Source organism: Papio anubis, chromosome 1 (assembly GCF_008728515.1).
Source record: "Papio anubis isolate 15944 chromosome 1, Panubis1.0, whole genome shotgun sequence".
In the NCBI taxonomy this organism is placed as follows: domain Eukaryota; kingdom Metazoa; phylum Chordata; class Mammalia; order Primates; family Cercopithecidae; genus Papio; species Papio anubis.
This window is the reverse complement of record NC_044976.1, coordinates 111,156,994-111,228,063: the sequence shown is the minus strand read 5'-3', so window position 1 is coordinate 111,228,063 and position 71,070 is coordinate 111,156,994. Positions and strand designations below refer to the sequence as shown.

General features: G+C 46.5%; 1 long non-coding RNA gene and 2 pseudogenes across 1 annotated transcript; all 3 read left to right on the top strand.

The window, feature by feature from the left end:
- Positions 1 to 13,883: 13,883 nt before the first annotated feature.
- Positions 13,884 to 14,277, top strand: LOC108580989 (annotated as a pseudogene).
- Positions 14,278 to 34,457: 20,180 nt separating this feature from the next.
- LOC108580990 lies at positions 34,458 to 49,265 on the top strand. Its single transcript, XR_004176923.1, has 4 exons — positions 34,458 to 34,508; positions 37,161 to 37,366; positions 48,808 to 48,895; positions 49,193 to 49,265. It is a non-coding gene; the product is annotated as an uncharacterized LOC108580990 (long non-coding RNA).
- Positions 49,266 to 56,895: 7,630 nt separating this feature from the next.
- LOC101014102 lies at positions 56,896 to 57,461 on the top strand (annotated as a pseudogene).
- Positions 57,462 to 71,070: the final 13,609 nt, after the last annotated feature.

The window sequence follows — 71,070 nt, the reverse complement described above, 5'->3', positions numbered from 1 at the left end:
CAAGGAAAGTAACCTGAAGTAACCTGATGTTAACAATCTGCTTCTGGTATTATTGTTTCCTCACTCCTGCTCTAGCTATCTTATAAAAACCAACTGTTAGGCCGGGCACAGTGGCTCACACCTCTAATCCCAGCACTTTGGGAGGCCAAGGCGAGCAGATCATGTGGTCAAGAGATTGAGAGACCAACTTGGCCAACATGGTGAAACCCCATCTCTACTAAAAATACAAAAATTAGCTGGGCATGGTGGCGGGCGCCTGTAGTCCCAGCTACTCAGGAGGCTGAGGCAGGAGAATCGCTTGAACCCAGGAGGTGGAGGTTGTAGCGAGCCACCATCATACCACTGCACTCCAGCCTGGCGACAGAGCAAGACTCCGTCTCCAAAAAAAGAAAAAAACTGGTTTGCCATCCTAGCAGAGCACTTACCTATTTTTTAGATGAGATGCTGTCTGATTTATGAATTGCTAATAAAAACCAACTTGATCTTTAGACTAAATTTATTGAAATTTTGTAACAGTTCTGGTGACCATGAAGGGACTTGAAGAAGACTGTTGATGACCCTGAGGCCCTTGAAGGATGCAGATAAGGTGCTCCTTAATCCTTTAGAGTCCCCTGTCTTCCTCACAGTGCTCCCAATGTCATGAGTAAGTTCCTACCAGGGCCAGCTCTTTGTATTTGAGCTCCTAGTAATTTTGACTTTGGGGTGCCAAGGGTTGTGTTGTGGCAGAGTAAATGACCTTTGGGACTTTTGGTGATTGTTGCATCGCTACCAAAGAATCACAGTTTTAAAGATAACTGACAATGACTGCAGCAAGTGGCAGTTACTGCAGGGAGTGTTAGACACTATTTTTCAGAAATTCACAGGGATTTGGGTTTTCTCCTCTTTGTTTCTCTTTCTTGCACACTAAGATAGGGAAAGATCATCGACTATGTTGGCTAAGGAATCTTGGAACCAAACCACAACTTAATTGACAGGTATAGGAAGGTCACCTAAAAGCTGTTAGACCACCTATCACCTAAATATATAACTACTGAAAGGATAAGATGGCTGGGCATGGTAGCTCACATCTGTAATCCCAGCACTTCAGGAGGGCGAGGTGGGCGGATCACCTGAGGTCTGGAGTTGGATAGCAGCCTGACCAACATGGAGAAACCCCGTCTCTACTAAAAATACAAAATTACCTGGGCATGACGGCACATGCTTGTAATCCCAGCTACTCGGGAGGCTGAGGCAGGAGAATCGCTTGAACCCAGGAGGCAGAGGTTGTAGTGAGCCGAGATTGCACCACTGCACTCCAGCCTGGGCAACAAGAGCAAAACTCAGTCTCAAAAAAAAAAAAAAAAAAAGAAAGAAAGAAAAGAAAGAAAAAGAAAGGATAAGGGTTAGTTTGACACTAGGTTACCCACGAGCCCAGAAAATTTCCTCGCAACAAGAAACACTGAAAACATCACATGACCCAACCTCATGATATTTCCCTCTCAGGCTTTTATCTCAGCTCTCATATTGAGAAAATAGGCATCTCATCGGAGAAACCCAATATGCTAAACAACTGAGGACTCCACCTTCCAGTATGCCTGCCTTTTATTTTTTATTTTTACTTTATTTATTTTTTTGAGAGGAGTCTCGCTCTGTCGCCCAGCTGGAGTGCAATGGCGCGATCTCGGCTTAGGGCAACCTCCCCCGGGTTCAAGCGATTCTCCTGCCTCAGCCTCCCGAGTAGCTGGGATTACAGGTGCCCGCCACCGCGCCTGGCTAATGTTTTGTATTTTTTAGTAGATACGGGGTTTCGCCGTGTTAGCTAGGATGGTCTCCATCTCCTGACCTCGTGATCGCCCGCCTCCACCTCCCAAAGTGCTGGGATTACAGGCTTGAGCCACCATGCCCGGCGCCTGCCTTTTTTATGTACAAAAATTTTCGCCCTGGAGGCTGTAAATTCTAACCAAAACGATGATTTTTATTTTTTTCAGAGTCTCATTCTGTCACCCAAGCTGGAGTGCAGTGGCATGATAATGGCTCACTGCAGCCTCGACTTCCAAGGTTCAAGTGATCCTGCCTCCTCAGCCTTCTGAGTAGCTAGGACCACAAGTGCACATCACCACACCTGGCTAATTTAAAAACATTTTTGGTTGGGCACGGTGGCTCACGACTGTAATCCCAGCACTTTGGGAGTCCGAGGTGGGCAGAGCACGAGGTCAGGAGATCGAGACCATCCTGGCTAATATGGTAAAACCCTGTCCCTACTAAAAATACAAAAAATTAGCCAGGGGTGGTGGCGGGCGCCTGTGGTCCTAGCTACTTGGGAGGCTGAGGCAGGAGAATGGCGTGAACCCGGGAGGCAGAGCTTGCAGTGAGCCAAGATCTCGCCACTGCACTCCAGCCTGGGCGACACAGTGAGACTCTGTCTCAAAAAAAAAAAAAATTTTTTTTTGTAGAGATGGAGTCCCCACTGCATTGCTCAGGCTGGTCTTGAACTCCTGGGCTCAAGCAATCCTCCTGCCTCAGCCTCCCGAAGTGCTGGGATTATAGGCATGAACAACTGTGCCTGGCCAAAAAGTGGGGAAATTTTATCAAAGACAATTTAGAATTACAGGGGACATTATAGAGAACATTCCAGATGGACAAGATTATCCATCTAAGAAGCACATTTGAAAGTAAGGGCTCTCAAATTAGACAAACAGATGAGATGCCTATTTTCGATACACAGAAGCCTCTAACCAGATTTTAGATTTCAAAACATTGCTTCTCTAAAGGTCTCCTTTAAAAAGGCAAATGAAAAGCTTTAAGCAACAAACTGATAAGAAAAATCGAATCAGCTAACCTGTTTACTTAGTTACCATCCCACCCTGATGGTTGAAAAGAAAGCCAGAAAAACTGTTTATAAAAGTTAAGTCCTCAAGTCAATTAATTTTGCTTCTTTAACCACCTTTATGCCCTAAAGTCAATGGAGATGGAGTCTTGCTCTTAATATCTGTTGTAACCGTCAGCCCGGGCCTCCCCATCATTTCGCCTTTCCAGAAGTTGATACAAGACGCCGCTTCAGGCTAAGTTTAGAGTTTTAGAGATTAGCCATCATGGTTGTTAGATATTCGCTGGACGGGTGGATTCTTCGCCAGCCTTTCCAAAGTGCTGGGATTACTTCTAGTCACTATTAAGCTCAGATTATTCCATGCTGAGTCCAGACACAGAAAATGCTCTGTCTGCCCTATTTATCAATGCGCTCCACCCTGAACTCAATAATCTGGGTTAAAAGCAAAAGCTGTGGCCGGGCACGATGGTCAAGCCCGTAATCCCAGCACTCTGGGACAGATGGGCTGGATCACGCAGGTCAGGAGATCGAGACCAGCTCTGGCTAACACGGTGAAACCCCGCCTCTACTAAAAATACAAAACTAGCCAAGGAGGTGGCGTATACTGTAGTCCCAGCTACCGAGGCTGAGGCAGGAGAATGGCGTGGAACCCGGGAGGCGGAGCTTGTAGTGCAGCTGGGAGATCCAGCCACTGCACTCCAGCCTGGTGGACAGAGTGAGACTCTGTCTCAAAAAAAAAAAAAAAAAAAGCAAAAGCTAAATTGAAAGTTCCTAACCAAAATTAGTAAACTCAACATTTCAGGATCTTTGTTAACAAGCTTAGTTTTTCTGTTTAAAAAAGGAGAAGAAACTATTTGGAAACTGGCAACCAAAAACTATTGTCTTTTCCACAAATTTTATTTTTAAAATATGCTTTAGCCATGTGAGCAAGTAGCCTTAACTTGTCCAATTTTTGTCAGAACCACAATTTGGATAAAAATATAAGTGGAGATAAGCCAGTTTTATTACTGATTCGTGACTAAAATTTTAGAATAAAAGCAATAAGATCTTTGTATCCATCTTTATGTATATTTAGGTATGTATGATTTGTATATTTGATATTTTTCCTACCTCCAGATGATATTACTAAACTAATTTATAAAATCCCCTAAAGGAGTTCTATTCAAACTGGAGTTAAATGAGCACTAATATAAATGAAATATTCCTAAAACTCTCAGAAATTTAGGAAATAGCCCAACTGCCTTTTAATTCATATGATGTGGGGTAATCTTCGGTAAGTAAAGCTAGTTTTAAATGCTTGATAAAATAAAAATGAAAGTGTTTTAAGAACTGTTTGTTCTTGCCTAGATTTCCTAGTCAGACAGGTTTATATTGTCCCTCTAAGACCATAAAACTATAAATTCAACCTATAATTGAAATGCACTGTAAAAATAATGGCTTGATGCAGGTCAATCGTAAAAAGTAAAATTAAAACAAAAAATAGAAGGAAGAACCATGTTTTTCCGTTTCTTTGCTTCTGTGATATTTTAAATACTTTTCCATTTGTCAACAACCATAAAGTAACTTCAGATAATAGCCAGCACAGCCTGACACGGTGGTCATGCTCAATCCCAGTATTCGAGCCGAGGCAGGCAGATCACCTGACATCAGGAGTTCCAGACCAGCTCATAACAGCGAGGGGGTCCCTCATTCTGGCTTCAAAATAAAAATTAGCCAGGCATGATGGCGGCTCGCGGTCTGAGCTACTCAGGGAGGCTGAGGCAGGAGAATTACTTGAACCCAGGAGGGGGAAGCTATAGTGAGCTGAGATTGTGCGACGCTGGAAGCCTGTGGTGAGCAGACCTGCCTCAAAAAAAAAAAAACAATAGCCAGGCTCTTTGTTTAATGTCTCATGAAATTTCCAGCCAGAGTAAGTTCAAATCATATTTGTTTTCATGAATGAGTGAATTAGGTGAATGTAAGTAAATTAAAGTTTTTTTGGTTTTGGTTTTTTTTGAGATGGAGTCTCACTCTATCACCCAGGCTGGAGGGCAGTGGTGCGATCTCAGCTTGCTGCAATCTCCACCTCCTGGGTTCCAGTGATTCTTCTGCCTCAGCCTCCCAAGTAGCTGGGATTACAGGTGCCTGCCACCATGCATGAGTAATTTTTGTATTTTTAGTAGAGATGGGGTTTACCCACATTGGCCAGGCTGGTCTCAAACTCCCATCTGTGATCTGCCTGCCTCAGCCTCCCAAAGTGCTGGGATTATAGGCATGAGCCACCATGCCTGGCCTAGGATTAAAATTTAGAAATAAACTTTTCAATAATAGTTATATGCTATAAAACATGTCTATTTAAAATAATTTCACCTTTTTGGTGCAACTTGCAACCTTAAAGCTACTCTAATTTGATGAGTCTCACCTGCTGCCCAGGCTGGAGTGCACTGGTGTGATTCCCTGCTCACTGCAACCTCTGCCTCCTGGGTTCAGAGTATTCTTCTGCCTCAGTTCTCCTGAGTAGCTGGGACTACAGGTGTGCACCACCATGCCCAGCTAATTTTTTTATTTTTAGTAAAGACAGAGCACCATGTTGGCCAGGCTGGCCTGATCTCCTGACCTCAGGGTGATCCTCCGCCCAGCCTCCCAAAGTGCTGGGATTTCAGGCGCGAACAAATCGCTCAAATTAAGTTAAAAATTGAGTAATATATATTCTTTAAATGTTCAGGATCATCGGGTAAAAAAGATAAAATGCTGAAACATTAATTACTGAACCTAAGTATAAGCTTAGCTATTTTGGCTTATCGTTTTGAGACGGGCCGTCGTTTGTTGAGTGTAGTGGCCGGATTCAGTTACCGTAGCTCGCCTGAAATTACGCGACGCCTTGCTCTCGTTCGAAGTTGAGTTCAGCCGCCATCGCCACCGCTAGTTTTTGTATATTTGGGGAGACGGGTTTCACCTGTTAGCCAGGATTCTCCTGGTTCGATCCGCCGTTCAGCGCTGGGGATTACAGGCTTCGAGCCAACCGCCACCGGCCTTTTTATTTTTATCATTATAGAAGAACTAAAGATATTTGAGTTTGCTAGTAAATACACCGTGTAATACCGAAAAAGCCGTAACTATGAAGAACACTTTTTTGAGACGGAGTTCCGCCTGTCACCCAGGTTGAGTAGCTGCAGTGGCAATAATCTCAGCTCACTGCAACCTCCGGCCTCGAGTTCAAGCGGAGCTGCCTCAGCCTCCTGGAGTAGCTGGGATTATAGGTGTGAGCCATCACCTGGCTGATTTTTATATTTCTTAGTAGAGACAGTGTTTCACTGTCTTGGTTAGATGGTCTTGAACTCTCACCTCGTGATTCATTCTTGTTTCAGGCTGGGATTACAGGTGTGAGCCACCATGCCCGGCAGAAACACATACATCTAAAAGATTACAAAAATTGTGTCAATCTATAATATAATGGTATGTGACAGTCAATTTACATTAAAAATTAAGGGAGGCCAGGCATGGCGGCTCACCTCTGTAATCCCAGCACTTTAGGAGGCCAAGGCAGGAGGATCACTTGAGTTCAGGAGCTCAAGACCAACCTGTCTCTACCAAAAATACAAAAATTAGCCAGGTGTCATGGTACAAGCCTGTAATTTCAGCACTTTGGGAGGCTGAGTCGTGGGTGAATCACTCGGTCAAGAGTTCAAGACTAGCCTCGGCCAACATGGTGAAACCCCACCCTCTACTAAAAAATACAAAAAATTAGCCAGGAGGCGGGCCAGTGCCTGTAGTCCCAGCTACTCAGGAGGCTGAAGCAAAAGAATCACTTGAACCCAGGAGGCGGAGGTCGCAGTGAGCCAAGATGGTGCCACTGCACTTCAGTCTGGGTGACAGAGTGAGACTCCATCTTAGAGGGAAAAAGTTATGTACTAAGGAAGTTGCCGGGCGCCGGGCGTCACGCTTTGTAATCCCAGCACTTGGAAGGCCAAGGCTACGGATCACAAGGTCAGGAGATCGAGATCACGGTGAAACCCCTCGGGCTCTACTGAAATACAAAAAAATTAGCCGGGCTCGGGTGGCGGCTCTGTAGCCAGCTACTCAGGAGGCTGAGGCAGGAGAATGGCGTGAACCTCGGGAGGCATGGAGCTTTGCAGTGAGCCGAGATCGCCACTGCACTTCCAGCCGGGGACAGCTACTGACTCCTGTCTCAAAAAAAAAAAAAAAAAAAAAAAATTAAGGGAGTTGGCTGGCACCATGGCTCAAGCCTGTAATCCCAGCTCTGGGGTCTGAGGTGGGAGGATCGCTTGGGTCCAGGAGCTAGAAACCAACCTGGCCAACATGATGAAACCCCTGTCTCTACTAATAATACAAAAAGTAGCTGGGCATGGTAGCAGGCGCCTGTAATCCCAGCTACTTGGGAGACTAAGTTAGGATAATCACTTGGACCCAGGAGTTGGAGGCTGCAGTGAGCCAAGATCATACCACTGCATTCCAGCCTGGGTGACAGAGTGAGACTCCATCTCAGAAAGAAAAAAAAAAAGAGGTTATAAAAATTAAGGTTGAAAGAAATGGGCTGTGGCTCAAGCCTGTAATCCCAGCACTTTGGGAGGCCGCAGACGGGCGGATCACGCAGGTCAGATCGAGACCATCCTGGCTAACACAGTGAAACCCCGGCTCTCTACTAAAAAATACAAAAAACTAGCCGGCGAGGTGGTGGGCGCCTGTAGTCCCAGCTACTCGGGAGGCTGAGGCAGGAGAATGGTGTGAACTCCGGGAGTATGGAGCTTGCAGTGAGCTGAGATCCGCCACTGCACTCCAGCCTGGGCGACAGAGTAAGACCTCGCCCCAAAAAAAAAAAAAAAAAAAAAAAAAAAAATTAAGGTTGTTGGCCAGTCGCAGTGGCTCATGCCTACAATCCTAGCACTTTGGGAGGCCAAGGTGGGTGAATCACCTGAGGTCAGGAGTTTGAACACAGCCTGGCCAACATGACAAACTTGTTATACTAAAATACAGCTAGTTGGTGTGAGGTGTGTGCCTATAATCCCAGCTACCCAGGAGGCTGGGGCAGGAGAATCGCTGGAACCCAGGAGGTGGAGGATACAGTGAGCCGAGATCACACCACTCCACTCCAGCCTGCACAACAGAGCAAGACTCCATTTCCAAAAAAAAAAAAATAAAGGAGTTAAGAATTCTAATTCATACATGGTAATTAAAACTACTAGAAATGATAAGGGAAACAACTTTGTATGTAAAATATATGATAAAAATAAGGTGTAGTTTTGGGAGAGTGGGAAAAATTATAACATATAAAGATATGGCTTTTTGTTAATTGTTAGGGAAGCCAAGATTCAATCTCAGCACTTTGGGAGCTGAGCTGGTGAATCGCCTGAGTCGGTGAGTTCAAGACCAGCCTGGTTAACATGAAACTCCCCATCTCTACTAAAATGTGGCTCACAGGGGCAGGCAGTGCCTGTAATCCCAGCTAGCTAGAGCGAGGCAGTGATATCGCTGAACCTGTAGGAGGTGGTGGCCGCGGAGCCAGATCGCACCACTACACTCTAGCCTGGGTGACAGAGTAATACCTTATCTCAAAAAAAAAAAAAAAAAAAAAAATTGTTAAGGGATAAAGAAAGTGATTTTTGTCCTAACATATACACAGGTTGCTTGGATTTTATTGTCATTTATTTTGGGATGGAGTCCACCACGTTGCCCAGGCTGGAGTGCAGTGGCATGATTTCAGCTCACTGTAGCCTCCGCCTCTCGGGTTCAAATGATTCTCCTGCCTCAGCCACCTGAGTAGCTGGGATCAAAGGCACCCGCCACCACGCCCTGCTAATTTTTATATATTTAGTAGAGACAGAGTTTCACCGTGTAGGCCAGGCTGGTCTTGAACTGCTGACCTCAGGTGATTCACCCACCTTGGCCTCCCAAAGTGCTGGGATTACAGGTGTGAGCCACTGCGCCCAGCCTATTTTATTTTATTTTAAGATGAGTGTCACTCTGTCGCCTAGGCTGGGGTGCAGCTGCATGATCTCAGCTCACTGCAACCTCGGCCTCCTGGGTTCAAGTGATTCTTCTGCCTCAGCCTTCTGAAGAGCTGGGACCTCACAGGTGCTTAACATGCCCAGCTAATTTTATTTTGGTATTTTTAGAGACGGGTTTCGGCTTAACATGGCTGTGGCTGGTCTCAAACTTCCTGACCTCAGGTGATCCACCTGAGAGAGAGGACTAGCTGGATTTCCTAGGCTGTCTAAGAATTCCTAAGTCTAGCTGGAATTTAAAGGTGACCACACCCACCTTTAAACAGGAGGCTTGTAACTCAGCTCACACCCGAGGAATCAGGTAGTAAAGAGGGTTCACTAAAATGCAGATTAGGCTAAAAGCAGGAGGTAAAGAAATAGTCAAATCATCTATTATCTGAAAGCACAGGCGAAGGGACAATGATTGGAAAATAAACCCCAGGCATTCAAGCCAGGAGTGGGCAAACCCCCTTGTCCCCTCCCTTTGTATGGGAGTTCTGTTTTCACTCTATTAAATTTTGCAACTGCACACTCTTCTGGTCCATGTTTGTTCTGGCTTGAGCTGAGCTTTCACTCGCCATCCACCACTGCTGACCGCCATCGTCGCAGACCCGCAGCTGACTTCCACCCCTCTGCATCTGGCAGGGCGTCCACTGCGCTTCTGATCCAGCAAGGCATCCATTGCCACTCCCAATGGGGCTGGAGACTCGCCACAGCCCCAGCGGCTAAGTGCCCACCCTAACCAGCTGAACACTAGTTAGTTGGGTTCCGCAGTTCCCTTCCGTGACTCCACGGCTTCACAGAGCTGTAACACTCACCACATGGCCCAAGATTCCATTCCTTGGAATCTGTGAGGCAAGAACTCCAGGTCAGAGAACAGAAGGCTTGCCGCCATCTTGGGAGTGGCCTGCCACCATCTTGGGGAGCTCAAGAATGCTATCCACCAGTAACACGCCCAACTTTGGCTCTCCCAAAGTGATTACAGGCATGAGCCACCCTCATTAATCTCTAGCCCACAGGTTGTTTTAGAATGAAGAAATTGAATAAAGGCAAAAACTGAATAGAAAGTTGAGAAGAGCAAGAGAGCAAAAATAAGAATCTGGTGTGTCCAATCAGTTGAAATTGAATAGATTTATTCTAGGAGTTTTTAAAAATAAATCTTAATGTCAAAGTTACACTGATGCAAAGCTGTGAATTTATCTTTTTGAGACAGTCTCACTGTACCCAGGCTGGAGTGCAGTGGGAGGAACGGCCTGCAGTCTCGACTTCCTGGGCTCACGTGATCCTCCCACCTCAGCCCCCAAAGTAGCTGAGACTACAGGCACGTGCCACCATGCTGACACTGCGCTTTGCAAAATTACCACTGAGACAGTGAGAGATCTAACTAACCGACTCCATCTTTCTTCCAGTCTTTAAGCTGTTGTTCCTTCCGGGCATAGGCTAAACTAACTTTGGGAGGAACTTATAGTTTACAGTTTAAAACAAAACAGCCCTTTCTCAAAACCTCTTTCTTGCCGGGACTACACTGCCTTTGTAGGATTAACAAGTTAGCCACAAGATTAGAAATTAGAAATTATGGTTTAGGAGTCGTGCGGCTAGAGGCTACAAAATTCTGACCCTCCCTAAACTGCTCCTAAAATCAGTGCTTGAGATGTTTTGCAGACTTGGCACTTAACTGATAAACTGGCACCACCGAGTAGATAAACTGGCTCAACTGATCTTGTAGCCTCCCACCCAGGAAATGACTCTTGGCACAAGAGGATGGCTTCAGCTTCCCAAGATTTCAGCTGCTACTCAACCAATCAACACTCTCAACTCACTGGCCTTCCCCCACCCACCAAATTATCCTTAAAACTTCTGGATTCTTCTGGGGAATACCTCGACTGGATTTGGGCACAATAAAACTCCAGTCTCCAGCACAGCTGGCTGTGCATGAATTACTCTTTCTCTGTTGCAATTCCCCTGTTTTGATAAATCAGCTATATCTAAGCAACTGGCAAGGTGAACCCATTGGGTTGTTAAAATGCCTGTCTAATTTTTGTATTTTGTGTAGAGACGAGGTTTCGCCAAGTTTGCCTGGCTAATTTTAAACCCACCAATTTTGGATCTTCCAAAGTGCTAAGATTACAGCAGCACCACACCCAGACAAATTTGGCCTTTTAAAACAATAGGATTTCCTTGGAGTAGATAAGAGACTGTGAAAGGGATTCTTTATCTTTTAAGTGATCTGTGTGGGGTGGGGGGGAAGAGCTTCTGTGTTTTATCAAGAAAATTTCATGTGCTTCATGTTATCTGGTATTGGATTTTGTTTTTGTTTTTGTTTTTGTTTGGAGATGGAGTTTCACTCTTGTTGCCCAGGCTGCATGAGGGCAGTCTGCCATTGCAGTCCCCCACCTCCTGGATTTTTCTGCTCATGCCTTCTGAGTAGCTGGTCACAGACATGTGCCAACACTAATTTTCTATTTTAGTAGAGATGGGGTTTCTCCATGTTGGTCAGGCTGGTCTTGAACTCTGGACCAGGTGATCTGCCCCATTTCTGGCCTCCCAAGGTGCTGGAATTACAGTCGTGAGCCATCGTGCCTGGCCTGTATTAGGTCTTTTGATTATTTAAGAACTTAGTCTTCTCAATATTAAAACTGCTAATGTGGCCGGGCTTAGTGGCTCACGCCTGTAATCCCAGCACCCTGGGAGGCCGAGGCAGGTGGATCACGAGGTCAGGAGATCAGACCATCCTGGCTAACATGGTGAAACCCCGTCTCTACTAAAAACACATAAAAATTAGCCAGTTGTGGTGGCGGGCGCCTGTAGTTCCAGCTGCTGGGGTAGCTGAGGCAGGAGAATGGCATGAACCCGGGAGGCGGAGCTTGCAGTGAGCCAAGATCTTGCCACTGCACTCCAGTCTAGGTGATAGAGTGACATTCCATCTCAAAAAAAAAAAAAAAAAGTGCTAATGTTTTTTAAAACTGTAATTTTCTGTATTTGCCTTTGAAATGTTTAGTCACTTTGACATTTCTTTGTAATTATCTGTGATCCTGTTAAATCAAGTGTTGTTTTGGCCAGGCACGGTGGCTCATGCCTGTAACCCCAGCACTCTGGGAGGCTGAGGCGGGCGGATCACCTGAGTTTGGGAGTTTGAGACCAGCCTGACCAACATGGAGAAACCCCATCTCTACTAAAAATACAAAATTAGTCAAGTGTGGTGGCACATGCCTATAATCCCAGCTATTAGGGAGGCTGAGGCAGGAGAATCCCTTGAACCTGGGAGGCGGAGGTTGCGGTGAGCCAAGATTGTGCCATTGCACTCCAGCCTGGGCAACAAGAGTGAAACTCTGTCTCAAAAAAAAAAAAGTCTAGTGTTGTTTTGTTTTGTTTTGAGACAGAATCTCGCTGTTGCCCAGGCTGGAGTGCAATGGTGTGATCTCAGCTTACTGCAACCTCCACCTCCCAGGTTCAAGTGATTCTCTTGCCTCAGCCTCCTGAGTAGCTGGGATTACAGGCGCCCACCACCACACCCGGCTAATTTTATATTTTTAGTAGAGATGGGGTTTCTCCATGTTAATCAGGATGGTCTTAAACTCCCAACCTCAGGTGATCCTCCCACCTTGACCTCCCAAAGTGCTAGGATTACAGGCATGAACCACCGTGCCCAGCCAATAATGAATTTTCTATGTCAATTGTATTATAATAAATTCACATCAGATTTTTAACCATGACCATTTTAAGTCTTGTTATCCTCAGACAGTTAACTATTTTACTCTGATACTTTCCTAAAAGCTTTTGCAAACAACTATAATCCTAAAATGTTTCATCTTCAAGGAAATTCATGGAAAGGACTCTGACAAGTATAGGTGTCTGATATCTATTAGATTATACCATTGGAGTGGGTAAGAATTTCCAGAACTTGGCCGGGCGCGGTGGCTCAAGCCTGTAATCCCAGCACTTTGGGAGGCTGAGACGGCCGGATCACGAGGTCAGGAGATCGAGACCATCCTGGCTAACACGGTGAAACCCCGTCTCTACTAAAAAAATACAAAAAATTAGCCAGGCGAGGTGGCAGGCGACTGTAGTCCCAGCCACTCGGGAGGCTGAGGCAGGAGAATGGCGTGAACCCGGGAGGCGGAGCTTGCAGTGAGCTGAGGTCCGGCCACTGCACTCCAGCCAGAGACTCATCCAAAAAGGCAGGCGAGGTGGCTCACGCCTGTAATCCCTGCACTTTGGGAGGCGGCGGGTGGATCCGCGAGGTCAGGAGATGAGACCATCCTGGCTAAAGGTGAAACCCGTCTCTACTAAAAAATACAAAAACCTTGGCCGAAGTGGTGAGCCTGTGGTCCCAGCTACTCGGGAGGCTGAGGCGGGAGAATAAGCGTGAACCGGGGCTTGGCGGAGCTTGCAGTGAGCTGAGATCCGGCCACCGCACTCAACCTAGGCGACAGAGCCAGACTGATCTCAAAAAAAAAAAATACAAAAAATTAGCCCGAGCCTTGATGTGTAGTCCAACTTTCGGGAGGCTGAGGCAGGAGAATGGCGAGAACCGGGGCTGAGCTTGCAGTGAGCCGAGATGGTGCCACGGCACTCCAGCCTGGGCGACAGAGTGAAGACTCCGCCTCAAAAAAAAAAAAAAAAAAAAAAAGAATTTCCAGAACTCTAAGGAAACTGAAATTACGGTTCCCATAGAAGCACTAACAACACTGAGCGGGGGAGCCAAGGTAAATGCATGTGACTAGATCATGGCCGAGATAATGTTTGTGCCTTTTTGTTTAAAATATTTCTGGTTCTTTAATATTTGTTTCCTAGGCCGGGTGTGGTGGCTCATGCCTGTAATCCCAGTACTTTGAGAGGCCAAGGGGAGTGGATGACCTGAGGTCAGGACTTCCAAGACCAGCCTGATGAACATGGTGAAACCCCGTCTCTAGTAAAAATACAACAATTAGCTGGGTGTGGTGGCGGGCGCCTGTAATCCCAGCTACTTGGGAGGCTGAGGTAGGAGAATCGCTTGAACCCGGGAGGTGGAGGTTGCAATGAGCCAAGATAGTACCATTGCATCCTAGCCTGGGTGACAGCAAGACTCTGTCTCAAAAAAAAAAAAAAAAGATTAATAAAATATAATACTCTCTTTGTTTCTCTGCCATCGTGGTGTGTGCTTGACTCTGCTTCTTGCCATGTCTTCTCACAAGAACTTCAGGATTAAGCCATTCCTGGCTAAGAAACAAAAGCAAAATCGTTCCATTCCGCAGTGGATTCAGATGAAAACTGGTAATAAAATAAGGTACAACTCCAAAAGGAGACATTGGAGAAGAACGAAGCTGGGTCTATAAAGAATTGCACATAAGATGGCACACATATTTATACTGTCTGAAGGTCACAGTCACGTTACCATATGAAGCTGAAAATGTCACCACTATCTGGAGAGTTCAACATGTTTTCCTCTCTGAATCTGTTATGAACATGTTGGTTGGCTGGGTTCAGTAATAAATATGAGGCCTTTCATTTCAAATAAATAAATAATTTGTTTTCTTGATTTAAGAATTTTTTTTCTTTTTTCTTAAGCTATCTGTAGCTTACAGAAATTTGGTAAAGTATACTTTTGTGAACAAAAATGATAACATTTACTTTTTTCTCCCTACCCAATCCCTCCAGAATTATGAAACTATTAGTAAGTATTCTTATTTTTATGGCAATATAATTGTTTGCATAAGTTCAATTAGAACCTGTTTTCCTGTAGCAAACATAATGGAAACACTGGTTAAATTAACCAAGGCTTTAACTGGAATGTCATATTTTGAGATATGACTAGGCAGCTTTAAGGAACTAAGGTTGGCATTACAGAGCCAATAAAGCACCCCTTGGAACAAAACTGACCTGGCTTAAAAAGGTTTCTAGTCAGCCGGGTGCAGTGGCTCATGCCTGTAATCCCAGCACTTTGGGAGGCCAAGGCGGGTGGATCACCTGAGGCGAAACCCCGCCTCTACTAAAAATACAAAAATTAGCCAGGTGTGATGGCACACACCTGTAATCCCAGGTACTCAGGAGGCTGAGGCAGGAGAATCGCTTGAACCCAGGAGGCGGAGGTTGCAGTGAGCCGAGATCGTGCCACTGTACTCTAGCCTGGGTAAGAAAATGAGAATCTGTCTCAAAAAAAAAAAAAAAAAGCCGGGCTCAGTGGCTCACGCCTGTAATCCCAGCACTTAGGGAAGCTGAGGCGGGCGGATCACGAGGTCAGGAGATCGAGACCATCCTGACTAACACAGTGAAACCCTGTCTCTACTAAAAATACAAAAAAAATTAGTCGGGCGCGGTGGTGGGCGCCTGTCGTCCCAGCTACTCTGGAGGATAAGGCAGGAGAATGATATGAACCTGGGAGGTGGAGCTTGCAGTGAGACGAGATCGCGCCACTGCACTCCAGCCTGGGTGACAGAGCAAGACTCTGTCTCGAAAAAAAAAAAAAATAGATTTCTAGTCTTAGAGCCCTGCAAGTTGAAACTGGAAGACTTGCTACCGACTTCAGAGAAATTATCATAACAGTTTCTATATGAACAACCTTCATGCCTGTGGCTAAACTACTCAGAAAGTTCACTGGAACACCTGGTGCAAACTGTGAACTAGGAAAATCTGTCAGACTGCCACTGCCTGACCCCTTTCCAAATAAAAATGCTTTGAGAACATGTGGTGGTTAAAGCAACTCCATCCTGGATGCTAATTTGCCACTTTGACTTCTGATTAACCCCAGTTATGGGAATGTCACTGAGATTTCTACTTTGTCTACTGTTAGCATGCATTTAACATAAATCCTGCCCTTAGGCAATTTGTAGGCTATGACGCACGTAGTGTGCTTGCCTTTCCCTAAGGAGTCAATTTCAACTATCCCACACATTCCTCCTGAAGCACAGATGCCCTTTCCCTGTGGTGTATAAGCCCTGGGTCTGGAGAGCAGCATCGACAGTGCAAGGACCCACCATCTTGTGGCTGCCCAAGTCATGACTTCTGTTTGTGAGTTCCTATTAAATGTTTATTTCTGAGAAACTGGATTTGTCACCCTCTTTTTCCAGCCTCTCAGCTCTTTTTCTTTTTAAAAATAGGGATGAGGTCTTGCTATGTTGCCCAGGCTGGTCTCAAACTCCTGGGTTCAAGTGATCCTTCTGCCTCAGCCTCTCAAAGGGCTGGAATTACAGGTGTGAGCCACTGCAACTGGCCAGCCTGTCAGCTCTCTTGGTATTTGTGGGTAGGACTGCATAGACCTGCTTATCATGAAACAGAGCAACATCTAGAAATCTTCTTTACTGCCCTGTAGACTCAGAGACTGAGTTAATAGTTTGTTCTAGCCATTAACTTTTGGTTTTCTTTTGTTTATTTTCTTTTTTTTTTTTTTTTTGAGACAGAGTCTTGCTCTGTCACCCAGGCTGGAGTGCAGTGGCCGGATCTCAGCTCACTGCAAGCTCCTCCTCTCAGGTTCACGCCATTCTCCTGCCTCAGCCTCCCGAGTAGCTGGGACTACAGGCACCCGCCACTTCGCCTGGCTAGTTTTTTGTATTTTTTAGTAGAGACGAGGTTTCACCGTGTTAGCCAGGATGGTCTCGATCTCTTGACCTCACGATCTGCCCGTCTCGGCCTCCCAAAGTGCTGGGATTACAGGCTTGAGCCACCGCGCCCGGCCTGTTTATTTTCATTGGTTTGGTTCATGGGGACCTTGACTAAGGAATACTCCAAACTTTTGGTAAATTGTCCTGACAGTCATTACGGTGGCCTCCCTGTCGTGCTGTATTCTCTCAAGGTCTTAAATGCACGTTTGCACCGATCAACGATGTACCGGATCGTCTCACAGTGATTAGAGCAAAAAGGATATGAACAACAAAAGGAATATTTCTTCCACAAGCTTGACACTGTTGACTAGACACCCTGGCTCTCCTAGGCAGCCTCCCTCCCCCTCATCCCATCTGGTGCAGCTTAGCTTCTGGGACCTTCCCCAGGAAGCTGAGCAATTTATACTGCACAGGAAGGGGCAGACACCTTGGGACCCTGCCTCGGGACCTGCTTGCATGGAAGTCAGCCCAGCTCCCTGCCAGAAGGCTCTCTGTGCCTCCTCCCACATCGGGCACTCAGAAACGCACATTCCCAGAGGTAGCAAGTATGGTAGGTGCTGGGGTCAGAAATCCCTGGGTTCAAAGCCTGGTTCTACCACTGACTGGCTGTGTGGCTCTGGGAAGATTACTTAACTCCTCTGGGCCTTAATTTCCTCCTCTGTAAAATGAGGATAATAATTGTATGAGTCTGGCCAGGTGCAGTGGCTCATGCCTGTAATCCCAACACTTTGGGAGGCCGAGGTGGGCAGATCACGAGGTCAGGAGATCGAGACCATCCTGGTCAACATGATGAAACCCCGTCTCTACTGAAAATACAAAAATTAGCCGGACGTGGTGGTGCATGCCTGTAGTCCCAGCTACTAAGTAGGCTGAGGCAGCAGAATCACTTGAACCCAGGAGGTGGAGGCTGCAGTGAGCCGAGATCACGCCACTGCACTCTAGCCTAGATGATACAGTAAGACTCAGTATCCAAAAAAAAAAAAAAAATTGTATGAGTCAGCAGAGTTCAGTGCAGGACACAGGAACCAGTGGAGGTACTTTGGGCAGAAAGTGATTTGAGACAAAGGTTAGGTGCTTACGGGGTGGTTGGAGTGTCTGGATGGGGAGAGGAGAGGAAGTAAGACACAGTCCAGAGGGTCTGCCACCTCTACCTGAGCAGGAAGCAAGGTAGGGCACCTGGAGATTGCCATTGGCACTGCAGAGTTCTGGGTTACACTGGCATGGCTCAACAGCAGTGGAGACCCCAGGGAGCAGACGGGGCCTCCACTGCTGTTGCCACCAACTGTCCCCGTATTCCCCACAGGTGGTAACTGGACACTGGATGCTGCCGCAGGAAAGTGTGCATCTGCGTGGCCCTGCTTGCCAGAAAGAAGCAGCCAAAGCAGAAGGAAGGCGGACTCTGCCTCTTCCACCTTCCAAATTTCATGAGGGCCTAAATGTTGGATCCCTGTATGTACCTATTGCTCTTGAAGGAGTCAGGCTGGGAAATGTGTTTTTCACCTATCTGCCTCCAAAGGACAGGAGATCAGTAGGGATGGATCCTGGGTGCTACCCAGCCACATGAGGACTAAGCACACTATGACTGACAGCACCCTGAGTGGTTCCCACCACATGATAGTGCCTGCTGAATAAATGTGGGCTATGGTTGATATTACAGCCATTATTGCTACATGCCTGCCATGTGGCTGCACTGTGCTAGGCCCTAGGAGAGATCACGGCAAACAAGATGGGTTCCTACCCTATAGAAATGTATAGACTCAAGACGGAGCATAAAGTAAATTGGTGCATGGGGAAAAAAAAGGCTAGAAGTCTTCATAAAAGCCAAGAGAGCATAGGGAGATGTGGGAGCCTGGGGCAGGTGGGCACCCAGGCCCAATCTTGGATGGCAAAGGTGGAGAGATCAATGGAGGCTTTCCAGTAGAAGGGAAGTACAGTATGATGCTTGAAGGACAAATAGAAATTGACCAAATTAAGCAGAGGGAAACAAGGGGTATGTGTACCAATGCTCATTCCACCTTGAGGGGGCATACACATATACAAAGCCCTGAATGATGGAGGGAGCATGGCATTTGCCAGACCAGAAGTAGACAGTTCAGTCTGACCAGTGCATAGAGGGAAGGTGAGGGTGGTGGGTAAGAGAAGCAGCTGGAGGGGAAAGCAGGCACAGGGAGGTCAGAGGTCTCAGGGCACATTGTGTGTCATTTTAAAGAATTTGATTTAGGCTGAGCTTGGTGGCTCATGCCTATAATCCCAACACTTTGGGAGGCTGAGGTGGCTGGATCATGAGGTCAGGATTTCAAGACCAGCCTGGCCAACATGGTGAAACCCCGTCTCTACTAAAAATACAAAAATTGGCTGGACATGGTGGCAAGTGCCTGTAGTGCCAGCTACTCAGGAGGCTGAGGCAGGAGAATCACTTGAACCCAGGAGTGGAGGTTGCAATGAGCTGAGATCACGCCACTGCATTCTAACCTGGGTGACAGAGTGAGAATCCTTCTAAAAAAAAAAAAAAAAAAAAGGTTTTTGGCTCACTGCAACCTCCCAAAGTGTTGGGATTACAGACGTGAGCCACCATGCCCAGCCCATAGTGGTCTTTTTTAACAAAAGAAAAAAATCTGAGCTTTACTGTGTAGGAAATAGGGAGCTACAGAAGGTTTTTTGTTTGTTTGTTTTTTGAGACAGAGTCTCTCTCTGTCTCCCAGGCTGGAGTGCAGTCATGCCATCTTGGCTCACTGCAACCTCTGCCTCCCGGGTTCAAGCTATTCTCCTGCCTCAGCCTCCCACGTAGCTGGGACTACAGGCATGTGCCACCACACCTGGCTAATTTTTGTATTTTTAGTAGAGATGGAGTTCCACAGTGTTGGCCAGGCTGGTCTAGAACTCCTGACCTTAAGTGATCTGCTCACCTCGGCCTCCCAAAATGCTGACATTACAGGCGTGAGCCTTGGCCCATAGAAGGTATTTAAGCAGGGAGAAGGATCATCACCATTTTGGTTTCAGAAATATCACTTTGATGGGGTTTGTGCAACAGTCTGTAAGAGGCCAGGACTACAGGCAAGAATTTCATTTATAATTCAGCCTTCTGGGCTGGAAATAATAATGCCCAAGAGAAGGACTGGAAATAGGCAGAGCCAATTCCAGGTAGTTTAGGAGGAGGCTGATTGAGCAGGTCGGGTGTGGGGGTGGGGGCAGGGAGGAACCCGAGTGGCTGCCAGGTTTCGGCAGTAGGCTCACCCAACAGGGCAGGGCCTTCATTGGCTCCTGGCACTTGATACTGGGGCGCTGCCCACCCACAATCTCCCTGTTCCTGGACTAAGTTCACTGAAAGCCTCTTCCCTCCCATCACCATTATGGCCTGCATTCAACTCAATTCCACCTGTTATGTGGAATGAGGCACACCTATTGTGTGCCATGAATCAGGCTTCTCCCAGCCTTACCTAAGGGAGTTACCTGGATGATTGAGAGGCTCTGAAGCAGAGATGGGAGACTGAGGGTGAACTGGGAAGAAGGAAAAATCTTACAGACCCTTAGCCCGTGTTCATGCCTTCTCTTGTCCACCAGTGCTGGAGGAGCTCACTGCAACCTCCACCTCCCGGTTCAAGCGATTCTCCTGCCTTAGCCTCCTGAGTAGCTGGGATTACAAGCACACGCCACCATGCCCAGCTAATTTTTGTATTTTTAGTAGAGATGGGATTTCACCATGTTGATCAGGCTGGTCTCCAACTCCTGACCTCATGATCCGCCCACCTTGGCCTCCCAAAGTGCTGGGATTACAGGCGTGAACCACTGCACCTGGTCCTATTTTCTTTTTTTTTTTTTTTGAGATAGAGTGTCTCTCTCTGTTACCCAGGCTGGCCTGCAGTGGCACAATCTTGGCTCACTGCAACCTTTGCCTCCCCGGTTCAAGTGATTCTCCTGCCTCAGCCTCCCAAGTAGCTGGGATTACAGGCACCCACCACCACGCCTGGCTAATTTTTGTATTTTTTTTTGTTTGTTTTTTTTGAAACAGAGTTTCGCTGTGTCGCCCAGGCTCAATTCCAGTGGCACAATCTTGGCTCACCACAACCTCTGCCTCCTGGGTTCAAGTGATTCTTCTGCCTCAGCCTACTGAGTAGCTGGGACTACAGGTGCAAGCCACCACGCCCAGCTAATTTTTGTATTTTTAGTAGAGATGGGATTTCACCATATTGGCCAGGCTGGTCTCAAACTCCTGACCTCAGGTGATCCACCAACCCACCTCAGCCTCACAAAGTGCTGGGATTACAGGTGTAAGCCACCGTGCCCGGTCCATGATAGGCAAGGGACATCACCAGGGCCTTAGACAAAGCCTCTGGGCTCCTACTGAAACAAGCAGCCAACTCAGACTCTTTCTGCTCAGAAAGTTGAGAAGTTCTGTGTTTCTACTGCTGTAAAATAGATCCAGGAGTAAAGGAGAGACACACCTGGCCCTTCACCCACAGGACTCACTGCCTGCCAGCCAATAAATTTGCTCTTTGAAATCAAGGTATCTTCCCAGAGGTCTCTTGTTAACGGGGAGAAATTGATCCATTACTGCCTGGGTGACATTAACTTTTTACCAATTCATTATCACGCTAGTGCAGGCAAATTATAGGACTGCTTTTCTTTTTTCTTTCTTTTTTTTTGAGACAGAATCTTGCTCTGTCACCAGGCTGGAGTACACAGTGGCACGATCTTGGCTCACTGCAACCTCTGCCTCCTCGGTTTAAGCGATTCCACCGCCTCAGCCTCCCAAGTAGCTGGGACTACAGGTGTGCACCACCACGCCCAGCTAGTTTTTTGTATTTTAGTAGAGACAGAGTTTCACCATGTTGACCAGGATGGTCTTGATCTCCTGACCTCGTGATCCGCCCACCTCAACCTCCCAAAGTACTGGGATTACAGACGTGAGCCACTGTGCCCAGCCAGGACTGCTTTTCTTTCTTTCTTTCTTTCTTTCTTTTTTTTGAGATGGAGTCTCACTCTGTTGCCCAGGCTGCAGTGCAGTGGCACAATCTCGGCTTACTGCAGCCTCTGCCTCCCGGATGCAAGTGATTCTCCTGCCTCAGCCTCCTGAGTAGCTGGAATTACATGTGCGTGCCACCACGCCTAGATAATTTTTTTTTTTTTTTTTTTTTTTTTAGTAGAGATGGGGTTTCACCATGTTGGTCAGGCTGGTCTTGAACTCCTGACCTCATGATCTGCCCGCCTTAGCCTCCCAAAGTGCTGGGATTACAGGCATGAGTGACTGCACCCGGCCTGCTTTTCTTTTCTTTTTCTTTTTCTTTTTTTTTTTTTTTTGAGACAGAGTCTTGCTCTGTCACTCACACTGGAGTGCAGTGGCGTGATCTTGGCTCACTGCAAGCTCTGCCTCCCGGGTTCACGCCATTCTCCTGCCTCAGCCTCCCAATTAGCTGGGACTACAGGTGCCCACCACCACGCCTGGCTAATTTTTTTTATTTTTTAGTAGAGACAGAGTTTCACCGTCTTAGCTGGGATGGTTTTGATCTCTTGACCTTGTGATCTGCCCGCCTCGGCCTCCCAGAGTGCTGGGATTACAGGTGTAGGCCATGGTGCCCAGACTTTTGTTTTTTTTTTCGTTTGAGATGGAGTCTTGCTCTGTTGCCCAGGCTGGAGTGTAATGGTGCGATCTCAGCTCACTGCAACCTCCACCTCCTGAATTCAACCGATTCTCCTGCTTCAGCATCCTAAGTAGCTGGGATTACATGTGCGTGCCACCATGCCTGGTTAATTTTTGTATTTTTAGTAGAGACAGGGTTTCACTATGTTGGCCAGGCTGGAGGACTGCTTTTCTTGGAGCCCAGAAAAGATGCCTGCTTTTTAGAAAGGTGAGAAGCCCGGAGCCATCCTGGGTGTGGAGGGGTCTGTGTATTACTAAAGAATATAATAACAGTGTTTACTGTTGATCAGGGGCTTTACTTTCCTAATTTCTAAATCTTCATACTTCTGCCAGGTAATTATTGTTCCCATTCTGTGAATGATGAAACTGAAGTTAAGTAATTTTTGCTCATTAAGGTTACATGGCTACCAGGCAGCTGTACCAAAATTTTGACCAACCCAGGCCTGACAGCAATGCTTTCTTCTTTTTTTTTTTTTTGAGACAGAGTCTCGCTCTGTTGCCCAGGCTGGAGTGCAGTGGTGCGATCTTGCTCACTGCAAGCTCCGCCTCCCAGGTTCATGCCATTTTCCTGCCTCAGCCTCCCAAATAGCTGGGACTACAGGCACCCGCCACCATGCACGGCTACTTTTTTGTATTTTTTTAGTAGAGGTGGGGTTTCACCATGTTAGCCAAGATGGTCTCGATGGTTCGGATCTAATCCATCTCCTGACCTTGTGATCCTCCCACCTCAGCCTCCCAAAGTGCTGGGATTACAGGCATAAGCCACCGTGCCTGGCCAATGCTTCCTTCTTAATGGTTACATGGTCATTAAGCCTTGTTCCCCAAATCTCCGGCTCCCTGCAGGCCCCACTCCTCCCTGAAACAGGTCCCAGAAGGATGTTTTTCTGTCATGCTTATCTCATGGTTGTTTGACTGGGCCCAGGAATTGAAGCTCCTGGGAAGAATAGGGAGTTCAGAGCTAAGGCCAGGCTGCTGGGGGGAAGGTCCTGCAGGGGAAGTCTGGATAGGGACAGATAAACCAACCAAGACCTTGTGAGAGACCGTGGCTCCAATGAATCTTTTTTTGTCTTCCCCCTCCCCAGCTAGGGGTCTCCCGTGCACTGCAGAGTCCTGCTCTTGTCCCTGGCATGTTTCATAATCCCGAGACTCCTGGGGCTTGCTATCCCCCATCCCAATTTGGCTCTGAGAAGCCTCAGGACTTCCTCCTGCTCTGGTACACTGTTCAGGGCGTCAGCCTACTGGCATGAGGCTCCCACTCTAGGTTTAATTTCCACCAACCCTAATGCCTCCAAATCCCCGGCTGAGACACCAGGCCAGGGTACAGCCTGCAGAGCTTATCCATGTGAAGCAGCTGTCTGATGACTGTGGTGAGAGCAGCAAGAAGCCTCCAGGCTCATGGCAACTGCCCCTCCCACACCTAAACCTGGGCTCCCTGCCACTGCCCCCACGAAGCTTTCAGGGGGAAAAAAAGTTCTGGTCTAAACTGAGACCAGTGGTATTTCTTGGGTCACAAGACTGCAGCTGTGCCCCCAGGCAAATCTTGGTGACACCAGGTCCTCCGGGCGAGACTGAACAGGCTCCAGGGCTTGGCCACTGCTGTAGGTCCTAACCTTTGCTAGGGAAGGAGGCATCACTGGAAGGCTTGGAGCTTGGCAGGCCCCTGGAGAAGCCCCCAATATGCAGTCCTGCTGGACCAGGGTAGGGGGAAGTGCCCACCACCACCAGCAGCAAGGCAAAGGTCCATCCCTCCTCTTTCAGGCCTAGGACTGCCTCTGATGGGGAAACAAGACAGGTTTCAGCCCCAGACCTGAAAGAGCACTGAGCTGGATCTTGCTTCAGGTTCCCTCCTTTTAGCAGCAGCCACAGCCCTCTGGAACCAGGAACAGGCCCTTCCCCGCCATCCCCTCCCACAGTCCCCTAGGATCCTGGAGAAACTCACACACTTACACCCACACACTTATAAACAGTCACTCCCAACGCAGCACGCACAAACTGCACACGCCCTAATCAACAACAAATATCCTCCCTCCTCTGACACAGCCAGCCCTGAGTTACAGAGGCATGCCTTCCGCAGGGCCTGAAAGCCAGCTGTGTTTCCAGTTGCCAGAGGGACCTCATGCTGACCTTCTTCAAGAAACCTGGAGAGGCCGGGGTGCGATAGTTCACGTCTGTAATCCCAGCACTTTGGGAGACCAAGGCGGGTGAATCACCTGAGGTCGGGAGTTCGAGACCAGCCTGACCAACACGGAGAAACGCCATCTCTACTAAAAACACAAAATTAACCAGGCGTGGTGGTGCATGCCTGTAATCCCAGCTACTCGAGAGGCTAAGGCAGGAGAATCACTTGAACCTGGGAGGTGGAGGTTTTGGTGAGCCGAGATCGCACCATTGCACTCCAACTTGGGCAACGAGAGCGAAATTCTGTCTCAAAAAAAAAGGAAAGAAAGAAAAAACCTGGAGAGAGGAACCAGTATGTGAGCACACAGGACGGTCCCTCTTTGTGGTCTTCATTCCACCACCCCCAGCCCAGATATGGCAATGTGGGGCGCCCTCTTGTGACCAGCGCGGCCCTGCAGCCTCTTGGCAGGATCCCGGCTCCCCTTGGGCACCCAGACATCCCTCCTCCAGGCTGCCCACCCCTGCATGTCAGGGCTCCACTCCCATTACTTCCAACTGGCCTCCCTCAGTAAAGATGAGAGTAACAAGACTTGTTCACATTGTTGTAAGGATTTCCTGAGAGCCCTGACAAAGAAGCCTGCTGCACTTAGCAGATGTTCACTAAACATGGGCTTCCTTTTTTCTTGTCTCCCTCCCTACTCTGAAACTGCTTCTTTCAGAAAGTGGAAGAAAACGGAAAAAAAGAAAACCCAAGCTCCCAAGCAAAGTACAGTTCTAATCTCCATCAGATCCAATAATTAACAGAGCATTAATTGTTTACCCACAGGTAGGGAACGTGAACTACCTTCAAAGTATTAAATAAAATTGATAGGAGGCCATTGGTTTGGCCTGAGCTCCTGCAGTAGGCCCAACAGACCAAACCAAAATGGAATTACTCATGTTGAAGTTCCACACCACCAAGCCAACACTAAATTATCTATCTGACCTTGCAAGAAATCGGGAGAGATAATAGCCAAATCCCCAAACACGTCAGTTTCAGCTGGCATCATGAAGAAGTTCCCTCTGCTTTAACCTTCATAAGGAAAGTAAGTCAGGAACAACCAATCTGCTTTTTGTTCTTTGTTTCTGCTTTCCTCAGCCCTTTTCATGCTATGAAGCCAATCTCCTCTGCTCAGCTCATCAGAACATTCATTCTATTTTGTAGAATGAGGTGTTCCCTGATTCATGAATTGCTAATAAAAGCCAATTCAATCTATAACTAAAGTTTTTGTAATTTTGTCTGACACATGGAAATTAGAAAAAAGAAAAATTTAATTAGAGCCCCTGCATAGTGGGAATGGGAATGAGTTGATATCTCTTGGAACTTCTTGTTATAATAAAAGCGAGAGCCTCCGACCCAGGATTCCACTCTCCTACTCATCCCCACTGTATGCCACCCCCAGCCTAGGCTCTTGATCAGAAGAGGGCAGAGAAGAGGGGGTGGAGGAGCAGACAACTTCCACCAAGACTCTGGCTACAACCCGTCAGGGAATGGTCAGCTGAGATGACCTCAGCTAGAAGAATAGGGAGCTGCTCATGAGCATCACTGCTCATTAGCCTGGATCCGCTGCCCCAAAACCACCCTCCTCACCTATCATCTAAGATTCCACTAGGGAGATTTGATTTACCCAGCTATTGAAATGCTGTGGGAAATGATTCAAGCTAAGCAATGAACAACTAACAGAAGGCAATTCCCTCCCAATACAGCACTCCCAGCTTAGCACCTGACCCAGCTAATGTCTGACCCAGCTAATGTCAGCCTGAGCACTGACAGTGATAGGGACTCATCCTCTCAAGCAGCCCTTTTGGTGCCCAGGCAGCTCCAACTGCTAGAAGACTCTTCTGACACTGGGTCAGCTTCTGCCAGGCAGAGCCACAGAGCAAGGGCCTATGGGTGCCAGGCCTGTGCCAGGCTGTGAGGAAGACAGGATAGTGCAGACCCTGTCCCTGCCTTTTGAACAGACCAGGTCTAGATTGAGGAATTGAGCAACCTCAACAGTCCTAGGGACATGCGTTTGTCCCACATTCGAAGTTCTACAGCGCTCGGTGAATGATGGAGCCATTGGGACATAGTAGGACAGTCACCCAGTGGCCTGGACACTCCTTTTCTGATTGCAACCTGGTCATACCAGACATTTCTAGATACTTTCTGAGGTATCTCCAGCCTAATCTTGACCCTGTGGCCTCCCTTCCAGTAGCCCAAGCCCCCAAGCTGGGTTGTGCTAAATTGGAGCTGTGATGCCTCCTGGCTGGAAGGAGAGGCCGCTGATTTGCTTGGGAATTAGTCCAAGGGTTCTGAAGCTTCAGGGTATGAAAATCAGGACTTGTTGAAACACAGATACAGCCCTGCCTAGAGGTTATAGTTTCCTGCCCTGTCTGGAAGTAACAGACTAACAGGGGAGACAGAATTGATAGTAAATTCACATGTCTGGGGAATACCCCAAAGGACCAGGAGAGGATGCAAGGGTGAGGGAGAGGGGATACTGGATAGGCCATCCTGCCCTGCTCTGAGAGGCCAGGTGGGCAGGAGTTAGGGGTGGCTCTGCACTGAAGGAAGGAAAGTCTGAGTTCACCAGGCAGAGAAGGTGCCCAGGAAAGGGCTCCTGAGAAGGCTGAGAAGCAGGAAGGAGCCCTCCCTTAGCTCTCAGGCTAAAGGTCCCACTTCCCTCTATGCCTGGCATAAAGTCTGGGGAGCTGAGTGAGGGGCAGCCCAGTTGTAGGATTGAACCCTGGGTGAGAAATCAAGTCCTGGGGTCCAGTCAGAGGTGTATTATAACCTGTGCGACTCAGCTTTCTAACGGCCAAATGAGGTTTCAGACTCGAAAACTCCAACTTCTGTGGCCCTGAGAGATGGTGCCACCCTCTCAACTTGCAGGTGAGCACATGGAGGCCAGCAGGGAGCCACTGCATGACAGCAGAGCTCAGGACCTCTCTCCTGATCTGTTGGCTGTGTAGGGCTCCTGCATCCCCAGAGGTTTCAGGGACTTCACGGGGCTGCAGGAGAACTGAGAGATAAGTAAAGGACGCAGCGGTCACGGGAGGCAGAGCACGTCTCACAGCAGCGTGAGTTTTGTCTCCTTCTGGCATGGTGGTGGCTGGGAGGTGGTGAGAGGGTCTGGGTCTCAGATCACCAGCTGTGACACAAGCCCTGTGAGCTCGGGCAAGTAAAAGTCTGCATTTGTAGAAAAGAAACTCTTTTGATTCCATTGTGAAAATGGTTTCCCTTTCCTTGGTTAGAACCCAGCCAGATTTAATTACCAGGAGCCAGAGCCAGAGAAAATTATTCAGGGCAGAGATAACTCTTCTCTAAGACGTCTAGCCTTGGGCAGAGACAGGAGAGAAATACAAACTTCCAAGCCAGGGACAGGCCTATTTAAAAGATTAATAATTTAAAAGGTCTGGATTTAGGATGGAAGCAAAGAAGGGCTAAATAATTCAGAAAGCAAATTGAGGAGCAGCTGTTGCTGACGCTGACTGAGGTTCTTGCCTGGCTGGTCTCAGAGCCGCATCCTCAGCCTCCTGGGAGAAAGAGCACAAATTGTCATGATGGGGGAAGACAAAGGCTGGAGGGAACACAAAGCCAGCCTTAAGTGCAGCCCCCCTGGCTTTGTTTCTCAAGACACTCGTATTACTAGCAGCTTAAAACAACAAACATTTATTATTTCACACCGTGGCTGACTGTCAGATATCTGGGTTCTAAGTTGCTGGGTTTTCCGGCTCAGGGCCTCTCATGAGGTTTCAATCAAGATGTCTTTCGGGGCCACAGCCATTGAATGTTTGAGCCTAAAGAATCAAAGACAGACATGCTGTTACATAATAAGGCAAAGTTATATTACCTCTATATTGGCCCTATACTGTTTTTTGCTTCACAGGAGACTGGGATCATTGCCTCAAAAGTTTACCAGTGCCAAGCTCAAATTTTTTATATACCCAATTGCTTTAAATATAGTCCAAATAAACAGATCTTAAGTCATTGACAGCCTTCCACTTTTGCATACCCCACAAAACAACCTCCCACATTTACTAGCCACAGATACAATAAACTCTGGTGCTATAAAAGGCCCCAGTTGCCGGGCGCGGTGGCTCACGCCTGTAATCCCAGTACTTTGGGAGGTGGAGGCGGGTGGATCACAAGGTTAGGAGATCAAGACCATCCTGGCTAACATGGTGAAACCCCGTCTCTACTAAAAATACAAAAAATTAGCCAGGCACGGTGGCGGGCGCCTGTAGTCCCAGCCACTCAGAAGGCTGAGGCAGGAGAATGGCGTGAACCTGGGAGGCGGAGCTTGCAATGGGCCGAGATCCCCCCACTGCACTCTAGCCTGGGCCACACAGCGAAATTCTGTCTCAAAAAAAAAACAAAAAACAAAAGCCCCAGCCATAGCTGCCCTTTGGATCTCTCGGACTCTAAGACTCCACACTCTACTACTGAGGGCGTCATCTAGACCTCTAAGGATCCTCTCCAATCTCCGTGTCCCCCAGAACTCCCCTGCCCTCCTTCTCTTCTAGCTGGTGGCCTCAGTCATTACCTGAGGAAGGTCTCATGCTGTGGAAAGCTTCCTCAGTAGGCAACCCTGTCAAAGCACGGCCCAAATAAAGCTTGTTGTGTGTTATTGCCACCTCATGGCCATATCTTTTTCTTTTTTTTAATTTTTATTTTAGGTTTGGGGGTACATGTGAAGGTTTGTTACATAGATAAACGAGTGTCACAGGGGTTTGTTGTACATATTATTATATCTCATCCAGGTATTAACCCCTAGTACTCAATAGTTATCTTTTCTACTGTTCTTCTCCTTCCCAATCTCCCTTCTCAATAGACATCAGTGACTGTTGTTTCCTTGTGTTCGTAAGTTCTCATCATTTAGCTCCCACTTATAAGTGAGAACATGCAGTATTTCGTTTTCTGTTCCTGCGTAATTTTGCTAAGAATGATAGCCTCCAGCTTCATTCATATTCCCCCAAAAAAATCTTGTTCCTGGCTGGGAGCAGTGGCTTACGCCTATAATCCCAGCACTTTGGGAGGCCGAGGCGGGTGGATCACCTGAGGTCAGGAGTTGGAGACCAGCCTGGCCAACATGGCGAAACCCCGTCTCTACTAAAAATACAAAAAAAAAAAAATTAGCCGGGTGTGGTGGTGGGCGCCTGTAGTCCCAACTACTGGGGAGGCTGAGGCAGGAGAATCGCCTGAACCTGGGAGGTGGAGGTTGCAGTGAATCGAGATCGTGCCACTGCACTCCAGCCTGGGCGACAGAGCAAGACTCTGTCTCAAAAAAACAAAACAAAACAAAACAAAATCTTGTTCCTTTGTATGGCTGCATGGTATTCCATGGTGCATATGTACCACATTTTCTTTATCCAGTCTGTCACTGGTGAGCATTTAGGTTGATTCCATGTCTTTGCTATTGTGAGTAGTGCTGCAATGAACATTTGCAGCATGTGTCTTTATTGTAGAAAGCTTTATCTTCTTCTGGGTATATACCCAGTAATGGGATTGCTGGGTCGAATGATAGTTCTGCTTTTAGCTCTTTGATGAATTGCCACACTGCTTTCCACAATGGTTGAACTAATTTACACTCCTACCAACATCGTAACATCATATAAGTCTTCCCTATTCTCCACAACCTCGCCAGCATGTGTTATTTTTTGACTTTCTTCTTTTCTTTTCTTTTTTTGAGACAGAGTCTCCCTCTGTCACCCAGACTGGAGTGCAATGGCACGATCTCGGCTCACTGCAACCTTCGCCTCCTGGGTTTAAACAATTCTCCTGCCTCAGCCTCCTGAGTAGCTGAGATTACAGGTGTGTGCCACCACACCTGGCTAATTTTTGTATTTTTAGTAGAGTTGGTGTTTCACCATGTTGGTCAGGCTGGTCTCGAACTCCTGACCTCGTGATCCACCCGCTCAGCCTCCCAAAGTGCTGGGATTACAGGCGTGAGCCACCGTGCCTGGCCATTTTTTGACTTTTTAGTAATAGCCATTCTGACTGGTGTGAGGTGGTATCTCATTGTGGTTTTGATTTGCGTTTCTCTAGTGATCAGTGATATTGAGCTTTGCTTTGCTTTTTTTTTTTTTTTTTTTTCCTGAGACAATCTCATTCTGTAGCCCAGGTTGGAGTGCAATGGTACGATCTCGGCTCACTGCAACCTCTACTTCCCGGGTTCAAGCTATTCTCCTGCCTCAGCCTCCCAAGCAGCTGGGACTACAGGCGCCTGCCACCATGTCCAGCTAATTTTTTGTGTTTTTAGTAGAGATGGGGCTTCACCATGTTGGTCAGGCTGGTCTCGAACTCCTGACCTCGTGATATGCCCACCTCGGCCTCCCAAAGTGTTGGGATTACAGGCGTGAGCCACTGCACCCCTGGAATTCACTACACATGGCTACTTGCTGGAGTCCTCAGTTCCTCACACAAAGGGCCTCTCCACAGGGCTGCCTGAGTATTCTCAGAGCAGTTGGTTTCTCCCAGAGTAAGAAATCCAAGAGAGTATCACCAAGATGGAAGCCACAGTGCTGTTTTATGACCGTCTCTCTCTCTTACACACACACACACACACATACACACACACACACACAGAGCATCACTTCCATTTTATTCTATTTGTAAGAAGTGAGTCACTAAATCCAATCCACCCTTGAGGGGAACTAGGCTCTAGGCTCTACTTTTTTCCTGGAGACAGGGTCTCGCTCTGTTGCCCAGGCTGGAGTGCAGTGGCGTGATCTCAGCTCACTTCAACCTCCGCCTCCTGGGTTCAAGCTATTCTCTTGGCTCAGCCTCCTGCGTAGCTGAGACTATGGGTGCACGCCACCATGCCCAGCTAATTTTTATATTTTTAGTGGAGAAGGGGTTTCACCATGTTGCCCAGGCTGGTTTCAAACTCCTGACCTCAGGTGATCCACCCACCTCAGCCTCCCAAAAGTGCTGGGATTACAGGTGTGAGCCACTGCACCCAGCCTAGGCTCTACCTTTTTAAGGCTCCACCTCTTTTTTTCTTTGTTTTTTTGAGATGGAGTTTCACTCTTGTTGCCCAGACTGGAGTGCAATGGTGCAATCTCGGTTTACTGCAACCTCCACCTTGTGGGTTTAAGTGATTCTCCTGCCTCAGCCTCCTGAGTAGCTGGGATTACAGACATGTGCCAACACGCCTGGATAATTTTGTATTTTTAGTAGAGACAGAGTTTCTCCATGTTGGTCAGGCTGGTCTTGAACTCCCGACCTCAGGTGATCTGCCCGCCTTGGCCTCCCAAAGTGCTGGGATTATAGGCTTGAGCCACTGCACCCGGCCAAGGCTCCACCTCTTGAAGGGAGGAATATCAAATAATTTGTGGGCATATTTTAAAAACCACCACAGCACTTTTACAGGCCTCCTCTCTCACCTCACCCCTCATGCCAGGGCCCTGTAAGGGAAGCGGGACAGCTAAGGAGACTCAAGAGGCTGACACGCCTAGCCGTGCTCACATCACTGCCGTATGAGGCCTGGAGCCCAGGACCTCACAAGCCAACACAGCCCAGAGAAGAAGCCCTCCCCTCTGCTTGGCATCATTCATTTTCACACCACTTTCTCTTCTCTTTTCCACCTTCTGGTTCTGAAGACAATCCTGTGAGGTACCTCAGTGATTACTGAACTTAAAGAAGCCAAAGGAGGCCTGGCTTCTGGTCATGCTTTGGCACAGATGAGCTGTGTGATCTCAGGTAAGTCCCACCTCCTCTTGGGGCCTACTTTTCTTCTTCTGTAGAATGTTAAATGAGTAATTTTTTTTTTTTTTTTTTTTTAGATGGGGTCTTGCTCTGTCACCCAGGCTAGAGTGCAATGGCATGATCTTGGCTCACTGCAACCTCCACCTCCTGGGCTCAGGTGATCCTCTCACCTTAGCCTCCTGAGTAGCTGGGACTAGAGGCTTGTGACACCACATCTGGCTAATTTTTTTTTTTTTTTTTGGGCTTTTTGGTAGAGGCAGGGTTTCACCGTGTTGCCCAGGCTGGTCTCGAACTTCTGAGTTCAAGCGATCTGCCTGCCTTGGCCTGCCAAAGTGTTGGGATTACAGGCATGAACACCACACCCGGCCACAGGATTAATATTCTAAAAGGATATACTATTACACAGATATAAAATGCAAAGCATTTAATTCATTAATTAATAAGGAAACCCTCATTAATATAATTTGAATATTATAGTCAATTTTAAAGAAAACTGTGAAGTTTAGAGTCAGATAAAGAATGTTGAGATGCATTTACAAGTGGATGCAAAACTCGAAGAACTGAAAAAACTGGTCAATATTTATGTGTGACAAAGTATTATCTTTTCCCTAAGCTTTGCAAGGTTCATGGCAGTGATCCCTATAACAAAAGACAGATCAGCAAGATAAAAACATACATCTTTATTTAACCAAAGTTTTATGTGACACAGGAGCCTTCAGAAACAAAGACCCAAAAGAACTGAAAAATCTGTGTATTTTTATGGGCAGTCATGCAGAAGTATGATCAAAAGACAAAAGAGTATTGCAGGAAAGTTTACACTTTTCCTCTGAAAGTCTGATAATTGCATCTGCTGAAATAAATGGACAATAGGCAGATTAACAGGAGAAAAGGCTTATGAATTCATTAATATGCAAGTCCAAGAGAGTCACACAAATGAGAGTCACACAAAGTAAGTTCAAAGGGCCAGATAGCTGAAGCTTAAATGCCCTCTTCATAGGAGTAAGGGAGGTGGGGGCTCTAGGCAATTTTAGAGAAAGAGTAAATGATTGTTAGGGGGAATGAATGGGCCCAAAGAACAGGCAATAGCTTGTCACAAAGTTTGTCTGGGCTCTGGGTTTGGTGTCAACTCCAGTCTCCTTTCCTGTGAGTTAATCTTCTCTGTTTAATGAGAGGGCCCAAGACAATTGCATTTCTTCTGAAGAAACTTCCCTTGGTCAGATAAGGGAACTTCAGAGAAGGCCTCTCCCTGTGTTCTGGGAAAGGCAGAGGAGCCAGAGACAGGAGCAGGAGGGAACTGGGGGGAACTTAGAAAGGCCTGTTTGTTCAGATTCTTCTTGGTATCTCTGTATCTTTATTCCTTTTTTTTTTTTTTTTTTTAAGATATAGAGAGAACCCCTCTGAAATGAGGGCCTTATGACCTACTTCAGGAGTAGTTCAACTCAGTTTTATGGCCTGCTCCTCAGGGGAGAACAGTGGGAGAAGGTCAGAGAGCCCCTCCTGCTTCTCTTGTTTTCTCGAATGCCAAGGCATATATATAAATCCTATCATACCCAAAGGAATAGAATCAACTGCATTTCACTGTGCAATGGATGCAATTTGCATTTCTTTAGAAGGAAACTGTCTTACTATCAGATTTTTACGAGTCAACTTTTATCTCTACAGAGTGGTAAAATATCCTAATCAAAGACAAACTAGGGGCCGGGTGGCTCACGCCTGTAATCCTAGCATTTTGGGAGGCCGAGGTGAGCGGATCACTCGAAGTCGGGAGTTCGATATCAGCCTGGCCAAATGGTGAAACCCCGTCTCTACTAAAAATACAAAAATTTGCTGAGTGTGGTGGCAGGTGCCTGTAATCCCAGCTACTTGGGAGCCTGAGGCAGGAGAATTGCTTGAACTTGGGAGGCGGAGGTTGCAGTGAGCCAAGATCATGCCATTGCACTCTAGCTTGGGTGACAAGAGCGAGACTCCGTCTCAAAAAAAAAAAAAAAAAGACAATCTAGGAAGAGATAAAGAGATGATCTGGAAGGATGAACTATTTAGGCCAGGACTCCTACTTAATTTCAAAGTCCTACAATTTTTTCTTACAAGGACAAAAGTGGGCATTCATCTCTAATCCTTTCTCATGCCAGTACTCTGGTTCTAAGCCCCACATCACAGATGGGAAAGTGGAGGCTCAGCTTGTGGTGGTGGTGTCCTGTGAGCTGTCTCCTTCCAGCAGCCCCCACAGGGGTTTACCTCCTGCTTCTCTCCTTCCCTCAGCTCATCCCAGCAGCATAAAGACAAAGCATCCTCTGTCCTTTCTGGACACCAGAGACACCTTTTGAGGAGAAGTGGGTTTTCTGGCTTTTTCTCTGTCTCCAGCCCAGAAGAAGGACACTTAACCAAATTGACTTGAGTATCTAATAAGTAGCACATAAGTCAGAACCGACCTAATGAACAAGGGCACTTATGTTAATAAACACCTTTCAATCCATGCAGGGAGCTAACACTCAGAATACAAAGGGAAGAAAAGACATTATCTTGAAACACCTGGGCTCCCACCTAGGCTGAGCCTCATGAAGTCATTATGGGTAATTATGGGCTATTACATGCTATCATCTTGGCAAGACAACTAGCCTCAATTGCCTAGAGTCACAGGTCCCTCGAGTCAGGGAAGGTAAGGGCAACTTTCTATTTTCAGTTCTTTTCCATCCTACTCCTTGTGAGCACCACCACCAGCACCTCCATGCCATCATTCAGGTTTCACCCTGTTTTGTTATCCTGTTTCCTTTTGCTACTGGGAACTCCAGAAGTCTCAAAGAGCTTTCCCAATTCTCCACTCAACTCACTTTGAGCCGGTTTCTCCTTCCCAGGGGGAGCTGAGGAGGCCTATGGGGCCCGAAGTGGGGAGAAGAATGGATCCCTGAGTTGGGAGGGCCAGACAGGAAAAGCTACAGCTTGGCCGTAGCTGAATTACAGAGGATAGGACAGCAGGGGAAGGCGGGTGGGGCTGAGAGAGAGAAGGGAAAAGGAAAAACAAGAGAAACTGAGAGCTCAGGGCAAACATTTAAAGCTTTTGCAGATCTCCTTCTTTTTTTTTTTTTTTTTTTTTTTTTTTGAGGCGGAGTCTCGCTCTGTCGTCCCCAGGCTGGAGTGCAGTGGCGCGATCTCGGCTCACTGCAAGCTCCGCCTCCCGGGTTTACGCCATTCTCCTGCCTCAGCCTCCCGAGTAGCTGGGACTACAGGCGCCGCCACTACGCCCGGCTAATTTTTTGTATTTTTAGTAGAGACGGGGTTTCACTGTGTTAGCCAGGATGGTCTCGATCTCCTGACCTCGTGATCCGCCCGTCTCGGCCTCCCAAAGTGCTGGGATTACAGGCTTGAGCCACCGCGCCCGGCCGCAGATCTCCTTCTAAAGGGGGTAGACAGTGTGATGGTCTCTTCAAAACTCCTGTTCAGTAAGACAAAGGACAAAAGTGTGGGCATCCATCTCTGATCCTGGCCAAATTCTTTGTGGTAGATTAAACATGGCCACAAATTATTTGCTGCTCCTCAGAGGTGGGGGTCTATTTCCTCAACCTTTGGATCTGGCCTGCTTTTGTAACTTGCTTTGACCAGAGGCATGTAGGGATGGGATGCGGCATGCGTTCCAGATGGAGTGCAGGATGCACTACCCTAAAATATGGTGCCTTGACATATTAAATAATTTGGCCAGGCACAGTGGCTCATGCCTGTAATCCCAGCACTTTGGGAGGCCAAGGCGGTCGGATCACCTGAGGTCAGGAGTTCAAGACCAGCCTGACCAACATGGAGAAACACCGTCTCTACTAAAAATACAAAATTAGTTGGGCATGGTGGCACATGCTTATAATCCCAGCTACACAGGAGGCTGAGGCAGGAGAATTGCTTGAACTCGGTAGGCGGAGGTTGCAGTGAGCCGAGATTGCGCCACTGCACTCCAGCCTGGGCGACAGACCGAGACTCCGTCTCAAAAAAAATAATAATAATAAAAAAAGAAGAAAAAACAAAAAAGAATTCAAACGGAGGAAATGAATGATGAAACAGCATGTGCAGGGGTGATTGTGCTGGGTGTGTTGCCTGATGTGCAGAAAGTCAATGCACCGAGACGCCAAGTTGCAGCAGAGAAAGAGGTTTATTGCAAGGCCACCAAATGAGATGAGATGAAACCTCAAAACCACCTCTTCAAAGAGTTTGGGTCTAGGGACCTTAAGGGGTTTGGACGAGTAGTGGGCCAAGGTGTTGATTGTTCAAAGAGTGAAGGGTGACGTCATAGGATGGAGGTGAAAAAACTGCATTTTTTTTTTTTTTTGAGACACAGTTTTGCTTGTCACCCAGGCTGGAGTGCAGTGACACGATCTCAGCCCACTGCAACCTCTGCCTCCTGGGTTCAAGCCATTCTCCTGCCTTAGTCTCCCCAGTAGCGGGGATTACAAGTGCACACCACCACGCCCAGCTAATTTTTGTATTTTTAGTGGAGATGGGGGTTTCACCATGTTGGCCAGGCTGGTATCGAACTCCTAACCTCATGATCTGCCCGTCTTGGCCTCCCAAAGTGTTGGGATTACAGGCGTGAGCTACCGCACCCAACCGAAGAAACTGCATTCTCAGACTGACTTGGTTTCTTGGTGTGGTCTTTGGACTCACTGGCGTTAGTTCTGAAAAACATCTCAAATGAAAAGACGTAGGCTCCTAACGTCGAAGTTGCTATCTACAAGAACAATAAGGAAATTCATGGTTTATGTCCTGGCGTACATAGTCCATAAGGGGCTATAGGGAAATGGGTCATAGGACAACCTGACTAATGCTTACTCTGTACTTTTATCTAAAGCCTAGCATGTAATTATTGTTAACACTGTGGGGAAGGTTTCACGGGGAAGGTCTCTCTGACCCCCTGACTTTCTCCCATGAAGCGGGCCCTAAAAGAATTCTCTGACCTTCTTACAAAATAAGGTCATAAGACCCTATTTCCAGGGCCTCCTTCCAGAAGAAAAGAATGAAGACGCAGAGATGCCAAGAAGCTGTGAATAAACAGGCCTTGTTAAGTTCTCTCCAGTTTGTTACCATTAGATCATACCCGCTTTTGTCCAATCATACTGTATGATAGTCCACTCTTCACGAACCTTAGCATAAAAATATAGTTTTTTCCTGTTTCGTTGGGTCTTCATTTCCTTATTAAGTCTCTCATATGATGTAAAACTTATTAAATAAATTTGTATGCTTTTCTCTTGTATTTAATATTTTGTTATTAGGATCTCTGCCACAATCCTAGGGTGATACTAGATAAAGATGCTAATTTTCTTCCCTACAGTGACTTTAGAGATGAGGGCGTAAAGGCTTGGTGGCTTCCTTCTCATTGTCTCCTGGATCTCTCATTCTGGGGGAAGTTAGACGCCATGTCATGAGGACATTCAAGGAGCCCTCTGGAGAGTTCCCACTGTGAGGAGCTGAGGCTTCCTGACAACAACCAACACCAACTTGCCAGGAGAGGAGATGAGCAGAAGACAAGGGAAGCAGGTAAAAAGAAAAGGGGTGATGAGTGGAGAACATTGAGGAAGGCTTTGTGCAAAATTGTAGCTGTCAGAATTGGGATCCCCCAGGATCTCCTTTAGAAGCCTCTTTAACTCAAGGTACCCAAGGCCTCAAACTCTTTTTTCAAAAAAATAATTATTATTTTTTATTTCAGGGCCAGGCGTGGTGGCTCACGCCTGTAATCCCAGCACTTTGGGAGGCCGAGGTGGGCAGATCACGAGGTCAGGAGTTCAAGACCAGCATGGCCAACATAGTGAAACCCTGTGTCTACTAAAAATACAAAAAAAAATTAGCTGGGCGTGGTGGCATGCGCTGTACTCCCAGCTACTTGGGAGGCTGAGGCAGGAGAATTGCTTGAACCTGGGAGGTGGAGGTTGCAGTGAGCCGAGATCACGCCACTGCACTCCAGCTTGGACAACAGAGTGAGACTTTGTCTCAAAAAACAAAACAAAACAAAACAAAAACAAAAAACAAAACACACACACACACACAGATTAGGGAAGAAGACCCCCGCTGAGAGAGTGGCCATATTGAAGAAAGTGGATTCACCTATTAGTTCTGAGATCAAAATGGAGCTGTCTAGTGATGACAATAAAGGGAACTTGTAGTGAAAGCACTTGAGTGCTCTAAGCTGATGGAAGGATAGGAAGAGTGGTAAGAGGCAGGGGATGCCAGCAGTCTCTAAGGATAAGAATGAGAAGCCACAGCCGGGCGCAGTGGCTCACACCTGTAATCCCAGCACTTTGGGAGGCCAAGGCAGGTGGATCACAAGGTCAGGAGTTCAAGACCATCCTGGCCAACATGGTGAAACCCCATCCCTACTAAAAGTATAAAAATTAGCCGGGTGGGGTGCCACATGCCTGTAATCCCAGCTACTCAGGAGGCTGAGGCAGGAGAATTGCTTGAACCTGGGAGGCGGAGGTTGCAGTGAGCCGAGATCATGCCACTGCACTCTAGCCTGGGCGACAGGGCGAGACTCGTCTCAAAAAAAAAAAAGAATGAGAAGCCACTTAGGTATTCAACTGGGCTTGGACTCAGGGAGTAAAGATAACAGAGCTATGTCTATCTTGGAAATCACTCTCCCCATATCTACCTCCAGTCTAGGCCAGGAGGATACAGGTAGGCCTTAATGGAACTAAGTGAGACTGCCCTTCCTTTGAAATCCAATCTAAGATTTGCATCTCATGGTACTGTATTTAGGGTGGGCAGTGAGGGAAATTTCAAGGTGTAGGAAATGGAAGAGAGTGTGCAGCTGGGCGTGGTAGCTCACGCCTGTAATCCTAGCACTTTGGGAGGCTAAGATGGGAGGATTACTTGAGGTCAGGAGTTCGAGGCCAACCTGGCCATCATGGTGAAACCCTGTCTCTACTAAAAATACATAAATTAGTCGGGCCTGGTGGCATGCACCTGAAGTCCCAGCTACTCGAGAGGCTGAGGCAGGAGAATTGTAGGAGGCAGAGGTTCCAGTGAGCCCAGATCACGCCACTATACTCCAGCCTGGGCAACAGAAGGAGATTCTGTTTCAAAAGAAAAAAAAAAAGAAAAAGAAAAGAGAGTGTGGGTACATGGGTGATGAGAAGCCTAAGCTATTCATTTATCTGTCTAGAGAGCTCTCCACCAGGGCACAGGAGAGAAAAAAGTATTGTCTTCCTCACACATTGCTAGGTTCACAAATGACACCCCATAACAAAACGCAGATTAATAAGAGCAAAGCATAACAAATTTAACAAAGTTTTATAAGACATAAGAGTCTTCAGAAATGAAGACCCAAAGACCCAGGGAAAATTGTGTTTTTTTAAAATGCTAAGTCTGCCGAAAGAAGTAGATGATTGTGGAGAACATGACTGGACAAAGGGTATGATCTAATGGTAATAAACTGGGGTAGGGGAATTGGGGTAAATATGACAAGGTCTGTTTGTTCAGATTGTTCTTGGCCACTCTGAGTAGCATTCCTTTTTGCTGAATAGCATTCCTTTTCTCTGAGTATGGGGCCGGGCCAGCCTGGAATGAGGGTCTTATGTCCTGCTTTCAGGTGAGGTAGGTTAAATAATTCCTTTATGACCGCACTGTGCGTGAGAAAGTGGGGGGAAGGTCAATGTGACCTTGCTTCTTTAGTTTTCTTACTTGCCAAGGTGCTATATTTTGGGGTATCATGTTCTGAGTCCCATAACGGCCAGGATTACCTTCAGGTGAGGAAACATAAAATTTAAGGAGGCACACACTCTCAAGATCATGTAAGCACAAGATGGGTCCTTGATTGCTCCTTGAGAATGAAAGCCTCACTTGCCTCACCCTCGTCTAAACCTTGATCTCTACACCAACTCTTCTTTGGCTCTAATCAAGTCTTAAAAATTAACAACAACAACAACAACAAAAATGGCCTCAAACTCTTTTTTTACAAAAATAATTATTATTTTTTATTTCAAGGCCAGGTGTGGTGGCTCATGCCTGTAATCCCAGCACTTCGGGAAGCCGAGGTGGGCGGATCACCTGAGGTCAGCAGTTCGAGACCAGCCTGGCCAACATGGTGAAACCCCGTCTCTACTAAAAAATACAAAAATTAGCTGGGTGTGGTGGCAGGTGACTTAATCCCAGCTACTTGGGGGGCAGAGGCAGGAGAATCGTTTGAACCCAGGAGGTGGAGGTTGCATTGAAGGTTGCATTGAGACGAGATCAAGTCATTGCACTCAAACCTGGGAGATAAGAGCCAGACTTCTCTCAAAAAAAAAAAAAAAATTAACAAAAAAAGTTTAACAAGGCCGGGTGTGGTGGCTCATGCCTGTAATCCCAGCACTTTGGGAGGACAAGGCAGGTGGATCACCTGAGGTCGGGAGTTTGAGACCAACCTGATCAAAATGGAGAAATCCCATACCTACTAAAAATACAAAATTAGTTGGGCATGGTGGCATATGCCTGTAATCCCAGCTACTCAGGAGGCTGAGGCAGGAGAATCGCTTGAGCCCGGGAGGTGGAGGTTGTGGTGAGTGAGATTGCGCCATCGCACTCTAGCCTGGGCAACAAGAACAAAACTCTGTCTCAAAAAAAAAAAAAGAAAGAAAAAGAAAAAAAAAAGGCTGAGCACGGTGGCTCACCCCTGTAATCCCAGCACTTTGGGAGGCCGAGGCAGGTGGATCACCTGAGGTCAGGAGTTTGAGACCAGCCTGGCCAACATGGCAAAACCCTTTCTCTACTAAAAATACAAACATTAGCCGGGTGTGGTGGTGCATGTCTATAATCCCAGCTACTAGGGGGACTGAGGCAGGAGGATTGCTTGAACCTGGGAGGCAGAGATTGGAGTGAGTCAAGATCGTGCCTCCAACCTGGGCAACTCCAACCTGGGCACTCCAACCTGGGCAACAGAGCGGGACTGCGTCTCAGAAAAAAAAAAAAAAAAAAAAAAATTAAACAAAAAACCAAGCTCTAGTCTCTCTTGCTGGACAGCTGTTTTCACCATGTTGAGCCTCTGGTACTGCTTCCCTTGGCCTGTGCCCTCAAACCTACTGCCAGTCAGGATCTGGGCAGGAAACCAACCACTTCTCCAATTTTTTTTTTTGAGACAGAGTATCACTCTGTCTGGAGTGCAGTGGTGCTATGTCGGCTCATTGGAGCCTCCACTCCGGAGTTCAAGCAATTCTCCTGCCTCAGCCTCCCAAGTGGCTAGGATTACAGGCGCCTACCACCAAGCCTGGCTACTTTTTTTTTGGTTTTGTTTTGTATTTTTAGTAGAGATGGAGTTTCACTATGTTGGACGGGTTAGTCTTGAACTCCTGACCTCAAGTGATCTGCCTGTCTGAGTCTCCCAAAGTTCTGGGATTACAGGCATTAGCCACCACTCACAGACTCCAACTTTGTTCATACTCTTTAGGTTGTTTTGTCTACTCTAAGTTTTGGGGTTTTTAAAATTTTTCCCTTTCATATGAACTTTAGAAGCAGCCTGTCAATTTTTTCTGTAAAATATTTTTTTAAAAAGATTTTAATTGGGATTGCACTGATTCTTGGGATAGTTGAAGAACTCAAACGATGTTTTTCCACTGTTCTCACACCACAACAATCAACCCAGAAGTCTTCTGGGACCAAATATGAGTTGGTTTCTCCTCAGACACAAAGCAATCAATTCTGCAGCAGATATCAGCTGGGTGTCCTCCAATTCAATTGAATTCTGACATTATCTACCTGGAAATAGCCTCAGAAACCACAAGTTGAGGGCTCAGTCCCACAAGAACACCTCCTGCTTCCCACTAGTCACAAGACCAGGCCTCTGGATGTTTGATCCGGTGACTTTAAGATGGAGTTCCCATGATCCTCTTTGCTAGAGTGGCTTACAGAAATCAGGGAGACACTTACTTACATTTACTGGTTTATTACAAAGGATATATATATGTGTGTGTGTGCGCTTTTTTTTTTTTGAGATGGAATCTTGCTCGGTTGCCCAGGCTAGAGTGCAGTGGTATGATCTCGGCTCACTGCAACCTCTGTCTCCCAGGTTCAAGTGATTCTTCTGCCTCAGCCTCCCACGTAGCTGGGATTACAGGCACCCGCTATCAGGCCCAGCTAATTTTTGTATTTTTTAGTAGAGACGGGTTCACCATGTTGGTCAGGCTGGTCTCAAACTCCTGACCTCAGGTGATCCACGCACCTCGGCCTCCCAAAGTGCTGGGATTACAGGCATGAGCCACTGTGCCCAGCCATACAAGGGATTATTTATTTTTTTTTTTTTTGAGATGGAGCCTCACACTTTTTGCCCAAGCTGGAGTGCCACTGGCATGATCTCAGCTCACTGCAACCTCTGCCTCCCAGGTTCAAGCGATTCTCTTGCCTCAGCCTCCCAAGTAGCTGGGATGACAGGCACCCGTCACCATGCCTGGCTAATTTTTTTGTATTTTTACTAGAGACGGGGTTTCACCATGTTTGGCCAGGCTGGTCTCGAACTCCTGACCTCAGTTGATCCACCCGTCTCGGCCTCCCAAAGTGCTGGGATTATAGGCATGAATCACTGTGCCTGGCCCAGGATTTATTAATTTATTTTATTTAATTTTTTGAGATGGAGTCTCACTCTATCGCCCAGACTGGAGTACAGTGGCACAGTCTTGGCCCACTGCAACCTCTGCCTCCCGATTTCAAACAATTCTCCTGTCTCAGCCTCCTGTGTAGCTGGGACTACAGGCATGGGCCACCACACCCACCTGGCTAATTTTTGTATTTTTAGTAGAAATGAGGTTTCACCATATTGGTCAGGCTGGTCTCCAACTCCTGACCTCAAGTGACCTACCAGCCTTGGCCTCCCAAAGTGCAGGGATTACAGGCGTGAACCACTGCGTTCAGCCAGGATACTTTAAAGGGTATAAATAGATAGCCAGATGAAGAGATACACAGGGCAAGGTCCGGAAGGGTCTGATCACAGGAGTTTCTGTCCCTGTGGAGTTGGAGTACATTGCCCTCCTGGCATGTGGATGAGTTCTTGCTCGCTTGTTACTCCCCTTGTTCAGCTATCTGGAAGCTCTCTATAATGTTGTCTTCTTGGGCCTTTTATGAAGACTTCATTGGATAGGCATGATTGACAACCATGTAGAAATGTGATTAGATAAAAAGGGCAGGATCTAAAATAGACTGAATGGGGATACCTAGCAAGGCCTATTTGTCCAGATTCTTCTTGGCCTCTGTGTGCAGCATTCCTTCCTTCAGGGTATGGAGCAGGACCCTTTCTAAAATAGGGGTTTTATGACCTACAGTCAGACAAGGTAGGTCAGGGAATTTCTTTATGGAAAGACAGGGGAAGATGACAGTCCCACCTTGGAAGAGAAAAGGGAGCCCGTGAAAGGACAGCAGTAGAAGATCAGAGAGAGATTCTGTTTCCTGAGGTCTGCTTCTGAGGCCTAAAGTACCCCAACATTATAGCAAGAGCTACTGGAGTTACAAGCTAGTAACTATGGATGAAAATCAATATATAGGTATCATAGTATCACAACTCCATAGATAATTTGGAGATAATTGAGTTCTTCACAATATTGAATCTTCCAATTCATGAACATGATATTATCTTTCCATTAATTTCGGTCTCTTATTTCTCTCAGAAATGTTCTATAGCTTTCAGTGTACAGACCTTACAAATCTTTTGTCGTAATTATTCCTAATTTTAAGCATGTTTTGCTCCTACTGAAAATAGTACTGATTTTATTATCTACTTAAAAATGTCTGCTAATTCTATATAAAAATACAATTGATTTTTGTTTATTGTTTCTTACAAACTTGCTAAGTTTTATTAGCCTTTTTGTAGATTCCAAATGATTTTTTGTAAAGATGACCATGTTGTTTGTGAATATAATTTTACTTCTTCCTTTCCAATCTTTTTTCTTTTTTGAGACAGAATTTCTACCCATCTTGGCCTCCCAAAGTGCTGGGATTACAGGTGTGAGCTACCGTGCCCAGACTCCAATCTTGATGTCTTTAATTTTTTTTTTTTTTGAGACGGAGTTTTGCTCTTGTTGCCCAGGCTGGAGTTCAGTGGCACGATCTCGGCTCACTGTAACCTCCGCCTCCTGGGTTCAAGCAGTTCTCCTGCCTCAGCCTCCCAAGTAGCTGGAATTACAGGCATGCACCACCACACCCGGCTAATTTTGTATTTTTAGTAGAGACGGGGGTTTCTCCATATTGAGGCTGGTCTCGAACTCCTGACCTCAGGTGATGCACCCGCTTTGGCCTCCCAAAGTGCTAGGATTACAGGCGTGAGCCACCACACCTGGCTAAATTATTATTATTATTATTTTTGCCCTATTGAACTCATGAGAACCTCCATTAAAATTCTGGGTCAAAGTGCTGAGAGTGTACGTGCTTGCTTGTTTTCATTCTTTTTTTTTTTTTTTTTTTTTTGAGACGGAGTCTGGCTCTGTCGCCCAGGCTGGAGTGCAGTGGCCGGATCTTAGCTCACTGCAAGCTCCGCCTCCCGGGTTTACGCCATTCTCCTGCCTCAGCCTCCTGAGTAGCTGGGACTACAGGCGCCCGCCACCTCGCCCGGCTAGTTTTTTGTATTTTTTAGTAGAGACGGGGTTTCACCGTGTTAGCCAAGATGGTCTCGATCTCCTGACCTTGTGATCCGCCCGTCTTGGCCTCCCAAAGTGCTGGGACTACAGGCTTGAGCCACCGGGCCCGGCCCTTGTTTTCATTCTTAAGAGACAGGAAGTTGATCATAATGCTAAAAGGCGTAATCTCAAGTGTTCAAATCCTGAAAGCTCAAAATCCCAAAACTATACTTCTGGAAAAGTAATTTAAAAAATTATTTAAGCCGGGCGCAGTGGCTCACGCCTGTAATCCCAGCTCTCAGGGAGGCAGAGGCGGGAGGATAGCTTGAGCCCAGGAGTTCGAGACCTGCCTGGGTAATATAAACAGACCCCGTTCTCCACAAAAAGGAAAAAAAAAAAAAAAAGACAAAAAAATTATTTATTTAAAAGGTTATTTATTTATATATTTTTTATTTTTGTTTGTTTATTTTTGAGACAGAGTTTCGCTCTGTCGCCCAGGCTAGAGTGCGGTGGCGCGATCTCCGGTCACTGCAAGCTCTCCCTCCCAGGTTCACACCATTCTCCTGCCTCAGGCATGCGCCACCACACCCAGCTAATTTTGTATTTTTAGTAGGGACGGGGGTTTCTCCATATTGGTCAGGTTGGTCTCGAACTCCTGACTTCAGGTGATCACACCATTGCACTCCAGCCTGGGCAACAAGAGCAAAACTCTGTCTCAAAAAGATAAAGAAAAAAAAGAAATAGGTCAAAAGGGGAAATGTATAAACACATATCATTATGGTTGATAATTATGTGACCCAGCTTTATAACTGTGGTCATCTAAAATACCATAATAGGCCGGGAGTGGTGGTTCATGCCTGTAATCCCAGCACTTTGGGAGGCCGAGGCGGGCAGATCATGAGGTCAGGAGTTCAAGACCAGCCTGGCCAACATGGTGAAACCCTGTCTTTATGGAAAATACAAAAATTAGCTGAGCGTGGTGACGCATGCCTGTAATCCCAGCTATTCGGGAGGCTGAAGCAGGAGAACTGTATGAACCCAGGAGGAGGAGGTTGCAGTGAGCCAAGATCATGCCCAGGCACTGCAGCCTGGGTGACAGAGTGAGACTCCGTCTCAAAAAAAATAAAATAAAATAAAAATTAAATAAAAAGAAGAGTGGGAAATGCTATTCCAAAAATAAAACTAAACAAACAAATTACATGAGAAATCACTTTACACCCATTAGGTTGACTATAGTAACAATATTTTCAAAAAGAAAATAACAAGTGTGGAAAAGAATGTGGAAAAATTGGAACCCTCATATATTGCTGGCGGAAAGTATAGCTGCTGTGGAAAACAGTTTAGCAGTTTCTCAAAAAGATAAGCACAGAGTTATCATATGAACCAGCAATTCCACTTCTTGAGTATATACTCAAGAGAAATAAAAATATATGTTTACACTAAAATGTGTAAATGAATGTTCATAGCAGCTTTATTCATAATGGCCAAAAAGTGAAAACAACCCCAATGTCCATCAGCTAACTAAAGGATAAACAAAATGTAATACATCCATACAATGGATTATTATTCAGCCATAAAAGGAATGAAGTACTGATGCATGCTACAATATGAACTTTGAAAATATGCTAATAATTCAATTTACAGTATATAAAATATCCAGAATAAGCAAATTCATAGACAGAAATTAGATTAGTAGTTGTCAAGGGATGGGAGAAGGGGGAAATTGGGACTAACTGCTAATAGCATGGTTTTTTCTTGTGGGGGAGGGGGGCAGTTGATGGAAATGTTTTCAGAGTAATGGTGATGGTTACACAACATAGGGAATGTTCTAAAAACCACTGAAGTGTACGCTTTAATTGTGAATTTTATGTTAGGTGAATTACATCTCAATAAAACAAAAACAAAAAGAACACTTTTTGTTTTATTATTGGTGAAATTTTGTTTTATTATTGGTTAAGAGCATCTTTCTCACCAGGCGCAGTGGCTCACGCCTGTAATCCCAGCATTTTGAGAGGCCGAGCTGGGTGGATCACCTGAGTTTGGGAGTTCCCGGCCAGCCTGACCAACATGGTGAAACCCCGTCTCTACTAAAAATACAAAAATTAGCTGGGTGGTGGTGCGCACCTGTAGTCCCAGCTACTTGGGAGGCTGAGGCAGGAGAATGGCTTGAACCCTGGAGGCGGAGGTTGCAGTGAGCCAAGATCGCGCCACTGCACTCCAGCCTGGGTAACAAGGGTGAAACTCCGTCTCAAAAAAAAAAAAAAAACCCCAAAAAAACCCAAGGTTTAGATCGTTTTTTTTTTTTTTTTTTTGAGACGGAGTCTCGCTCTGTCGCCCGGGCTGGAGTGCAGTGGCGCTATCTCGGCTCACTGCAAGCTCCGCCTCCCGGGCTTACGCCATTCTCCTGCCTCAGCCTCCCGAGTAGCTGGGACCACAGGCGCCCGCCACCTCGCCCGGCTAGTTTTTGTATTTTTTTTAGTAGAGACGGGGTTTCACCGTGTTCGCCAGGATGGGGTTTTGATCTCTTGACCTTGTGATAAGCCCTCCTCGGCCTCCCAAAGTGCTGGGATTACAGGCGTGAGCCACCACTCCTGGCCACATCTTTCTATTTCTAAACTCAGATAAATGTTGGGAGAACAATTAAATGAAGGTAGGGAGGTGAGACAGCTAAATTTGAGACAGTTAAAATCCAGTGGAAACTTATTTTCCTGATAAAATATTTGGGCAATGTATTCACCATAAGTAATAACTTTCTAATTTTGCATTTATAAAATAAATTCTCCCTCTCCCTTTACCTTTAATGTGGTTCTCATCCTTGTCTCTAAGTCTTTGTTAAAACTCTAACTTACAGTTGGGCACGGTGGATCATACCTGTAATCCCAGCACTTTGGGAGGCCAAAGCGGGCAGATCACGAGGTCAGGAGTTCAAGACCAACCTGACCAACATGGTGAAACCCCGTCTCTACTAAAAATACAAAAATTAGCCAGGTGTGGTGGCACACACCTGTAATACCGGCTACTCAGGAGGCTAAAGCAGGAGAATCTTTTGAACTTCGGAGACAGAGGTTGCAGTGAGCCACGACTGCGCCACTGCACTCCAGCCTGGGTAACAGAGCTAGACTCCTTCTCAAAACGAACAAACAAACAAACAAACAAAATGCTCAACTTACTTGAAACTTTCATAAATGTTCCTCTCTAGGGTACTTTTTATCTTAAAGATTGTGCTTCATCCAGTGAAGCCCTGAAAGTTGTTTATTCAACTGGTCAAATCATTCATTAGCTAAGTGGCCTTAACAAAGTCAGTCTCTCTGGGTTTCAGTTTCCACATCTACAAAATGTATAGGGGAAGGAGGGGCATTTGGCTACGTGATGTTCAAGCTCCTTTCAGTTCTAAAATTCCTATCTTGCACTGGCTTAAAATCAGGAAGACGGGCCCGCACGGTGGCTCACGCCTGTAATCCCAGCACTTTGGGAGCCCAAAGTGGATCACCTGAGGTGGAGAGTTCGAGACAAGCCTAGCCTGACCAATATGGAGAAACCCCATCTTTTTTTTTTAATTGAGACGGAGTCTTGCTCTGTCGCCCAGGCTGGAGTGCAGTGGCGCGATCTCGGCTCACTGCAAGCTCCGCCTCCTGGGTTCATGCCATTCTCCTGCCTCAGCCTCCTCAGTAGCTGGGACTACAGGCGCCCGCCACCACGCCCGGCTAATTTTTGTATTTTTAGTAGAGACGGGGTTTCACCGTGGTCTCGATCTCCTGACCTTGTGATCCGCCCGCCTCGGCCTTCCAAAGTGCTGGGATTACAGGCGTGAGCCACCGCGCCCGGCCTCCCATCTTTACTAAAAATACAAAATTAGCCAGGCGTGGTGGCACACGCCTGTAGTCTCAGCTACTCACCAGGCTGAGGCAGGAGAATTGCTCGAACCTGGGAGAATCGCTTGAACCTGGGAGGCAGAGGTTGCAGTGAACTGCGATCGCGCCATTGCACTTCAGCCTGGGCAACTAGGGCGAAACTCCGTCTCCAAAAAAAAAAAAAAAATCAGGAAGACATCTGGAAAAACAGTAAGAATTATATCTGCTTTATTTTAATCAACTTGGCTAGCTCATCAAAACTAGTTTCCTTTTCTTACCCTCCAACTGTCTTTTCTTTTTTCATTTTTTAGTGGCAGGTCTCCCTATGTTACCCAGGCTGGACTCTCAAGCAATTCTGCCCGCCTCAGCCTCCCAAGTAACTGGGACTACAGGCACGTCCCAGAGAATCGCCTCTCCTACTTCTATTTTTCCAGCTAATAAGCTTGGAGTCACTTAGTCACTCTAACACTCTTTATTAACAACTTAAAATGACGCATGAACATTTTTAGAGCACTTTCCAAGTTTTATTAATCACTTTCTCTTTTAATCCGCACAATAGATCAGGTTTGTAGGTATTATCTCCAATGTACCTGTGAAGAAACTAAGGCCTGGAAGAGTTCAGTGATTTGCCCACAGTAACACAGCAAGTAAGTTACGAGACCAGGTCTTCCAACTTCAAAGCCTGTACTCTTATATTGCTTGTCAGCAGAAGATAAAAGTTTTGCGGGGCCTGAGGTATGCACATCTAAGGTGGCTGTATTAGTTTTCTATCACTGCTATAACCAATTACCACAAACTTTGTAGCTTTAGACAACACAAATTTCTCTCATAGCTCTGTAGTTAAAAGGTCCAGACAGGACTCACTGGGCTAAAACTCAGTGTCAAGAGGGCTGTGTTCCTTTCTGGAGGCTCTGGGAAAAAATCAGTTTCCTTGTCTTTTCCAGCTTTAGAGACCATCTGCATTCCTTGAGTTGTGGCTTCTTCCTCCATCTTCAAAACCAGCAACAACAGATAAGCCTTTCTTAGATTGCTTCACTCTGACCTCCTCTCTGTCACCTTCTTCCATGTTAAGGACTCTTGATTATACTGGGTTCACCTAGACAATCCAGGATAATCTCCCTATTTTAAGGCCAGCTGATTAGCAACCTTAATTCTATCTGTAACCTTAATTACCCTTTGTCATATTATATAACATATTCACAGGTTTCGAGAATTAAAACATGGACATCTTTGGGAGGGGGTGCTTATAGTGTCTACCACAGTGGCCCTCTTTAAGAAAATAATGAAAAGTTAAAATTATAAACTTAGATACGATCCAGCCGGGCGCGGTGGCTCATGCCTGTAATCCCAGAACTTTGGGAGGCCAAGGTGGGCAGATCACTTGAGGCCAGGAGTTCAAGAACAGCTGGCCAACATGGCAAAACCCCATCCCTCCCAAAAAAAAAAAAAAAAAAAAAAATTAGCTGGGCATGGTGGCGCACACCTGTAATCCCAGCTACTCAGGAGGCCGAGGCACAGAAGAATCGCTTGAACCTGGGAGGTGAAGGTTATAGTGAGCTGAGATCATGCCACTGAACTCAAGTCCGGGCGACAGGGCAAGATTCCGTCTTAAAAAAAAAAAAAAATTAGATATGATCCTATGAATATACTGTTAGAGCCCCTCCCAAAAGCTTCATAAGATTCATGGAAAATCTGTTTCTTTGTATTTAAGTCAGGTGAATTCATGTAACATAAAATCAACCATCTTAAAGTGCATATTTCTTTTCTTTTCTTTTTTTCTTTCTGAGATGGAGTTTCGCACTTGTTGCCCAGGCTGGAGTGCAATGGCACCATCCTGGCTCACTGCAACCTTTGCTTCTCGGGTTCAAGTGATTCTCCTGCCTCAGCCTCCCGAGTTGCTGGAATTACAGGCACGTGCCACTACACGTGGCTAATTTTTGTATTTTTAATAGAGATGGGGTTTCTCCATGTTGGTAAGGCTGGTCTCAAACTCCTGAGCTCAGGTGATCTGCCCACCTCGGCCTCCCAAAGTGCTGGGATTACAGGCATGAGCCACTGTGCGTGGCTAAAGTGTACATTTCAGTGGTATTTAGTATATTCACCATTCTGTGACTCTTGGTAACCAAAATGTGTGTGGGAATTTCTCCCCAACAGTAACCAATCCATTCTTTGGTGGACACTAGCGTGTCCTCGGATTCAACTCAACTGTCACACTATCCACCTGGAGAGAGTGTCAGATGCCAAAAGTGAGGGCTCAGTCCCACAAGCTTGCCCCTATTTCCAATGCCAATCATAAGCCCAAGGTGGTTTTACTTGTGCTTCTAATTGACTGGCTATAAATCAAGATTCCTACTGCCCGCTCTTGGAGTTCAACTAATTTGCTAAAGTGGCTCACAGAACTCAGGAAAACACTTTACTTACATTTACTGGTTTATTATAAAGGATATTACAAATGAGACTGATGAACACCAGATGAAAGAAATGCTTATGTGGGAAAGAGCATGAAGCTTCCATGCCCTCTCAGGGCATGACACCTCCAGGTGCCTCCATGTGTTCCACTAATTTGAAGCTCTCTGGACCCAGTCCTTTTGCATTTTTATGAAAGCATCATGTAGCTATGAGTAATTAAATCATTGGTCATTGGTAATCAACATAACTTTCAGCCCTCCTCCCCTCCATGGAGGTTGAGGGGTGTGCCTGCAAGTCCCAACTCTCTAATCAAGGTTTGCTCTTTCTTGTGACCAGCCCTCAATCCTGAAGCTATCCAGGAGCCCCCAACCATCAGTCAACTCATTAACATATAAAAAGACACATCACTTCGGAGGTTCCAAGGATTTTAGAAGTTGTATGCCACCAGGAAATGGGGAAGAAGACCAAATACATATTTCACAATAGCACACACAACTGTCAGAGCCGTTTGAACCAGAAATAACCATGAAAATGGGCAACCAGCACCCTTGGGGCTGCTCTGTCTATGGAGTAGTTATTCTCTTATTCCTTTACTTTCCTAAAAACTGGCTTTCAGTTTACTCTATGGACTTTGCCTCAAATTCTTTCTTGCGCAAGATCCAAGAACCCTCTATTGGGGTCTGGATCCGGACCCCTCTTTGGTTAACACAGTCATCACTTATATATCAAGTTCCAAATCATTTTCATCACCCCAAAAGAAAACTCCAACCCATTAATCAGTCATTCCCTTTCTCCCTATCCCCAGCACCCCCTGCAACCACTAATCTGCTTTCTGTCTCTATGGATTTACCTATCTTGGGTATTTCATAAAATGAAATTGTTACTGGAAAGGGGCCCCGATCCAAAGCCCAAGAGAGGGTTCTGGGATCTCGTGCAAGAAATAATTCAGGGTAGGCCGGGCGTGGTGGCTCACGCCTGTAATCCCAGCACTCTGGGAGGCCAAGGCGGGCAGATCACGAGGTCAGGAGATCGTGACCATCCTGGCTAACACAGTGAACCCCCATCTCTACTAAAAAATACAAAAATTAGCCAGGCATAGTGGTGGGCACTGTTATGCCCAGACCGTTTATTCCCCGAAGAAGACCACCAGAGTCCAGAGTCAAAGCTAAGCAGCAAGGATCTTTATTACAGGTTCGAACCTGGAACTCTCCCTCGCTCGTGAAACGAGACGGGCAGGAGAGCTCCCCCACTGAGCTCCGAGCAGTGTTATATAGTCTAAGAAAAGTGGGCATAGAGTTATTATACAAATCAGATATATGATTGGCTAGTGTTTGAACAAGGCGATTTGGCTAACTATGATTGGTTCCCGCCATTTCTGATATTTCGGTTCAACCTTTGAGGCGGGAGAGCAGGTTTATGGCAGCAAGAGTTTATCTTACTTAAAACACGTCTTGTGACCTTGCTTCAGAACTTACAAAATCTCTGGTACGTGCAGAAAAGCAGGTACTCACAGAACTTACGGAATCTCTGGTATGTGCAAAGATTAGAGAGCAGAACAAAGGGTTTGGTGGGGGTGGGGGGCGGGTACACATCTATCTTTATGTTCTTTCAGCACCTGTAGTCCCAGCTACTCGAGAGGCTGAGGCAGGAGAGTGGTGTGAACCCGGGAGGCGCAGCTTGCAGTGAGCCGAGATCGTGGCACTGCACTCCAGCACTCTAGCCTGGGCGACAGAGCAAGACTGTCTCAAAAAAAAAAAAAAAAAAGAAAGAATTCAAGGCAAGTCCACAGAGTAGAGTGAAAGCAAGTTTATTTAAAAAGTAAAGGAATAAAAGAATGGCTACTTCATAGACAGAGCCTGAGGGCTGCTGGTTGCCCATTTTTATGGTTATTTCTGATTATATGCTAAACAAGAGGTGGATTATTCATGCCTCCCTTTTTTGGACCATATAGGGTAACTTCCTGAGGTTGCCATAGCATTTGTAAACTGTCCTGGCGCTGGTGGGAGTGTAGTAGTGAGGATGACCAGAGGTCACTCTCGTGGCCATCTTGGTTTTAGTGGGTTTTGGCTGGCTTCTTTACTCCAAGCTTTTTTATCAGGAAGGTCTCTATGACCTGTATCTCATGCTGACCTCCTACCTCATCCTGTGACTTAGAATGCCTAACCGTCTGGGAATGCACCTTAGTAGGTTTCAGTCTTATTTTACCCAGTCCCTATACAAGATGGAGTTGTCCAGTTCAAATGCCTCCAATAAAATCACACATACAATTTTGAACCTTCAGTGTCTGGCTACTTTAACTTACCATTTTCTTAAGGTTTATCCACGTTGTGGGATTTATTAGTACTTCATTCCCTTTTATAGCTGCATAACATATTTGTTTATCCATACATCCATTGATGGACATGTGAATTGTTTCCAACTTTTGGCTACTGTGAATAGTGCTGCTGTACAAGTATTTGTTTGAATGCCTGTTTTATTTTGGTAATATACCTACTATTGATATAGGCGTTAAGAAGAAATTATTTAGGCAGATAAGCTACAGGAGTCCTTGGTAAGGTTTTCCTTTTCATGAAAAACAGCCCCCAAATAATTTTCTTTTGTAACAAAGAGCAGCCTGTAAAATCAAGCTGCAAACATAGACAAGCAAGCTGGGTGCTTGCACGGGTGAATGCCGGCAGTTGTGCCAATAGGAAAAGGCTACCTGGGACTAGGCATGTTCAAAATGGCAGCTTCATTGTCCCTTCTCTTTGCTAGCCACCTGTGCAGTAAGGAGCAGGCAACATGGTGCCAGCCAAGCAAAGATCCATTTGCATAATAAGATTAGGGTGGGGAAGCCAGCTTACCCAGCACATGATGTAAACATCACACCTGGTCCAACCAATCTTTGGACCCTATGTAAATCAGGCACTGCCTCCTTAAGCCTGTCTATAAAATCTGGTGCACTCTGCCGCGGGCCAGAATTCTCACTGGAGAGCCCCTCTCTCTCATGAGAGAGATTTTCTCCTTTCTCTTTCTTTTGCCTATTAAATCTCCTCTCCTAAACTCGCTCCTTGTGTGTATCCGTGTCCTTAATCTTCTTGGCACTAGATGAGGAACCTCAGGTATTTACCCCAGGAAATGACGCTGCTTCAGTAGCAGAATTGCTGCATCGTATAGTAATTCTTTAACTTTTTGAGGAACCACCAAACTTTTCCACAGTAGCTGCCCTATTTTACATCCCCATCAGCAAAGTATGAAGTTTGAATTTTTCCACGTTCTCACCAATACTTTTTTCCTTAAAAAAATTTTTTTGTAGCCATACTAGTGTAACTGAAATGTGGGTAAGTTGCTCCCACATGCTGAATCCAACTGACAAGAGTAAGACCTGATACAAAGAAAGTGATTTATTCCAAAGTCAGCTAAGGGGAAGAAGCGTAGGCCTCCTGCCTTTACATGTGCCACTTCCCTTTTGCAGCAGAAAGCAGGCACTTTTAAAAGGCAGGAGAGGAAACAAGGAAGATGGGGGTCCACATGTTAGCTTGGTGCCTTACCTATGCAGTGGTTGAGCTGGTGACTGCTGGCAGCTTTGTGGGCAGGCTGTTGTCTTGAGGTCACCTCCTAAAAGGTGAGAGTTCTGTAGCGGGCATGCTTTGGTTTGTAAATTGACTGTTAACTCTTGAAGAGTTAGATGAACTTGCCCTGTAGGGAGTGTCTGGTGAAAAAGGCTATACCTGCATTTCTAAAGGGCTAAGTAGGACCTGGGGAACCAGGAGAATGAGAAGAGAGGGGAAAAAAATAAACTATCTCTTAGGAAAATGAGGGTACTTAGTTACACTAGTGGATATGAAGCGGCATCTCCATGTGGCTTTCTCTAATGACTAATGATTCTGAGCATTTTTTCATGTGCTTGTTAGCTATTTGTATATGTTCTTTGGGGAAATGTCTATTAACATAATTTGCCCATTTAAAAAATTGAGTTGTCTTTTTGTTGTTGAGATGCAAGAGTTCTTTATATATTCTGCTTTTTTTTTTTTTTTTTTTTGGGACAGAGTCTACCTCTGTCGTGCAGACTGGAGTGCAGTGGCGCCATCTCGGCGCACAGCAGCCTCCTCCACCCCACCCGCCTAATTTTTGTATTTTTAGTAGAGGTAGGGTTTCACCATGTTGGCCAGGCTGGTCTCAAACTCCTGACCTTAGGTGATCCACCAGCCTGGGCATCCCAAAATGCTAGGATTACAGGTGTGAGCCACTGCACTTGGCCTATTCTGCATATTACACCCTTATCAGATACATGGTTTACAAATCTTTGTCCCATCCTGTACTTTGTCTTTTCACAGTGTTGATCATACCCTCTATACACAAAAGCTTTTAATCTTGATAAAGTCCAATTTATTCACTTTTTCTTTTGGTGTGCCCTGATATTGTATCTAAGAATCTATTATCAATTTTAGGTAACAAAGATTATCTAGCTGGGCGTGATGGTTCACGCCTGTAATCCCAGCACTTTGGGAGGCTGAGGCGGGCAGATTACGAGGTCAAGAGATCGAGACCATCCTGGCTAACATGGTGAAACCCCGTCTCTACTAAAAAAAAAAAAAAATTAGCCTGGCATGGTGGTGGGTGCCTGTAGTCTCAGCTACTCGGGAGGCTGAGACAGGACAATGGCGTGTACCAGGGGGCTGAGCTTGCAGTGAGCAGAGATTGTGCCACTGCACTCCAGCCCTGGCGATGGAGCGAGACTCCGTCTCAAAAAAAAAAAAAAAAAAAAAAAAAAAGATTCTCTGTATATTTTCTTCTAAGAGTTTTACAGTTTAGCTCTGTTATTGATGAATTTTGAGTCAATTTCATGCAACTTCATTCTTCTGCATCTGGATACCCAGTTGCCCCACCACCATTTGTTTTATTTTTTATTTATCTATTTATTTAATTAATTAATTTATTTTGAGATAGAGTCGCCCAGGCTGGAGAGCAATGGCATGATCTTGGCTCACTGCAACTTCTGCCTCCCAAGTTCAAGCGATTCTCCCTGCCTCAGCCTCCTGAGTAGCTGAGATGACAGGTGTCTGCCACCATGCCAGGCTAGTTTTTGTATTTTTAGTAGAGATGGGATTTCACCATGTTGGCCAGGCTAGTCTCGGACTCCTGACCTCATGATCCACCCACCTCGGACTCCTAAAGTACTGGGATTACAGGCGTGAGCCACTGTGCTTGGCCTATTTTTTTATTTTTTGAGACAGAGTCTCGCTCTGTCACCCAGGCTAGAGTGCAGTGGCATGATCTCAGCTCACTGCAACATCCGCCTCCCAGGTCCAACTAATTCTCCCGCCTCAGGCTCTTGAGTAGCTGGGACTACAGGCGCATGCCATCATGACCGGCTAATTTTTGTATTTTTAGTAGAAACAGGGTTTCACTATGTTGGCCAGAATTGAAGGGGAAGTGCACCCTTTGATAGCTCAGCTGGTAGAGCGGAGGACTGTAGCCTGCTGAGAACTGAGGGGGAGCGTAAGTGAGGGGGTGAGTCCTGGAAGGGAGGAAGACACGAAAGGAAGGGCAGGGTTCTGTCAAGCAAGTGTTCTGTCATGTGCTCAACAGATGTTGGTTAATTTGTGCCTGACTCAGTTAACCAACCAAGGAAGGGCAGGGTTCTGTCAAGTGCTCAACAGATGTTGGTTAATTTGTGCCTGACTCAGTCTCCCCCAAAAACTTGCAAGCTTTTTGAAGGCAGGGGCCTTGCCTCATACTTTTTCAGTATTTCTCAAAAGTCCTGGACATCAGAGACACTCCATGGTCATCTGATCACTTCAACACACACACGTTGGTTATCCAGTCAAAGCGGCTATGACGATAAAAACAGACTCTGGGGTGTGACTTCATATGCTGGACGCTGACAAGCTGGGCCGTCTGGAAAGTTACTTCACCTCTCTGAGCCTCGGGTCCCTTATTTACAAAATGTTCACGGCAGCGCCCGCTTCACAGGGCTGTGAGGATTACAGAGGCTAATCCGGGTGAGGCGCATCAGCCCCAGCGCCGCCTGCCACGATTCTATCCGGCCCCACACACGCATCGTCCATAGGCGTCCGGCCCCTGCATTCTCGCTTCTCCACGTGGCCGAGGTGCACACCCCAACCCACTGGCCAGTCTCCCCGCCCTCTTACCTGCTCTTCTTTCCCGACTGTCTTTAATACCCACCAGGAGCCAACCGCCGCGGGCCTGGCTCTGCGGTGGCAAGTTGCATGGGTTCTCCCTTCAGGGCCTCCTGATGAGCCTACGAGGTCAGTTCTATTACTGTCGCCACTTCAGAGGGAAGAAACAGGCCCGGACGGTTGGGGAACTTTCCGAGGTCACTTAACTGGTGTCAGGCCCGGATTGGAATCCAAACACATCCCAGCCCGTGCCCGGCTCCACAGCGCCGGCCCCCGGCGTCTTCCCGGGTGCCAGCGGCACCCGCATCCATTCAAACGCTGCCCAGTCCCCGCTCCTCAGACGCTTCCCGCTACTCCGCGCGCTCGTCTCCCCCCACCCGTCAGGGTCAGGCCTCTAGGTGACTTTTCCTATTTTCTCTGGCAGAACCTGAGGGGTGAGACCGAAGTTTGTGTGCCGGACGCGTGCAGGTGGCCGCGACTCTCCCGGGAGACTCGCGGGGGGAGAACAAGTCTGTGCGAGCGGCTGTGAGAAGCCCGGACCAAGCTTTCCACGCGCTTGTTTTGGGGAGCAGAGGGCGCGAGGGCCGACTGCGCCCCCATTGCGCAGGCTCGGCCGGGGGCGCGTTATCAGGCTGCCGAGTGGTCCCTTCAGTCGCAGTCAGGTGAGCTCTAGGCGTGGGGACCGCATGGTGCCTAGAGCGCAGCCCCGCCCCGCCCCGCCCCTCCGCGCCACGCCACGCCACGCCACGCACGCGCTCGGCGCCGCACTTGATGGTTAGTTGGGTAACAGCCTGCGGTGCCCTAGTTGCCCGGGTGGGGTCAGAGGGACCCTCGCGGGAGGGGAGACCACGTCTCCAGGGCGTGGGAGGCGGCCTCACTGAGGACTTCGTGGTAGCAGGCAGCTGCGTGACCTCGGAGCGCGGCGTTGGTGGAGGGGCGGCCGGCACCGGCTCCAGGAGAGGAATGTGGCCAGGTGACCTGGGGTAATCACTTCATCCTCACAGGAAGTGCTTTTTTTTGGCTGGAATAATAGTGACTGAGCTGTAAAAACAAATACCCCTGCCTTCCAGGCTCTCTGGGCAAGATATACCCCCTTGGGAGATGACTGGGGCTGGGACGAGGTGGGGTTTGTTTTGGGGATTGTGGCGTGCCACCTGTAACCTTCTAATCTTTAAACTCTATTTGTTCCTTTTCCTTTAATTAAACCTGACAAATAATTCTCCCCAGTTCGTGATTCCCGTGACCCAAGACTTTGCTCTGCCCATAGAAATTCTCTTCTAATTCCTTCCCGTCTGCGTTGTAGTATGTGAACCTTGTATTATTTTTGTTTGCTGTCTCCTCTAACAGATTGTAAGTTTCTTTTCTTTCTTTTTTTTTTTAGACGGAGTTTCGGTCTTGTTGCCCAGGCTGCAGTGCAGTGGAGCCATCTTGGCTCACTGCAACCTCCGCCTCCCGGTTCAGGTGATTCTCCTGCCTCAGGCTCCCAAGTAGCTGGGATTACAGGTGTCTGCCACCATGTGCAGCTAATTTTTTGTAGTTTTAGTAGAGATGGGGTTTCACCATGTTGGCCAGGCTGGTCTCGAACTCCTGACCTCAGGTGATTCATCCTCTTTGGCCTTCCAAAGTGCTCGATTACAGTTGTGAGCCACCGCACCCGGCCCAAGATTGTTTCTTTAAGGTAGTGACCATCATTGTAGTTTCCATAACTACATGGTTAACACATGGTTAAATGCGAGTAACAGTGGGCATCTTCAGTTAATTTTGGGGTAATTATTGTGACCTGTGGAGTACCCTTCCTATGTGGTCGCAGTCAGACGCATCAGTCACGTTACTTAAATTATCGCCAAACTTTGTCTTCAGTAACTCACTTTAAGATGCAGGCCTTTGGCTGGGTGCGGTGGCTCACACCTGTAATCCCAGCACTTTGGGAGGCTGAGGCGGGCAGATCATGAGGTCAAGAGTCGAGAACATCTGGCTAACACGGTGAAACCCCATCTCTACTAAAAATACAAAAAATTAGCCGGGCGAGGTGGCGGGCGCCTGTAGTCCCAGCTACTCAGGAGGCAGAGGCAGGTGAATGGCGTGAACCTGGGAGGCGGAGGTTGCCGTGAGCCGAGATCACGCCACTGCACTCCAGCCTGGGCAACAGAGCGAGACTCCATCTCAGAAAAAAAAAAAAAAAAGATTCAGGCCTTTGTCGCGCCAATTTCAGCAACCCATGCAGAGGTCAATGAATGTCAGATTTGGAATACCTGCTCTGCAAATTAGAAATGCAAAAACTTACCTTCCTCTTTTGTGATTGGACTGTGTTGCTATTTGTGGTTTGTCCTGTAGAAAACTAAACAGGCCTGGCCTAGTGGCTCGTGCCTGTAATCCCAGCACTTTGGGAGGCCGAGGCAGGTGGATTACTTCAGGTCAGGAGTTCGAGACCAGCTTGGACAACACGGTGAAACTCCGTCTCTACTAAAAATACAAAAATTAGCCAAGCATGGTGGCTTACGCCTTTAATCCCAGCTATCCCAGCTACTCGGGAGGCTGAGGCAGGATAATCACTTGAAACCCGGAGGGTGGAGGTTGCAGTGAGCCAAGATGGTGCCACGCACTCTGGCCTGGGCGACTCCGTCTCAAAAAATACGTAAATAATAAGAAAGAAAACAGGGAACAGGGCCAGGCATGGTAGCTCATGCCTGTAATCCCAGCATTTTGGGAGGCTGAGGCGGGTGGATCACTTGAGGTCAGGAGAGACCAGCCTGGCCAACATGGTGAAACTCCGTCTCTACTAAAAATACAAAAATTAGCCGGTCATGGTGGCATGGGCCTGTAGTCCCAGCTACCCAGGAGGCTGAGGCAGCAGAATCGCTGGAACCAGCGAGGCAGAGGCTGCTGTGAGCTGAGATCAGGCCACTGCACTTCCAGCCTGGGTGACAGAGCAAGACTGTCTCAAAAAAACAAAAACAAAAACAGAGAACAGAGATGTGAAGTAGATTAACAACTTACTGACAATTTTTGGAAAGATAAATTCGATTGTTGCAGTTATTGTAAATGTACTGTAAAGGATGTGATTTTTATTTTAATGACTATGTTCTAGGGTTTATATTGTCAGCATTTAAGCATTTGTGTAAGATGAATAAACCTTACTTTTTTTTTTTTTTTTTTTTTTTACTGTTTATTTAGAGAAAAATGTAACATGCATGCCCTGGGGATTTCTATTTAATTCTAGAACCCAGATTGTTTCCTTTAAACTGATAGTATGCTTCTATAATTCAAATGGAACATTTATAAATGCTAGCATAAGTAACATTTAGTTTCAAACGTTGGTATCGTTTTCAAAAGTTACTTTACAAATCCTCAGTTTCATATGTACCCTGAATTTAAAATGATCTCTCCTGAAATAAGAATGGGTACCTCTGGCCAGGCACGGCGGCTCACGCCTGTAATCCCAGCACTTTGGGAGGCCGAGGCAGGCAGATCACAAAGTGAAGAGATAGAGACCATCCTGGCCAACATGGTGAAACCTCGTCTCTACTAAAAATACAAAATTAGTTGGGCATGGTGGCTCACGTCTGTAGTCTCAGCTACTCAGGAGGCTGAGGCAGGAGAATTGCTTGAACCCGGGAGGCGGAGGTTGCAGTGAGCTGAGACTGCAGCACTGTACTCCAACCTGGCGACAGAGTGAGACTTGTCTCCAAAAAAAAAAAAAAAAAAAAAAAGGAATGGGTGCCTCAGGACTTCTTTCACAACTCTATTACACAAATCTTCTCTCTCGGTACAAAAGAAAGGCTAACTCACTCATTCCAGTTCAAAACCTTTGGGGAGGGCCGGGCGCGGTGGCTCACGCCTGTAATCCCAGCACTTTGGGAGGCCTAGGCCAGCAGATCACGAGGTCAGGAGATAGAGACCATCCTGGCTAACACGGTGAAACCCCATCTCTACTAAAAAAATACAAAAAAACATTTAACTGGGCGTGGTGGCAGGTGCCTGTAGTCTTAGCTACTCAGGAGGTTGAGGCAGGAGAATGGCGTGAACCCGGGAGGTGCAGCTTGCAGTGAGCCGAGATCGCGCCACTGCACTCCAGCCTGGGCGACACAAAGAGACTCCGCCTCAAAAAAAACAAAACAACAACAACAAAAACCAAACAAAACCTTTGGGTAGAAAATGTTTAGCTCTGGAGAGAAAAATATTGAAGGAGACAAACTTATTTCACCTAAGCATCAAACTTCTACCTTTTATGTATGTGATTACCTTCTATCATGCTTAGAATTTGAAAGTGATGGTTATAACAGAAATGTTTATCAACTCACTGCTTTGAATGCAAATGAGTTCAGACCTTTTGAAGACTGGCCAGTAAGTGGCCCTTTTCCATAAACCAAGTGAGCAAAGCAGTGAGGTCTTGACAAAGATATATTTAAAGCACTTATAACACAATATACAATATGCCAGAAATCATGTCTTTGCAACTATTAAACAGCACATTTTAGTAAGCAATGTGTAAGGGGATATATATATATTCCAAAGTTCTTTTGGGACAAAACAGTTTAAGACCACAGACTTGTGAGTCACTTTAACACACATTTAGTTCTCTTGAATGTAAATCTGAGATGTTAGATTAAAAGACAATAGAATAGTATGGCCAGGTGTGGTGACTCACACCTGTAATCTCAGCACTTTGGGAGGCCAAGGCGGGTGGACAGCCTGAGGTAAGGAGTTCGAGACCAGCCTGGCCGTGGTGAAACCCATGTTTACTAAAAATACAAAAAGTTGGGCATAGTGATGAGCGCCTGTAACCCCAGCTACTCGGGAACCCAAGGCAGGAGAATCACTCGAACCCAGGAGGCAGAAGTTGCAGTGAGCCGAGATCGCACCACTGCACTCCAGCTGGCCGACAGAGTTAGATTCCATCTCAAAAAAAAAAAAAAAAGAGTAGTATAAATGAGGACTTTATGTAATCCACTGAAAAATTAGTTGATTTTTAATCTTTAGGTATAAATGTCTCTAAATATTCAGGATACATTATAAATTTGGTTTTAAAATAGATTTAAATCTATAACAGGTTTTTAAATTATTTCAGTAAATCAGGTACTCTAGAACATAGTGAGGAGGTGCAACAATTATGTAACAATTTTTTTTTTTTTTTAGGATGGAGTTTCACTCTTGTTGCCCAGGCTGAAGTGCAATGGCACTATCTCAGCTCACTGCAACCTCCGCCTGCCTCGGGTTCAGAGATTCTCCTGCCTCAGCCTCCCGAGTAGCTGGGATCTCTTCCTAATGCCTGGCTAATTTTTTGTATTTTTAGTAGAAACAGGGTTTCACCGTGTTTGCCAGGCTGGTCTCAAACTCCTGACCTCAGGTGATCCACCTGCCTGGGCCTCCCAAAGTGCTGAGATTTCAAGGGTGAGCCACTGTTTCCAGCCATAATGATTTCTTAATATTCCAAGGAGACAAAGAGTTTTTCAGATATAGAAAGAAATTAGTTTTTCTAGTGTTAATCCCTAAGAGTTTATTCTTCCATATAGACAATACTATTCTCAGTTTCCAGTGTCTTTTCTTTTTCTTTTCTTTTTTCTTTTTTTTTTTGTTTTGAGACAGGGTCTCACTCTGTCGCCCAGGCTGGAGTGCAGTGGCCCGATCTCAGCTCACTGCAACCTCTGCCTCCCGAGTAGCTGGGATTACAGGTGCCCGCCACCATACCTGGCTAATTTTTGTAATTTTAGTAGAAATAGGATTTTACCATGTTGGCCAGGCTGGTCTCCAATTCCTGACCGCAGGTAATCTGCCCGTCTCAGTCTCTCAAAGTGCTGGGGTTACAGGTGTGAGCCACTGCACCTGGCTACTGTCGGTTTCATATACTTGTTATTTTTTTTTTGTTTCTTTTTGAGATAGTGTCTCATTCTGTTGCTCAGGTTGAAGTATAACAGTGTGATCTCGGCTCACTGAAACCTCTGCCTCCTGGGTTCAAGCGATTCTCCTGCTTCAGCCTCCCAAGTAGCCAGGATTACAGGTGCATGCCACCACGCCTGGCTCCTTTTTTGTATTTTTAGTAGAGATGGGGTTTCGCTATGTTGCCCAGACTGGTCTCGACTCCTGGCCTGAAGTATCCGCCTGCCTCAGCCTCCCAAAGTGCTGGGATTACAGGCGTCAGTCACCATGCTCCACCAATTTTATAAATAACTTCTAAAGGAAAAAATTTCTGGATGTTTCCCCAGATATATCCAACTACATTCTTCTTTCATGCTTATAACATCTGCAAAATATGGTACAGCCAGGTCCAGATTCTTAAGATCAAGGGGCTTCATAATCACCTCCTCCTTATACTTTCTGAGGTTGATCATATTCACAACCATTCCTGTGACTGGATCAATCCCTCCATATACTATAACTACAACTTTATAATCATGTTCATGGACATTTGCATTGTTGCAGTTTGAATGCAGACGCATTGTTACTGTTTGACGGTTCCTTTGCTACTCAGAGATTTGCTGTGCCTGCCGGTGGCTTAGTGCTGAAGGAGTGGAGGCTGCACACTGGCACTTGGTGTCTTCTAACACCATCCTCTAGCACCTCTCTCTACACATAGCAGGGCTGGGCTGGGGTCTGTCAGGCCTCTGAGCCCAAGCTAAGCCATCGTATTCCCAGTGACCTGCACATATACATCCAGATGGCCTGAAGCAACTGAAGATCCACAGAAGTGAAAATAGCTTAACCGATGACGTTCCACCATTGTGATTTGTTTCTATCCCACTCTAACTGATCAGTGTTCTTTATAATCTCCCCCACCCTTGAGAATGTACTTTGTGAGATCCACCCTCTGTCCCCAAAACATCGCTCTTAACTCCACCACCTATCCCAAAACCTGCAAGAACTCATGATAATCCCACCACCCTTGCTGACACCTTTTTCACACGCAGCCCACCTGCATCCAGGTGAAATAAACAGCCTTGTTGCTCACACAAAGCCTGTTTGGTGATCTCTTCACACGGACGAGTGAAACACGGTCGTCTAGTATTTTACTTGACTTTTTTTCCTGCCCCCCACCCCCAGCTCCTTCACGCCCAAAGTGAATCTTATAAAAGCCTGTAGTTGTGAAAGAAAATAAGATTTGGTAACCCTACCTAAAAAGACCCTAGGGAAAGGATATTATAGTATGTGACACAACTTTCCAGTAAATAAAAGAAACCAAGCTAGGTCCCAGGTTCCTTCATCAGAACCAACTAGTGTCAGCAGAGTCCTTTACCAAAGATGACTTATACTTTGGGAGATTGGGGCCCAGATTGGAGAACCTTTTTTTTTTTTTGAGACAGGATCTTGCTCTGTTGCCAGGCTGGAGTGCAGTAGCGCGATCTCGGCTCACTGCAACCTCTGCCTCCCGGGTTCAACCAATTCTCCTGTCTCAGCCTCCGGAGTAGCTGGGACTACAGGTGCACACCACCAAGCCCAGCTAATTTTTGTATTTTTAGTAGAGACGAGGTTTCACCATGTTGGCCAGGATGGTCTCAGATCTCTTGACCTTGTGATCCACCCACCTCGGCCTCCCAAAGTGCTGGGATTACAGGTGTGAGACACTGCGCCCAGCCCAGACTGGGGAAACTTTGAAATGGCTTCTACATTGATCATAACTATTGCAGGGGAAATGGAAGATACTTATTCTCTCAAGGACTTTTGATTATCTCTGTTTGTCTGCTCCATCAATGAGTGAGTGGCAATGGGTGGAAAATTGTATTTCTAAGTACTTCATGGCATAATCTTACTCATTCTGATGAATAATCAAAATAATCAGGGGAAGACAGAAAGGTGGAAGACAGGGAAACGAACTAGGAAGCTGTTGCATTAAACTGTAGGAAATGGTGACCCGATCTCGTGTAGTGGTTGTGAGAGGAGAGGAGGATAGGTTCAGGAGCTATTCATATTGGTCAGATATGGGGCATGAAGGCAAATGACAGAAGGATGGCTCTCAGCTTCTGGTTTGGCCAGTGATTTGAGCTGGTGATCGAATCATCACATAAATGGTAATGATGCCACTGAAACAGATGTGATTTGGGTGTAGAGAGTATTGATTTAGAAGGGTATGTGTGAGATGCATGTTTTTGTTTTTTTTTGTTTTGAGACGGAGTCTCACTCTGTTGCCAGGCTGGAGTGCAGTGGCACGATCTCAGCTCACTGCAACCTCCACCTCCTGGGTTCAAGCAATTCTCCTGCCTCAGCCTCCCAAGTAGCTGAGACTACAGATGCGCGCCACCACGCCTGGCTAATTTTTGTATTTTTAGTAGAGACAGGGTTTTACCATGTTGGCCAGGCTGGTCTCAAACTCCTGACCTCAGGTGATTTACCCACCTTGGCCTCCCTAAGTATTGGGATTACAGGCTTTACCAGTTCTGTAGGTATTCCTTAACCCAGTCAAGTGAACTCCTGTAATTAATCTTCATGCTTGCTAACGGTCTAGAGATACAGTATTATAAAAAGTTCCTGGCCGGGCACGGTGGCTCACACCTGTAATCCCAGCACTTTGGGAGGCCTGGCTAACATGGTGAAACCCCATCTCTACTAAAAATAAAAAGAAATAGCCCAGCATCATGGTGTGTGCCTGCAATCTCAGCTACTTGGGAGACTGAGGCAGGAGAACCACTTGAACCCGGGAGGCGAAGGTTGCAGTGACCTGAAATCATGCCACTGCACTCCAGCCTGGGCAGCAAAGTGAGACTCTGCCTCAAAAAGCAAACAACCCCTGAAAAGGCCAGGTGCAGTAGCTCACACCTGAAATCCCAGCACTTTGGGAGGCCGAGTAGGGCAGGTCACTTGAGGCCAGGAGTTCGAAACCAGCCTGGCCAACATGGTGAAACCCCATCTGTACTAAAAATACAAAAATTAGCTAGGCATGTTGACCCCTGAGGCAGGAGAATCGCTTAAACCCAGGAGGTGGAGGTTGCAGTGAGTCAAGATGGCGCCACTGCATTCTAGCCTGGGCAATAGAGCAAGACTCCATCTCAAAAACAAACCAACCAACCCCTGAACAATAAGAATTGGAGGGCTTCTGGGTTGGTGAACACATCAAGGTACCAGGAGGGTAGTATGCCCAGAGAGTGCATGGACGCTCCATGCCCCTTCCCCATATCTTGCCCTGTGCAGCTCTTCGTCTGGCTGTTCCTGAGTTGTATGCTATATAATAAACGAGTGCATGTCCCTTCTCTACAAAATAAGTTTTTTAATAAATTAGCCAGACTACTGAGGAGGCTGAGGCAAGATCACTTCAGCCCAGGAGTTCAAGGTTACAGTGAGCTGTGATCATGCCACTGCACTCCGGCTTGGGTGACAGCAGGGCGAGACTCTGTCTCAAAAAAAAAAAAAAAAAACCCCAGTAAATGTAACGTGTTTCTCTGAGTTTTGTGAGCTGTTTTAGCAAATTATTGAACTTGACAAGTAGCACAATCATTGGATCAGGGTCACAGGAACCCCCAACTTATAGCCAGTTGATCTTAGAAGCCCAGGTGGCAGCCTGGTACTTGAAAATAGCATCTGCAGTGAAAGCAGTCTTGTGGGACTGAGCCTTTAAGCCTGTGCAGTCTGACACAAACTCTGGGTAGTTAGTGGCAGAACTGAACTGAATTGTAGTGACACCCACTTGGTGTCTGGAGAGTTGGAGAACCGGTTGTCAGAAGTGTTGTGAGCAAAAACAGTTCAGAGTAGCCTTCTGTGTCTGGCTGCTTTCACACAGCATCATGTTTTAGCATTCATCTGTGTTGTTGCTTTTTATTACTGAATTGTATTCCTTTGTATGGACAAATTATAATTTGTATATCCAATCACCAGTTGCTGAACAGTTGAGTTTTCCCATCTTTTGTTTATTATGAATAAAGCTGCCATAAACATTCACACAGAGATCTTTTGATAGACATGTGGTTTCACTTCTCTTGCGTAAATGGCTAGGATCGGGATTGCTGGTCATATGGCAAATGCATGTTTAACTTTATTTTATTTTATTTTATTTTATTGAGTATTTAGCAAAACTATAGTCTCTTTTTATTGTGTAAACAGATAACAAGATAAAATAACTATATAACTCAGAACTTTAAAGTTTCTCATGTTTATGCTAGACATATTGTATTTTCAGAAAATGCATGCTTTCTAAACTGTGTTAAGAAAAATCCTTAAAACTATTCAATCAAATCAGGCCAATTATACATCATCTTGACGATTTTCTTCCAATAATAATGTGTATCTAAAAGACACTGAATGTCTTATCTTGGAAAGAATTCCCCTCTTATTTCATCTGGCTTACTCTTACTATCTTTTAGGTCTTGAATGTTAACTTCTTCCAGAGGCCTTCCCCAAATCCACATTATCTGCCCTAGTTATATACTCCTGATACCATTTTCTACTTCCACTAACAAAGCATTTAAATACACTGTATTGCAACTGTCTAGAGGTCAAAAATAAAATTATACCGGCCTCAAACTGGTAGAGAAATCAACCCTTCAGATTAGGCTGCAGTTGTAAACAAGGAGGGTGGGCAGAGGCAGGAGGGCCATAAGTGAGAAACTTCCTTGTGAAGCAAAAGGCTTTGCAAAGGCTTCTCAAAGAAGTGTGACAGCCAAACAGGATAGTAAGACTGACTGTATGCTGTGACTTACACTGATCCGTTCACTTTTATAGTAATATATATGATGGTTTAAAAATTAGATGAGTCAATTTAAGAAAAAGGGTAGGCCGGGCGCGGTGGCTCAAGCCTGTAATCTCAGCACTTTGGGGGGCCGAGACGGGCGGATCACGAGGTCAGGAGATCGAGACCATCCTGGCTAACCCGGTGAAACCCCGTCTCTACTAAAAAATACAAAAAACTAGCCGGGAGTAGTCCCAGCTACTCGGGAGGCTGAGGCAGGAGAATGGCGTAAACCCGGGAGGCGGAGCTTGCAGTGAGCTGAGATCCGGCCACTGCACTCTAGCCTGGGCGACAGAGCTGCAGACCTGGCCTCAAAAAATGGCTTCGGGCGCTGCGGCTCTGCCTGTAATCCCAGCACTGGGAGGCCGAGATGGCTGGATCACGGCGGCCTGTGAGATCGAGACCATCCTGGCTGGGGTCAACACCGCGGAAACCCCATCTCTACTAAAAAAATACAAAAACTAGCCGGGTGCGTGGCGGGCGCTCTAGTCCCAGCTACTCGGGAGGCTGAGGCAGAACAAGTGAAACCCGGGAGGCGGAGCTTGCAGTGAGCCGAGATCCCCACCACTGCACTCCAGCCTGGCGACAGAGCCAGACTGCCTCAAAAAAAAAAAAAAAAAAAAAAGAAAAAGGGTAGTACACACTTTATTTTAAAGATTCACAAACTGGATAAACTCACCTGTCATAGGATCAAAGAGCTGATTAGCTTCTAAGTCTGTGAAAGTACTACTCAGACAAGACATTTGAAGGAAGCCTGGTTGGTTGAGTCTCTCATGGGTCTCAATACTCTTCTCATGTGGTCCAATTTATATTTTACATTACCAAGAGTACACAATGATGAAGTGAGTAATTATGCATGCAGCGGTTTTGCTGTTGTCTGCAGCAGTCTCTACCCTCATTCTTGCATTTGATAAACTTGTCTCCCTTTTAAATTATTCAAAACCTCGATCGGGTTAAGCCCGATCAAACTCGGAGCAGCTCCACATCCTCCTCTTTCACACAGAGGTTCCTGATCAAGATCTCCAAGACCGCCATGCTCTCACGCTATAAAAATCCCTCGATCACATACTCTGGCTAACCGCTTCAATGCTGCTGGAACTTCAGTGAGTAATATCTGGGGCCTACCTCAGCAAACAACTCAACTTTAAATGCAAACCTGTATCCTCAAACACTTTACAAGCTATAAGAAAACTTACCAAACTATTCTCAAGCGGCTGTAATTTTGTAGGTCTCCACTAGCAATGTGAGGAATTCCCCAGGTGGCTCCGGCACCCTTCGCTCAGCAGCTGATATTACTCAGTCTTTTGAGATTTTGTGTCTGCTGCTGTGGTCACCCAGGCTGAGTGCAGTGGCGCTGGCATCTCGGCTTTACTGCCCCATTCTGCAGCTCACGCTTATTCTCCTGCCCTCAGCCTCCCAGTAGCTGGGACTACAGGCCTCCTCGGACCACGCCTCGGGCTAGTTTTTGTATTTTGGCAGGAGACGTGTGGTTTCACCTTATGTTAGCCAGGATGGTCTCGATCTCCTGACCTCGTGATCCGCCCGTCTCGGCCTCCCAAAGTGCTGGGATTACAGGCTTGAGCCACCGCGCCCGGCCCTTTTTTTTTTTTTTTTTTTTGAGATGGAGTTTCACTGTTTGTTGCCCAGGCTGGAGTGCAATGGTGTGATCTCGGCTCACTGCAATCTCCACCTCCTGGGTTCACGTGATTCTCCTGCCTCAGCCTCCCAAGTAGCTGGGATTACAGGCATGCACCACCATGCCCTGGTAATTTTTGTGTTTTTTAGTAGAGACGGGGTTTTGCCATGTTGGCCAGGCTGGTCTCAAACACCTGACCTCAGGTGATCCACCAGCCTCGGCCTCCCAAAGTGCTGGGATTACAGGTATGATCCACCATGCCCAGCTGGAAAGATACTTACAAGCATACTACAACGTTACATGAAAAAAGCAGAACGCTTGCCAGGCACGGTGGTGTACGCCTGTAGTCTCAGCACTTTGGGAGGCCGAGGCAGGTGGATCATGATGTTAGGGGATTGAGACCATCCTGGCTAACACGGTGAAACCCCGTCTCTACTAAAAATACAAAAAATTAGCAGGGCATGGTGGCACGTGCCTGTAATCCCAGCTACTCGAGAGGCTGAGGCAGGAGAATCACTTGAACCCAGGAGGCGGAGGTTGCAGTGAGCGGAGATTGTGCCACTGTATTCCAGCCTGGGTGACAGAGCGAGACTCCATCTGAAAAAAAAAGAAAAAGAAAAGAAAAATGCAGAACACAAACTAGGTGAATTCAGTATATATAATATAATTTCAGAAAAAAAGGGGAATGGAAATGCACACAAAATTCCAAACATACTTGAGATGATTTTTTTCTATACTCTAGTTTTCCTTGATGTGACTATGATTGTTACCTTGTCACTAATAATAAAAGAGGAAAAGCAAATAGATGTGAAATAGAGGGGTTCTAGCAAGAGACACTTGACTCCTATAAAGACATGAATGGTTATTACAAGCACGTTACTTTTTCTGCTTCTCCAAGAGTTGCATTCTGGTGAAAGAGAGGTGAGTGTGACATGGAACTCAAGAGCACAGTGGTCTTGCATCACTATTTTGCTGGTGCTGGACCAGAGCTGTGAAGTGTAGAGTCCACAGGCCACCTGTGCCGGCCACCAGTACCTCCTTCTTGCAGGCAGTGCTCTTGGAGACAGCATTCCTGTCATTCCCTTCTGATCATCATTCAGCTGCAAGTGAGTATTACCTCAGGAAACCAGAGTGTTCAGCTCTGTCACTCATACTATTGTGGTTATTCTCAACCATTATCTTACTGAGATCAGCATCCGAAATACATTGATGTCACAAAAAAGATGGTGATGTTGGCCAAAAGAGGAAGCCTAACTTTCCACATAGTCATTCAATGGATATTACTGACAGCATGTGCCAGTGCTAAGCACTGTTCCAGACATTGAGGATTCAGCAAGGAGCAAAACCCAGCTGTCTGTATTTCATAGATTTTACCTTCTAGTAAAGGAAGACAGAACAGTAAATCATAAGGAAATAAGTTTTCTGAATGAAGCAATAGATATAGGATTAAGCTTTTCATTAATTCATTCATCTAAACTATTTTTTGGAGCAACTTCTGTATGCCTGACTGCTGGATAGGAGGGAGGTAACAGTGAACAAACAAGTTCCTAACACCTGCAACTTCCAGTTTAATAGGCAGGACTGGGTATTTTGCACTATGATAGGACAGCACATAAAAAGACAATGGCCAGTTAGGGCGCAGTGGTTCACGCCTGTAATCCCAGCTCTTTGAGAGGCCGAGGCAGGTGGATCATGAGGTCAGGAGTTCGAGACCAGCCTGGCCAACATAGCGAAATCCCATCTCTACTAAAAATACAAAAATTAGCCGGGCATGGTGGTGGGTGCCTGTAATCCCAGCTACTCGGGAGGTTGAGGCAGGAAAATCGCTTGAACCTGGGAGGCGGAGGTTGCAGTGAGCTGAGATCACGCCATTGCCCTCCAGCCTGGGTGGCAAGAGCAAGAGTCCATCTAAAAAGAAAAAGAAAAGAAATGCCATATTAGGCCAGGCACGGTGGCTCATGACTGTAATCCAAATACTTTGGGAGGCTGGGGCTGGTGCATCAC